At 35.8% G+C, this 61,044-nt stretch overlaps 7 protein-coding genes and 1 long non-coding RNA gene across 8 annotated transcripts; 6 read left to right on the forward strand and 2 right to left on the reverse strand.

The window, feature by feature from the left end:
* The first annotated feature begins 4,707 nt into the window (after positions 1–4,707).
* On the forward strand, positions 4,708–9,284 carry LOC114758825 (auxin transporter-like protein 1). The gene is made up of 9 exons (XM_028947912.1): positions 4,708–5,344; positions 5,469–5,662; positions 5,752–5,937; positions 6,053–6,165; positions 6,253–6,436; positions 6,537–6,634; positions 7,436–7,643; positions 7,755–8,012; positions 8,838–9,284. Exons 2-9 carry the CDS (start codon positions 5,489–5,491, stop codon positions 9,063–9,065), a joined length of 1,449 nt encoding a protein of 482 aa, XP_028803745.1. The 5' UTR covers positions 4,708–5,344; positions 5,469–5,488; the 3' UTR covers positions 9,066–9,284.
* Positions 9,285–11,864: 2,580 nt separating this feature from the next.
* On the forward strand, positions 11,865–14,077 carry LOC114758821 (uncharacterized). The gene is made up of 4 exons (XM_028947904.1): positions 11,865–12,010; positions 12,120–12,215; positions 12,322–12,468; positions 13,535–14,077. Exons 1-4 carry the CDS (start codon positions 11,984–11,986, stop codon positions 13,928–13,930), a joined length of 666 nt encoding a protein of 221 aa, XP_028803737.1. The 5' UTR covers positions 11,865–11,983; the 3' UTR covers positions 13,931–14,077.
* A 3,801-nt stretch (positions 14,078–17,878) lies between these two features.
* On the forward strand, positions 17,879–19,263 carry LOC114758839 (uncharacterized). Its single transcript, XM_028947926.1, has 2 exons — positions 17,879–17,963; positions 18,875–19,263. Exons 1-2 carry the CDS (start codon positions 17,882–17,884, stop codon positions 19,216–19,218), a joined length of 426 nt encoding a protein of 141 aa, XP_028803759.1. The 5' UTR covers positions 17,879–17,881; the 3' UTR covers positions 19,219–19,263.
* Positions 19,264–21,727: 2,464 nt separating this feature from the next.
* On the forward strand, positions 21,728–26,466 carry LOC114758830 (probable zinc metalloprotease EGY2, chloroplastic). Its single transcript, XM_028947916.1, has 12 exons — positions 21,728–22,028; positions 22,128–22,200; positions 22,812–22,940; positions 23,454–23,504; positions 23,599–23,709; positions 24,159–24,233; positions 24,330–24,429; positions 24,517–24,616; positions 24,783–24,936; positions 25,324–25,531; positions 25,725–25,885; positions 26,025–26,466. The coding sequence occupies exons 1-12, from the start codon at positions 21,871–21,873 to the stop codon at positions 26,271–26,273; spliced, it is 1,569 nt and encodes a 522-aa protein (XP_028803749.1). The 5' UTR covers positions 21,728–21,870; the 3' UTR covers positions 26,274–26,466.
* Positions 26,467–30,128: 3,662 nt separating this feature from the next.
* LOC114758827 (anthranilate synthase alpha subunit 1, chloroplastic-like) lies at positions 30,129–33,491 on the forward strand. The gene is made up of 11 exons (XM_028947914.1): positions 30,129–30,333; positions 30,646–30,830; positions 30,934–31,123; positions 31,391–31,542; positions 31,631–31,746; positions 31,835–32,081; positions 32,175–32,231; positions 32,339–32,491; positions 32,693–32,773; positions 32,851–32,937; positions 33,028–33,491. Exons 1-11 carry the CDS (start codon positions 30,129–30,131, stop codon positions 33,355–33,357), a joined length of 1,803 nt encoding a protein of 600 aa, XP_028803747.1. The 3' UTR covers positions 33,358–33,491.
* Positions 33,492–35,866: 2,375 nt separating this feature from the next.
* LOC114758853 (uncharacterized) lies at positions 35,867–38,062 on the reverse strand. The gene is made up of 2 exons (XR_003741855.1): positions 37,969–38,062; positions 35,867–35,946 (listed from the first exon to the last, which is right to left on the reverse strand). It is a non-coding gene; the product is annotated as an uncharacterized LOC114758853 (long non-coding RNA).
* Positions 38,063–42,040: 3,978 nt separating this feature from the next.
* LOC114758852 (probable LRR receptor-like serine/threonine-protein kinase At3g47570) lies at positions 42,041–45,375 on the forward strand. The gene is made up of 2 exons (XM_028947941.1): positions 42,041–44,664; positions 44,852–45,375. Exons 1-2 carry the CDS (start codon positions 42,084–42,086, stop codon positions 45,280–45,282), a joined length of 3,012 nt encoding a protein of 1,003 aa, XP_028803774.1. The 5' UTR covers positions 42,041–42,083; the 3' UTR covers positions 45,283–45,375.
* Positions 45,376–48,217: 2,842 nt separating this feature from the next.
* On the reverse strand, positions 48,218–53,498 carry LOC114758851 (zonadhesin). Its single transcript, XM_028947940.1, has 5 exons — positions 52,682–53,498; positions 52,375–52,492; positions 50,811–50,925; positions 49,061–50,143; positions 48,218–48,867 (listed from the first exon to the last, which is right to left on the reverse strand). Exons 1-5 carry the CDS (start codon positions 52,887–52,889, stop codon positions 48,610–48,612), a joined length of 1,782 nt encoding a protein of 593 aa, XP_028803773.1. The 5' UTR covers positions 52,890–53,498; the 3' UTR covers positions 48,218–48,609.
* Between the last annotated feature and the right edge of the window lie 7,546 nt (positions 53,499–61,044).

A 61,044-nucleotide genomic window follows, 5' to 3' on the forward strand; every position in this document is an offset into this window, starting at 1 on the left:
ATGAGGAGAATAAATTTTGTGAAGAATAGATTTTGTGAAAAAGGTGATTTTGAGAAGTGAGAGTGTTTGGATAGTTGTTATCAAAAGCATTTTTTATATATACAAATTACTAAAAAAGACATACGTTAATATGATAATTACATAAAAGATAGATTTTATGATATATTTTAATTTGAAGGAATAAAAATGTTAATAATATATTTTTTACCAACATAATTAATATTACATAAGATAATATAATTAATAAATAATTAATATGTATATATATATTTATAAGATATAAGATTAATATGTTTATAAAAAATTAATTGAGGGATGTTAAAGTCATATTATTGTTAAGATCTACTCTGACAGGAATAATCATACTCTCCAATTTAAGCCAGAAGCAGAATGGATTCATTTCTTCTGAAACCATGGTTTTGGGTTCCAAAACCATGGTTTCAAATTATGGCATAAAAATTGATGCTGTTTGGGTGACATTTCACCCAAATCATGGTTTTGCCTCCCAAATCATGGTTTTGGGAGTCACCCAAACAGGCCCTATGACCTAGGTCTTATGTATAAGAACATTTTATATATGTTGATATAAAATTTATTTTACATATTTATTTTATATTCTATAAATTACAATTAAAAATATGTTTATAAATCATTTCAAACAGGTTCTTGTTATTTTCATGATTATCATTACATCCATCAATTAAAATTTATGGAGCAACACTAGCAATTTATTTTTTACTGCAATAGGAATTTTCAATTTATAATATCTTGTCCTTAAATTTATGAAATTTGAGAATAAATTTGTAATATTTTTTTATGAGAAAGTTTGTGTCTGTGATATTCTACGTATATATAAAAGCAGAGACAGTCAGAGCTGAGTTGTCCCAACACCAAAGCATTCACTAACTGTTGCTGACTGAGGCTGCAATTTTGAAATCCTTATCCACAGCAATTTTCTTACTATTTTATTTTTCAAAAAATATATAAATGGGTTATGGGTCCTCATTTAGCATGGTGGTAATGCAACTCAAACCTTCCAAAATTTTATATAAATAGTTTAAATTTAAAATTTTTAATTTACAGCTCATTAATTTTTTCTTACTTTACAATATTTTTAATAATAAATTAATTTTTTAAAAGAAATGTTAGTAATAAGATTATTTTTATTTTAGATTTTGTATTTATTAAATAAAAAATAATTTAAAATATATGCAAAAATTAAAATAAATATGAACAAAATAAATCTAAATAGTTCAGATTAACGTCAGCAGTTCAGCAGCATATATGCTCTTTTCTTTCTCTTTTTTTGAAATGGAACATTCTTCTAAACTAAAAAAAAACAGATTAGTTTTAAAAGTGGAACATTTTATTGCCAAACAATAAAACTATATAATTCATTCAATAAAATATACTCGTCTGGCTCTATTTATAAGATAGAGAGAATATTTTATTTGATCCTATTTATAAGTTATTTTATTAAATTTTAGTATGAATGTACTATTTTGTTTTCAATTTATTATAGTATAGATATTTATATTTTTTTAAAGGTGTAGAGATTCAATAAGGATAAAATTAGAACATTGTTATATTTTAATGGAGAGTTAACGCAATTTAAGATTTTTTTTAGTTTATATAAAATATATTGAAAGTATTTTATAAATAGGCTAGAGCATTTTATTTATCACTTATTAATCATTAAATTTTGTACTACAAACACTTACATTCATTGATATATAATACTAGTATAAAAATAATATCAAGTTGTACTTTTCATAAATTGTACATAGTAATGGTAATAGTAAAGATTAAGACAATACTTACATCAAGCTGCGTATATTTATTATGTCAAGATCTTTAATCACATATCATATGTTTTATTTTTAAAATATTAATATTTAATAACAGTTAATTATAATTATAAATTCACATAAAATAAAAAAAGACATCTGGTTATATATAATTAGAGAATTTAATATAATGGATACGAATACGAGCAAATTAATGTAAATATTGTCGTAAATGTTGTTGTTGTTGAAGGTATTGTGTCATGCGTGTTACCTCTTAATTACTTCATAAAAATCATGGATTTAATGTTGAGTTTATAATTTCTGATTCTATTGAAAATGTTATTTTCATGAAATAATTTTGAGCGCCGGCGGGGTCCTTTGCTTCTTCATGCTCTTACTTAGGACCTATTTGGTTTGAGGGGAGGGGAGGGGAGGGGAGGGGAGGTTTCATCCTCATCTTGTTTGGTTTGATTAAAAAGGAGGGGAGGGGAGGATATTTAATGATCCCTTATTTGGTTTAAGGAGGGGAGGGAAGGGATAGTAATAATCAATTTACCATTTTACCCTTACATATTAGTTTACGTTTTTTATTGATATATTATATAAATTAATTTACATCTTAATTTAAATCATATAATTTAATAAAAATTCAGTCTTATCATGTTATTATGTGTATTAAAAAATTGGTACAGTAATTTTTTATTCTAATTAATATAATAATATATTTAAAATAATCAAATTAACAAATTTTATATGCTCTAAGAAAAATGAAATTTTATTTTCTTTAGGCTATCTTTTTTTCCAGCTTGAAAATATATTTAATAAATAATATATTTATAAAAAACAATTAATTTTATAATATTATAATTTTTTATTTAAATATTATTTTTAAATAAATTTTTATAATAAATTTTTAATTATAATAATGTATATATTTTTTATTTTTTTATTTAGGATTATATATTTTTTATTTGAAATAAATATTATAATAATATATTTTATGGATAGAAATAGAATATTAAAAAAACTATAAAGACATAATGGTCCAAAAATTTAGCCCCCCTCCAAAAACCTCCAATTTGGAGGGGAGCCAAAATGAGGGGAGGGAGGGAGGGGAGGGGAGCCCCTCCAAAATTTTTAACCAAATGAGGGGAGGGGCTCATTTCCCTTTCCCTTCCCTCCAACCAAACAAACCCTTAATTATTTTTCCCTTCCAAGGAAGGATGTTCAACGATCACGGACAACATTACTTTTTAATTGAGTGCTAACAACAACAACACCAATGATAATGATAATAATATATTTGTTTTTTATTATTTAATTCAGTTTCATGGCACATAAATACTACCTCGGATCCTAATTATAAGAGCCAGTTGACTAATTTGAGGAAATTAAGGAAGTAAGCTGAGTTAGTTATTTGTCCTAAATAGGTGTTGTTATTCCTAAAATATCCTTGTTAATCAAGTGTATTGACTAGAACTATCATTGTTAGAAGGGCTACTTTAAAAAAAATGTATAAATATAAGAGACAAAATAAATTGAAGTCTTATATTTAAAACCAAAATAAAAGTCAAACAGAATCTTATACTCCTCTGGTCCTTATTATAAGACCCAATTTGACTTTTTATTTGGTCCTAATTATAAGACCCAATCCATTTTCTCTCTTATATTTATGCATTTTTTTTCAAGATAATCCTTCTAATAATGATAGTTTTAGCCAATATACTTAATTAGCAAGGATATTTTAAGAATAACAACACTTATTTATTATAAATAACCAACTTAACTTACTTCCTTAATCTCCTCAAATAAGTCAATTGGGTCTTATAATTAGGACCGGAGGAGTATTAAGGATCGGAGGTAATATTACAGTGAAGTATTTATGATTCATTGTATTAGAAACGAATATGATTCATTGTATTAGAAACGATAGATGATTCACCCAACCATTGTACAAATTAGTAATTACCCCGATAAACATAAACATTAAAAGCAATTTAAGCCGTGATGAATTGGCAAAAACATGTAAGCTTTTATTATCCGAATTCAATTAAAGTCCGCATTTAGTATTAAAAATATTAAAATACCACATGACAAAACTTGTTCTATTTTCACACTAAACGATAGTTACTCGTTTTAAACAAATTATTTAAAAAATCATGACACTACTACTACATAGTATCTGAAAAATAAATTAATATTTTATTTAACAAATTTTTGCATCGGGATTTAATGTTTCGGTATATTTAAGATCACTGATAAAAAGGGCTCAGGACCCATGGGACGAGAGTACTATTACGTATGGAATGATAAATAAATGGAAGAATTACAATTAGCTTCTAAAAAAGCGATTTAATTATTTAAAATCTATTGATAATTGAATAGCGTACAATAATAAATTATAGAGTAGGGAATGTCACTTGTCATTGAGATTTCTTAGTAATTAAATTTTCTCATTAAGACTTCATGTTAATTCTCCCATAAGTAAATTAATACATTTATATAAAAAGAATTCTAAAAAAAAGACTGTTAAATTTTAAAATTTTAAATTAGTATTGATTATTATCCTCATAAAAAAAAGATTACATCCAAAAAGTAAATGACAACATATTTTTATAGTAATTCCTAATATGAAATTTTAAAAATTAAACATTTATTTTTTTGAGATTTTTTTATTTATATATGGTATTTTTGCTTGGACAAAAAATATATATACGGATTTTCTTTACAATTTTCTTTATAATTTTCTCTTAGTATGAAATTACCGAATTAGTCTGCGCTCGCCTGCGGACGCCCTACCAACCTGAGACTAGAAGAAAACATCCCATATACTTTCACCGAAGTGAATAGGGGAGCACAGGTTCCCTATAATAAGAGATGCGGCCAGTTTCACATTAAACAATAATCCAAACCGATACGCTTTGAAACAAATTTTGCAGCTTTCCACATTATTTTCTTCGTCTCCTCACGCGCATTTCCTTCAAACAATCTCCCTCCCTCTCCCTCTCAGTCAAGCGTACGTTTTGTCAGATTTCAGTTCTCGAAGTCCAGCAATTGAGCTCAACCCCCACCTCCATTATGGTCCTTTCGTTTCCTTCTTAACCCAGCCTTCTTCCCCCTTTCCCTTTTTTTAATGCCACTCAGTAACTGTTCCGTGCTCGCTGGGTTTTCGTCTTTCCATGTCTAATATACCCCCCCATTCTCTGAACCTGCATTTAACACCTTAACCGATTTGCGTAATATCTGGGGAGCCGCACAGGATCAAAAGTTCATCAATGTGTATTTAAGGCCCTCCCACTCTTGGAATTTGAGTGTTCATATCGAGATAGTTAGAGAGAGTAAATATTTTCCAACTGAGCAGAGCCGCAAGAGCAGCCCTATCAGGTGGCTCTGCGCTGCTGATACTTTATTTATCAGAAAAGGAAACGAGTTTATGCGCTGTGAGTCCCATAGGATTTACGACATAGCCAGCTATATATAAAGTCCCCTGCTTTCCTCCACTTCTCTCTGCATATCCTGAGGTTGAAATTCTCTCCACTCACCAACATTGACCAGGAGTAGGTCCCTTTTTCTTTAGTTTGGTATCTTTCACAGGGCGAAATCTCTCTCGCACTGTGTCAATTTCTCTTCGATGGTTCAATTTGAGTTTTGGTATCTGTCTGATGCAGGCTTTTTTTTCAGATCCTTATAATCTCGACGCAATGTCCCAACAGAAGCAAGCCGAGGAAGCCATAATGCCAACCATGAATCCGACGACTGAGCGTGATGAGAGTGAGGGAGGAGCGAAAGGGGATGGCTCTGCTTTTACCTTCAAATCCTTTCTCTGGCATGGCGGGTCTGTCTATGATGCCTGGTTCAGCTGCGCTTCGAATCAGGTGACAGCCTACGAATCCACAAATGCCCATCTCGTAATTCATATGCTTAGATACGAGATTTTAAAGTTTTTTGTTACTATGCCACGCAGGTTGCCCAAGTTCTGTTGACGCTGCCGTATTCTTTCTCTCAGCTGGGAATGCTTTCGGGCATCATATTCCAAATATTCTATGGTTTCCTTGGAAGCTGGACTGCTTATTTGATCAGCGTTCTTTACGTCGAGTATAGAAGCCGGAAAGAGAAAGAGAACGTCAGCTTCAAAAACCACGTCATTCAGGTCAACAACAATTTTCAATAATCTCTTACTTTGATCCGAACTCAGAACCATCGTGCTGTGAATATCTGTTTAGAACAATTCTTACTGATCGTTACTTCAATTTAACTCCTGGCAGTGGTTCGAAGTGTTGGATGGCTTACTGGGTCCATATTGGAAAGCTATCGGACTGGCTTTCAACTGTACTTTCCTCCTCTTTGGCTCTGTTATCCAGCTTATTGCCTGTGCAAGGTCTCCATTTAACTCCCAAACTATTTCGATTGATATCGTTTTGGATAAATAATTTTAATTTTAATGGGTTTTTATGTATTTTTGCAGTAATATATACTACATAAGCGACAAGTTCGACAAGAGGACATGGACTTATATTTTTGGAGCTTGTTGTGCCACCACCGTTTTCATACCGTCGTTCCATAATTACAGGATATGGTCCTTCCTGGGCCTTGGCATGACCACTTACACCGCTTGGTACTTGACTATCGCCGCCGCCGTACACGGCCAGGTCTGCCCCACCAACGGTGTTGATTTTCTCTGGTAACTTGTCTCTCTCTCCATTATAGCCGCTGGGATCTGAACTTCCCCTTGCAACACTGTCGTTTCAGGTTGACAATGTGACGCACTCGGGCCCAACCAAACTGGTTCTGTATTTCACAGGCGCCACCAATATACTGTACACTTTCGGCGGGCACGCCGTCACAGTGTAAGCCCTTCTTTTTAAGCTTTTGTTCATTGAGTCGTGGACATAACCAATCATGGTACTGTGTTGTTTATGATTGTCTCTTGGACAACGGTTCAAAGGGGAGTAATAATAATAATAATGGGAGGAATGGCCCCCCATTCTTTTGCAGCTTTTGCCTGCGTTCTAACCGGGGGGGCTTGGAAATAAGACAAATGGTAAATCCTAGCGCTTTTTGAAGCACTCGTTATACAATGTCTTGTCTTCTAGTTACACTCTGTCACTCATAATATAAAATTGTAAACTCCGATTTTGCTTTTCCCCCAAGATAGCTCCCACATAATGGTATACTCTGAAATTCACAGTGCCAATAATATTGTACTGCCAGTCTGCCACATAAGTAAGAGAATTTTTCAGACTGCCCAACTGGGTGTCTGAGAATTGAGGAGCCATAGATTAGGGAACTAGTACATTTAAAATCTCCAAAGGATGTCTTATATGTGAATTTCAGGTTACTATTATATTTTAGAAAGGCAACAAAACTAAGAAGGTGTTTAGGTAAAAATAAAACCACGGTTTTAAGAGTTTTTTTACAGTATACGAAGTAAATATTTAGAAGAATTTGTCTCGATTTGTAGAAAAATGTTTCTGAAAAGTGTTTCCGGGATTATCCAAACACCTCCTAAAAATTAAGAGATGTTCATAACTTGAAAACTAAGCCAAGTACGGCGAGTGAAGTTGGCCAGTTATGATGTCCTTTTTGATCGAACTGGTTTTAGAGGATGAAATGTTGATTCAGTATTATTAATGCACATTGTATTGCAGGGAAATCATGCATGCTATGTGGAAGCCACAGAAGTTCAAATACATATATCTCTTTGCCACAATTTATGTGTTCACCCTAACCTTACCATCCGCAGCTACCATGTACTGGGCTTTCGGAGACGAACTCCTCCATCAGGCCAATGCCTTCGCGCTCCTCCCTCGCACTGGCTGGCGTGATCTCGCCGTCATTCTAATGCTCATTCACCAGGTCCATACTCTGCCAAGTGCTTGACAAAATGACTCTAAGAAATGAAAAGTATAGAGCTGTGGAGTTTTAGTCTTTTTCTGTAACTGATGACTTGTGTACACAATTGTGCAGTTCATAACATTTGGGTTTGCTTGTACGCCATTGTATTTTGTGTGGGAGAAAGTGATAGGAAAGCATGACACAAAGAGCATATGTGCAAGGGCTCTTGCTAGGCTGCCTGTGGTGATACCAATATGGTTCTTGGCCATCATTTTCCCCTTCTTTGGCCCCATAAACTCGGCCGTCGGCGCTCTTCTTGTCAGCTTCACTGTCTACATCATCCCTGCCATGGCCCATATGCTCACTTACAGGTCCGCCTCTGCTCGTCAGGTAAATAGTCCTAACTCTTTTAACTGTGGCCACCCTGAGAATCTTAAGCCTGACTTCAAATAGCTAGTCAGAATGTTATGTCAGGTGAAGCATTTATCTTCAACTAGTAGTCAAATTTCAAGTGTCCCGCATTTTGTCAGGTTCTAAGATATGCCATCAGGCTTGTGATCTCAAAAGCAGAAATGAAATGAATAGGGCTGTAATCTGTATGTTGTGAAAAAACAAGTGATGTCCAGTTATGCGTTGGAGACAGATGGTAATGCCCAAAATCCTAACCAGATTGATATAGGCATCTGAAGAGACGGTTGAACTAACTCAGCGGAGTGTATATTTGGGGAAGATATGAGTTTGAATCCAGCTTCGATGATTTAACTTGGAATTGACTTCCAAGGTCACAGGCAGTGCAAGTCATGAGAGCCCCACCCGTGATATAATAACAAATTATTCAAACTTTGAATCTAATTAGAGACAAGAAGTTGGTGTCATTTCTTTGTCATTCAATTATATGCTATATAGTCATAACTAAGACCTGGGCCACCCCACCCAGCCTTCACTAGTGACCCTACTCATAACACTCAAATACTCACTCACTATTCTTATCCCTTGACCTAACGCAATGGTATTGAGCTGGAACTGCTCATGAGCTATACAGTGATTTTTCAAAGATTGAATTGTACTGAACTGTTGATAACATGTGTGTGTAAAGAGGCAGACATTAATAGATGGCATTATATTACAAACCAAATCAAATTTACGACTTCTCACTTATGACAGATCTTTCATATCACTAAGCTACAAGGCTAACATATATGTTTGAATGTGCAGAATGCAGCAGAAAAACTTCCGGCGTTCATACCGAACTGGCCGGCGATGTACGTGGTGAATGCTTTGGTGGTGGTGTGGGTTTTTGTGGTAGGGTTTGGATTTGGAGGGTGGGCTAGCCTCACTAATTTCATTGACCAGGTTGGTACCTTCGGCCTCTTCGCCAAGTGCTATCAGTGCCATCCCAAGCCGCCTCCTCGTTTCAATCACACAGCACCTCATCGTCCCTGAACACAAGAGCTCTCTTTTTTTGTGCTCTATAAGCCTTAGTTTTTTTTTAACTTTCTTCTTCTATGTTCTTTCTTTTTGTTTAATCTTCATATAGATGTCTACAATTGTGGCCAATGGATGCTTGATGTTCCCTTATATAACAAGGCTATATATGTTATTAATGATTATAGTTAGTATCATGTGCTTGGTTAGTGATAAACATGATTGCTCGCAACGTGATGGATGTTTGCCGTATAGCGATACCAAGTCTTAAGTTTCTAGTAGTAATAATGGCTTGCTTTCTGAAAAGACTGTAGGAGATCATTATGATTCCTTGGCAAATTTAACTTTATAGCTTACCCAAGCTAACAATTATTTTGTACTCCTTCCGTTCCTTATTATAAGAGACATTTGATGCTTATGGCATGTTTCTATATATAAGAGACACTTAAAAGTTGTCTCTATTTTTTTGTATTGATTTTCTATTTTACTTCTATTTATTTTGTTTCCAACTCATACTCTCTCTCCCTCCCACTTCTCTTTTTTTAATAATTTAATTGTTCTCTCTCATACTCTTTCTCCTTATTAATAGGGGCATTGTTGGAAAAAACATTATACTTTTTACACATTAATTGTCCTCAACTAATTTTAACTGTTTTTTTTATCAACATAATTTAGTTATTTGTCTCTTATAATAAGGAACGGAGGGAGTACTTTTTTGTTTGGAATACAAGTTTTGTACTTTTAAATGGGGCCCTGGAGTAATTATTGGGTTCTCTCAAGAGTACCATCTCATCTTTACTATGTCCAATTAAGCGCCTACTTGGATTACCGTTGGAGGGGGAGAACGTGCACCGGAATAAAAAAACTGAGGTTTGTGGCTTGCTTAGAGATTTTAGGATGTTTTAGTGGGCTTTTTGCCCAACCAACTTTGGTTGCGGTTAAACGCCCAAAATTTGAGCTTCTTGAGTTGCCAATAGAGAGAGAACGTAAATGATGATTGACAAAAAAAAAAAGATATTTAAGTGGGTCTCATCTTGATTTAATGATTTGATTTTTTTCGGTAATAATATAATTATTTTTCATTTATTGTTTTTTTTAAATTTATCAAATTATATATATATATATATATATATGATATACTATTTGAAGTCTTTAACATAAGGCCCACTAGACTAGTTTGAAGAAATTAAAAAAACTAAATAAATTACTTAAGTATATCATTTGTTATATGATTTTTCTAAAATATTTATACATATAAATTAATATATAAGTCAGACAAATTGGTCTAGAGGAAAACAATTTTTTAGTTATTTTATATGTAAACTTATTTTTTTATTACTTATTCAAACATGTTTTAATTTAGCAAACTGACTTTTATAAAAAAACCAATTTAAATATAAATCATATTAAACTAATTGATTTTTACAAAATTCATATGAAATAAAAGTCAGTTTTGCTACCGCTAATCCAAATACACTCTAAAAAATACCAAATCAACGTATGCAATTGATGATGTGTCACCTTATGTGTCACAGCCTTTTGAGTTATGTATTTATATAATTTTCTCTAATTAGCGGGGTTGCAATTTTAAACTCCGAAGTGTTCATTATAAGTCCGTGTGGGAAATATAGGCTAACCTAAACTGTTATCATAATTCATACATACAAGCTGAGCAAGCTACCTCCCTTTTCTATAATGGCTGGAATTATATCATCCTGGCCTGTTAAATTGACGCTATTTTTTTTCAAGAAAATCAAAATTCTTATAAAAACAATCATAATTTTGAGAAATAAATGGTCAAATTATCAAATTTTCACAATCCACAATTCTCAGCGCAATTTTCTTTTTTTTTTTTAATATAAAAATATGTCTTTTGATGTTGGTGACAACATTATGCACACGCAATCATATGTCAAAGCATTTATTTTGGAGAAATTGACAAGCATTTTGCATTTCCTCCAGAAAGACAAACTTCTATTATGAAGCCGATACCAACATATGGCTGGAATATATAAAATCATTATTTTTTTTGGCCAGAAAAATGGTTACATTTCATTCATGTCTGAATTACTACTATTTCCTTAAGTTTCAAGAATGTTCTTTTAGTTTCAGCTCCAAAAAAAAAGAAAAAGAAAAGAATGTTCTTTTAATGAATTTAATGTAACGCGTGTAGAAATTCTCTTTTTTGTTCAAACGGAGATACCTTCTGTGATAATTATTATAAAGCATTTTGCGAATAGTAGTTTTTTTTTGACCAGAAGCGAATAGTAGTTATTACAAGTCACCAAATGATATTCTGATTATATTTTTTTTTTAAGGTTGCTCTTATATAAAATTTAATACAAGTTTTTTTCTTCTCAAGATGCAATTTATAGTTTTAAATGAGTTAATCTAGACTTTTTAATATTTTCAATTAAATTTTTTTGAAAAGATAAAAAAAAAAATTTAACACATCTACTGAATTTAATTCTCTTCTGATTCTATTTGATTATAAATCATTCTAACATGTTTTGCCAGAACTTAAAGCAATTTAATAGTATTACTTGTAAACAGGATAGAAAAAATCTCATCTCTTTTGATCATTAAATTAATGGATTAATTTTTGACGATGCCAAAGTTAAAGGGCAAGCCTTCGGAATCGAGTTGAATGGATTCAGGCAAATTAATTTTATCAGCGAATCCATCACATAAATATTTTTAAAGAATCTATCTTCTATCCATTAACCCTAAATTCTTCCCCCAAAAACCGAAATTCGATAAAGAGGGAATTAAATTTCACGTTCATTACGTTGCTTGGAAAACAAGGGATTGGTACCCGCCAAGATTCTCCCAGGGAATGCGAAGAGGTTGGAGCCGCGATTGCTTTTTGAGTGCAAGGAGAACGACGTCTCTTACTACTGAAAGCTGAGAGATCTGCAAGACGAAACCACACTTCAATGACTTCTGGGCAGAAAAAAAGAAAGGTTTTCACCGCTGGGTCATCATATTTACTTTTTACTTTGAATTTCTTGAATCACAGTTTGTCTCTTCTATGTCTTATGGCTTCTTCTCTTGCAAAAATAATTAAATCAGGTGGGGTTGATGCGTATTGACGCCGCCATGGATTCCCTCTGTCCCATGGGTTTCTCCAGAGATTTGGTGCGTAAAACTGTAAACAAGCTCCTTAAGGTGAGTCGTCTGGAAGCTTGATAACGGGAAAAGGCTTGCGTTTCGACCTTGAAATCTGATATAGGATTTGTGTAATCGTATGAAGAGATGAACGATTGTGTTTCAGGCCTATGGTGGAGATCAAGGTTGGGTCTTCATCGAGGAAGCATCTTACAAGGTGGTTATTGATGCAATCCTTGAAGAACAAGAGTCAAAAGAGAAGACTGAACTGGAAAACGCGCATCCGAAGTTGTTGGAGTGTTCGTCAATACAGGTGATCTTGATTTGGTCTTAATACGTACATTTTACTGTTTTCTCTTTGCAATTGATGAATCTTCCCACTCTTCGAGTCTGGTTCCAAAGCAGAGCTGATATGACGTAGTAGAATTTCCAGGCTTGCTTGTAACCGATGGTATGCGGATGCTGGGTTCGCAAGTGTCAAAAATGGTTTGAACACGATTATTCCTGCTTTTGTCTCGAGGCAAACGAATGGCTTCAACTTTACTTACTTAGTCCCCCCCCCCCCCCCCCCAAAATGATAATTACCAATATTCATTCATGTTATGTATAGTTTAAACTCTAACTGCAAAATTGTTGGTCCCTTCTGAACTAGCATTACAGATAATTAGTTTGATTAGAACGAGACTGGGTTTATGATATGCACATGCTTATCTATATTTGGCCTGTCTCGATCCCTTGGTATGCATAATGTTCACATCGTTCTATGTTATGATGAAGATGTAAGATAGTTTCTACGTTTCAGCTGTCATTCTGATTTCTAGGCCTAAATCTTTCAAGCAAAGTTGTAATCCTCATCTGCATATTCAGTCTCCGCTTTGTTACTAGTCACGTCGTTCTTGAATATGCCGGGCGGGACCTGTTGTTTCTAAATGAGGATGCACCAAAATATTGGATATAAATGTCTAAGATCCAATTGCAAATATTTTAAATACAATTTGTCTTAACAAAATGATATGTTGTTTGTGAGTTTATGATATTATTTCTCCGTTCTTTTTTCTCATCCCAGGTATTTCGGTTTTCTGTTGCTGCTTTTCAAGTAGAAAGTAGAATGTTCATTTTAGCTTATGCAAGTGATTGATTTTACTGCATATTTCCAATGTTAGAGTACACTACAATGCAGCAGTTTCATGCACACTTTTGATTAGGACTCTGATGGTATTTGACATGTTTTGGACATGATTTACATTGACTGGATGTTCACCCATACTACTATTTATGCAAAAAAGGGATGCCCATAGCGACGGCAGACATTGTTATTACAAACTATCCTGTTTCCTCACGTATCTAACATTTAATTTATCTGGAATGGTAAATCTCAGGCTGAGTCTGTAGAACAATCTCAATCCCTTCAAGATGATTCTGAATGCATCAACCAATCAATAATGCCGGATGTCACTGGCCACTCTCATACATCACAGGCAAAAGTCACTGCAGAAGTTGCCTCTCTGGCCCAGCACATTCACTCTGAGGCACCAATGGATAATTCTCATCACCCTCTTGAAGATATCCTTGAACACAAGGCCACTACAGAAAATTGCAGGGGGGCACCGACTGTTGCTGATGTTAAATCTCCAGGAATGTGTCCGAGACCCTCAATGGAATTGGGATCCTCCTCTGTTGTAAGGAAGCGTAGACCCTGCTTTGGGTGGATTAGTGACGATGACAATGATGAGAGTGATTTGGTGTATCTATTACCAGCCCCATCAAAAGTTTAAAAATCTTTAACAAGATTCGGTTTACAAAGATACTATAGACATGTTGACATGGTTTATGATTTTGCTAATTTTCTGTAGTTTGCTTTTATTATGCATGTTATGTGATAAATTCTCTATTTCTCTGATAGTGTGTCCATATTCTGATCTCTTGGCGTCTTGTAAATGCTGGTAGATATACTCATTTGTTCCTTTTTGCAAGTGTTACGTGACGAAAGAGGGGCTCAGGGATTGGTAGGTCCCATTGGCAGGTGGGGTCCATGCTAGTATGAATTTTCAGAAATCTAAACAAACGACAAGTGCATCATAGCATGACATTGAATTTTCACAAAAATTGCTGGATGAATTTTTGAAATCAGAATATAATGAATTACAATAAAAGTACAAACATGGGAGGATCAATTTAAGAATGTATTTGTATCCAGAGATCAAAATAAAAGTTTCTTTAATACCCACTCTTCGTTTCCTGCCCTGAGAAACAATCTATGGACAGAATAAGAAATCCACCATCCGTCTTAACTTGCATCTCACTTTCATTATCGTTCGAAGATTCAAGACGCGATTGTTAGGAACTCAAATTTATCTCAAATCCAAAGAAAAAAACGCTGTTAGGTGTGTACATAGCTAATTTACATTAATTCGCAATCAGTTTCATATAACGTAAGTAGGCAAATACTCTTTGGTGCTTTTTTTTTTTTCCCTCTCTTCCTAATCACATGTATTCCCTATTGAAAACAATCACGTTCACGGTTACTCTCATTTTCATGACACTCTTACTGTGATGCTTTTGGAGTGTGACGGATTCCAATTCCAAGTTAGAAAAGCTGGAGGCCTCTTAGGCCCATTGATCTTTAGACTGGTATTTCACAAATTTTTTTTCGGTAGAGACTAGCATTTCACAATTGTATTTGGATGGTCTTTTTCTGGTTTGGAAAAAAAAGAAAAAAAAGAAGAAAAGAAAGACTATCTGATTCTTTGCCTCTTGTGGCTTGCGCTCCCACTGCCCAGACATGTGAGCAAGGATTCTGATTCTCTGCTGCTGCAAGAAGGAGAGGCAATGCTGCTCTTGAATTTTAGCCCTTAATTCATTCAATAACTATGACAATGCCACGTCACATGTGCAACCCAAATTCAAATATCCCATACATAGCCGGTATGCTTGCTCTGCTTTGCAAAAGTTTTTCAGAGAGCCCTTAATCCCTTCCATTAGCGCATTCCGATTCTTCAAAGAGCCGACCCAGTATGCTTTCTCTGCTCTGCAAAAATTTTAGGCAGCATCTCTCTGCTTATTAATCGATTCCCATGGAACCCATGAAATGCTGAATCGCCGTGCTCTGAAAGCCAAAGCAAGAAGAATTTTAGTTTTGTGCTTGAGCTCACTCAACAAGAAGAAGCAGGAGAAGCCTTGAAAACTATGGCTTCGAGGTCTAGAAGCCGATCCCGAAAGGTTCTGCATTTTCCCGTTTCGCTCTCGTTTCCGTCTCCTTTAGTCCTCTGCCCGCTTTACCTTCTATATATTTTGCAGTTTCCCTCTTCTTTTTTCCCCACCTCGAACGCATAATTCCTTTCTCAGCATTCTTGCATTTTCCCTTCCTTACTAAAGTTTTGAATTTACTCGCAGAACAACAACACACCTGGTAATACGAGAATAGATGCTGCTCTTGACGCAATGCGGCCTTATGGATTTCATGAAAAGCTAGTTCGAGAAACCGTTAACGAGCTTCTAGATGTTGGTCTTCTCTCCGAAGCTTGTCAAATGGTATAAGTTGTTGTTGTTTCCATTTTTCTTCTTTTAATACCTGAGGTTTTTCTAGGTCTATGAAGGAACCCAAGGATGGCCCTTTATTGAAGAGGCTTCTTACAAGCTCCTAATCGAAACCATACTTAGCAAACAACAAATTTCTTCAGAAGAGAAGGTAAATAATATGGGCTGAGTTTAATTTGCTCCTATTTTACTTTTTCCCTTCGTTCTGTTTGCTCATCTATTTTCTCCGAAGTTTTTGGGTACTTGCATCTGACATTTGTCTTCTTGGTTGACCCGTTACAAAAATGCTTTGCTTGATTCCTAAGAAACGGGAATAAAAAGAGGGAAAAGCAAAAAGGACTTCAGAAGATTGCATGTTTAGTTTATTGGGCTTGGATCAGCTCCTTTTACAAACAGAAACTTGCCTCTATGCTTATAGAAACCTGTCCTGATGCTTCTTAACTTCTGGATTGTTAGCTGGTGCTGGCCTAATATCATTTAGCATAATATAATTCTTCACGGTTCCCTTCATCATTCTAAATAATTTTTTTGTCATTTTCCTGGAGCTCTCTAACGCAAACAGGTCTCACGGTTGTGGAATAATTTATGGCGAATCCATTTACCTTCAAATGGGGCTCAAATTGTAAATGAAAGTTAAGATCCATTGTTATAGAGATCAAGTAGACTGAGAACTTTGAAGAGGCATTTGTTTGTCAATAGTTTTCTTATTTAGTTAACTGGATGCTACTTATAATTTTACTGGTATTCAGGATATCATATCTATATTTTCCCACGATGAAAGGTTGATGTGGTTAACTAAATGGTATTATTTTATTGGTATTGGAGATTCTGCTAAAATCTAAGTAACATAGTCAAAGAGGAAAATTTTCAATGTATGAATATATGAACTTTGCTTATTAGCTATTATATTTACCAAATATTGAAGCTCTACAGTGGATGTTTACTGTTCCTGACATGCTAATTTTGGCCACACCAAGCCATAAAGAAGGGAGCTCCTTATGCTTCTTTTCTGTGAATTACATATCGTTTCTTCTTGGACTTTAAATATCAAAGCATAACTAGCTTGATGTCTCAATTATCTGCAATTTTTCTGGGGTGCTAAGGAAGCTAATCCAGCTTATGGCATGAAACTCTTGCGGATAGTAGTAATGGATAGATATTACAGACAGTTATGTAAAAGAATTATGTGATAATTATGTAAGACTGATAGAACCCAACTGTATTATTTTAGAGAGATCAGAGGCTCTCCCAAGCCATCCACGTGCTTCTTGTCTCCGTCCCTAGAAAACTGACTCTGACTACCCTCCTTGGGGTTGTTGGGCTAGATATTGGGTTGTAAGACCTTTCCTGGGCCCAATTCCTGTGGTGCTGGGTGTTACGTTCAGATTAGGGCTTCCTCCTCTCGTATACCTCACCTTTGTAGTGCTGGGCCTATCAATGACACATCATTTTTACTCTGTTTTCATATAAAATACCACCAAGTATGCAGTTCTGCATACAAGTCCATCTCCTAGAAGACCCATGTGAGTAGGCCCCACATGTAGTTTTTTCTAGCTTTTCATAGCACAAATTCTAAGAAAGTCTTTTTGAACCTTTTTATCCAATCTTCTATTAATAGAAAGACAACATCGCTTCAATTTTATGAATTCACCACCATCTCATTTTTTCTCTACAGAGCGAGAGGTGATATGTATTTTTCATCGCCATTTTCATATGCACTGTCAGCATATCATCCAGACATTATAAAACTCCATAAAGTCACTGGTCTCTCTCACCTTCCTCACCTCTTGCACTAAGTCTCTCTTGCTTTCTCTAATGCCTTGTTTGGTTTGCAAAATGGAATAGAATGAAAAGGGAATAGCGTAAAAAAGTGATTTTTAGGATGTAAAATGGTCAGTTGCATCACTAGCTATAATTAAATAGTAAAATAAAAATAGTTTTTGTTGATAAATGACTACAGGGATATAATAAATATTTCACATCTTGATTTTTGAGTAATGGAAAAGGAATTCTTTTCCAACGTTTCTGCTTAATGGAGCCTGGGGGCTGAGGCACAGGATCTTCATATCTCGATCTTTCAAAATGGAAATAATGATTTTTTGCAGGATAATAATGCAACAGGGGAAGGAGAAACTGTTGCATCAGTTGCTCCCCAAACATGTGCGAATTCTGAGCCCGGCTCCTCTAGTATGGTGGCTCAGGATTCTCAGTTAGTGGCTTCTTATACCAGAGATGCTCAAGTCTCCGTTTCACTTGGTGATACAGAATTTGGTAATTCTTTTGGCCTGATCTAGAATTTGATAATTAAATTCCATATTTTGATCTGTTTTTCTTTTAGAGAAATTGACAGATAAGGAGCCCTGAGATCCAATAAGAATAGAGACTTAAAATTCTTTTAAATGAATCAAAGTTGCCACTTGTGCTTCCCAGATCTACTAATGATTTTCAAATTCAAAGTTATCATTCATGCTCTCTGAAGTTTTAAAACCTAAAACATTCTTATGACCTCATTAATATTAAGTTATGACTTTAGGAAGAATAGGAAGTAACTTTGAAAAGCATCAGTTGTAACTTTGGTTATTTAAATTAGTTTTTATCTTTCAAGTTCAATTGGTTTTTTTTATATTTCAAGTTCAATTGGCATTATGGAACTTTAGAGTAGCAGTTTCCTGACTTCACTTCCTAACACAGCCAAGCACACGGTATCTTTTAAGTTGGACTCGCCCCATAAATCTACCTTTATTAAACACGCACCTGATCAATAACCCATTAGCTGATATTTGATTTGTTTTATCAAGAGATTAGATTAAGTACACTTATTTAGTGTTCTCTATCAGTTTTCCCCAGCTAGCATCATACAATGTGTGCGTGCGCTTTATTTATTTATTTATTTTTTTAATGGGATGTAATTTTATTGGAAAATTTGAAAACAAACATTCAAGGAACTTTACCTAAGTTGTGTCTTTTACTAGGGCCAGCAATATTTAGTCAATGGTTGGTAATTGCAAAGAGAGGATAAGCCTTGTTCATCTAAAATAGCCTTCATAAATTCAAATGCCAGATATGTTTCAGCTTAAATCATCACAGAAGAAAAGGAAAAAAAAAGCTTTTTGTCTGCAAAAGATCACTGAAAATTCTCCTCTTATCGTTTTATTAATTCAGAGCACTGTTTTATTTCCCAGATGGTGAGAATTCAACTCAAATCCGAGGGGAGGCAGAAAATGAGAGAATGCCTGTGGACGATGCCATTGGAAGTAACAACAGAAATGTGAATGCTGAGGAAGTGAGGATTCCGGTGATTCAATCTTCACAACCACAGGTTAATGTTCCAATCAAGAGGCGTAAACCGTGCTATGGATGGATTGGTAGTGATACAGACGATGAGAATCATCTAATTCAGTTCCCTCTGCCTCCATTGCCTGAAGAGCTAATGAATTTTCTTCAGCAGAATGGAACTCCCAAATGTGGCAAACGGAGAAGGCGCAAGAGTAGGTGGGATGAGAAGCCAGATGATGTGATAAGCTAAACCCTTTTGCTTTCTTTCTCAAGATTCATCTTCTTGAAGATTTGGTCTGTATATGGCAGGAGACTGATCTCAACTATATTTTTGTGTAGGGGATGTATGTTTTTTTGGGGCCACCATATAGGGAATATATGTTGAGTTCTCTTCTTTCGCAGTTTCACCCTTTTTGTTTGCATAGCGCATGATAACTATGGTGCAAGTGGCGGAAATGTAGCTTACTGCGGATGCTGTTGTATGTGAAGGAAATTTTCTCAGCCAATTGGACCAAATTGTGTTCATGTGATTTTATATATATATATATATATATCTTTGCCGATTTTTATTTTTTTACTCATCTTCAGGGTACTAGTTTATGGGAATAGAGGACATTAAAATATGAAATTCTTTTATTTTATTAGTCTTGTAAATATTGTTTATTCACATTTTGAAACTTATTTTTTTGGGTCAGTGCATGAGACTATAGATTATGCATATAATGTAGGGGAACATTGAATTTTTGATCCTTGTGCTCTCACTTGACTTTGACACTAGTTCTTATATATACTTCAAAATTTGCAAACTTATCCTTACCTTTTCGTGTGGTCAGCTTCTTGAATTATGGACCTCTGTTTACTTTTTACCTCACTTTTACAACTCAAGTCCTATATTGAATATTCTAAACTAGATCGTCTTACTCGTGAGCTGCACAGGAAGTTCAAGCCTGGAACACTTTTTCCAAACAGGTTAAACTCTTGCATATTACGGAGAATAAATTTAATTTCAAGCGATAGAAACCGTGCTAAATCAATCGCATAAACATATTCATCCGCAATGACCACAAAAGGTAGGAACATTAAAGCACATGCCCGTATCAAATTGTTGAAATTATTATTAAACACATCGTTTCCTGAACACCACGAAAGATTTTAGGGCAGACCGCAATTGTTGTTAGTGTTCAGTCTAGTAGCATCACTATGAGCAACAATAAACTTCATCCCTTTCATGCTTTTAACTCTTAGATATAATTGGCGGTATGTAAATACGGGCTTGCATAGATATAAATTGACTTGAAAAAACACGAGCCGCAACTGCTTCTGCATTCTTCATCCTTTGAGTCAAAGAATATCAGAATGCCAAAGTGGGACCAGAATACATGAATCCAAGTTGAAGGACCAAAAATGACGCAGCAAGATCATCAAGCTGTTCTGCGAAGAAGTCCACTCAACTCTTCCAATCCCTCCATGGCAATCCTTGCTTGTTGAAGCTTGAACAGAAACATAACACGCCACTTTGCCCTTCACTCTGTTCTATCTCTTCTCCAATAAGCGAACCCACAAGAAGAATCAGCACCAGAATCCTCATTGCATAAACACTACCTCCATAATCCATTGAAACTCCGATTTCAATTAAGCGAGAAATCCTCAAGATCGTAGCCGGGTTTCAAGACCATACCAACTTTTCAACATCGATGATGGAATTTTCCATAATATCCAAACTGGATTTTAGCGGGAAGGACAATTGTCATTTGACTTACTAGTGATTTTAGCCTCTCCCCGTTATTGTTTCAGAATTTCAGATTGCTATAAATAAAGCCATATAGGAATGTAAAATAAACTCTCTCCCTGGTTTTCTTTTGGTACATTTTCACGTTTCCTTTTCTTGTGAAAGACTGGTGACAAAGTGCTCCGGTACGTAAGACACGTGAAATCTGGCATCTTAATGCAGCACGGCCTGCTTATGTAGAATGCAGAAGAAGTGGCTCGCTTTTTTATTTCTTGCTTGCTTCCCTCTGCCTCCTGATCATCACTCCACTCAGCACCCGCCTTGGATTACAAGTCCACGTGTCACCAACTCAGTTGCCATATCAGCTTCTCGGCCAATTCTCCGATTTTCAGAGGCAGGGATCAGGGGTCTGGCCTCTCGTTCTTTAACTACTTTGTGCGATCTAGGGAGGATGTCACTGATGGAGTGACGCCATAGGCACAAACCTAGTAAGGCTGCATCATCTTTTCCGAAATACAGGGGCTAAATTTGAGCGAGCGGCAAGTAGTTAATTAGAAAATTTTTGAAGTACCCAGAACAACTCCTGAATCAGGTGGAAGGGACAAAATGCTTCTTTATAAATAGATTAAAAAAAAAAAAGCACATCCCATAAATTTGATATATTTTTTTGACTTTAGTTCTTTTAAACAGAGAAGCAGCCCTGATTCACCTGCATAAGATTAAAAAGCAGGGGAGGCAAGTACCGTTATTAGCTGTAGTTTTGTGTTCTCATCAAATTTTATTAGTATGCGTGTGGGTGTACATTTATCGAATGGATATGGCTGGAAATTAGAAAGTATCTTCTCGAAAAGCGCAACGTGGAGTTTATTAAAAGGATTAATTAGCGGAAAAGAACACAAAATCTAGTACTTTGATCCACATGTTAACACGTGTCCAACGTTGATTCGCTCACCGAATTCGCCGTTCCATGTCCTGGAAACAGAAGAAAATATCTGCGCAGAAGGAACCTAGCGAAAGCGAACACGGATAATCGGGTTGGCTCGTCCCCGATACGTATAACCCCTAGGACTGTAAGGCCTGCAACTTAAAATTTCTGGTCGAGTTTAAAATCTGTAATGGGGACAGGGTTTCATCTAAATTAGAGCTCTTTTTGCATTCAAATAAGGAAGCTCAATGATGAGTGTTTCGGCAACTTTTCGCGGGAATCTCGTCCTCCTATCACAATGCAGTTTTTGTTGTAATATTCAATTTCAGCCGTGCCTGCCTCCGTCTAATAGTTATCGGCATTTACGGTTTTCTCGGAATAGTTTGAAGACAGTTCAGAATCGACGGTAAGGTTTTGTTTCCCTCGTGCTGGCTTTGATGGGAGTCTAATTCTATTTCACGATGAACTGATTTAGCTTCAAATGATGATATGGCTATTGATTAAGATCAAGTGGAAAGAGAGAAATTGCTTGTAGAGTTACTGAGCCACATTCCGAACCAGATGGTAACAACGAGGAGGTACTCCCAATAACCAATTACTGCCTCCATTTGAAGTTTCCCTTCGTTCTGATCATTTTTATTTCGTGAATATGTTCAAGGCAGTTCTCTGTTAGTGCCACCAAGCTTTTCTAGTTGTTTTAACATGCTCAGGATTCTTTGGATTGTGTCAAGATATGTTGATAAAAAATTTGCAAATCTTGTTCGACTTGTTGAAAAGGCAATTAGCCTAGTTACGGAATATATTTCAGTAGAATTTGGAAGATGGATTTGGACTTATTTTTATGGAAATTAGTGCATATAGAGTTGGGAATTTTGATTACCAGACTAAGAGTGAACTGGTGCTAATTTTGTCATTTCTGCTTGGCTCATTAAATTTTCTAAATGATGGCATCAAGCAGAAGTACGAACGTGAATCGAATAAGTTTCTGCTAATAATGGGCCCTAGACTGTCGGTTGAAATGCTAATGTTTTAGCAAATTCGTGATCATGGGATATTTTGTTATACTTTAGTTAATAGGGCCAAGTAAAATGTTCATGTTAATGAAGAACCCTGAACACTTTGGACTGAGGACGGATGTTAGTTTTACGTGATATGTGGATCTTTTAATATCGTACATTCTTACTTGCAGAAAGAGGAACATGAAAATGGAGAAACGCAATCTTTGGCAAATTCCCCTGAGCAAAATATCTCTCAGTCTTTTGATGGGGAGCAACTAAACAAATTTGAAGACGAAAATCCAGGTCAAAATAATGAGCAGGTAATATATCCCTATATTTAGATTTTGAGTTTTGATGCGCATATTTTGGTTGAGAAATGGATTCTTTTCCCTACTTTATTTTCTTTTAATCTATGAAAGTCCATTGACTCTCAGCAGTCTTTTGCCCATCGACATAAAATACCCTACAGGCTACTTAATTAAATTTACATTAATTTTTTTTTTATACATTAATGGCATTCGAAAGAGATCATTTTTGCTTTAGTTACAGTTGACCAACTGTACTCCTTCCTAGGTTGCTGAAAGCCTAAAAATAATCTAATTAGCATTATCTTGCCTCAGTAATTAAACCTTCGAACTTATTCTCTGTCAAGTCATATTAATTATTGATCCACACAAGAATTTTTTTTTTTAAAAAAAAAAATTTCTACTATGATCTCTTCTTTATCTTTAGAATTCTTTCTTAAAATAAGAAAAGGGATATTGTTTCATTTGAATTTAGGAGCATTATTTGCTTGTCTTATCTTGTATTCTTTGGGTTTGTTATGTAAACAGGGTGTAGATAGCGTAGAAGTTGCAAGTGGTTCCCCTCTTCCAGGTGTGAAGGTGATTACATCTAATGTTCAGCCTTTCCTGCATTAGAAATAGCATGCTCCTTTTTAATTTTTCTGTATTTTGGGTTTTCATATCTTTCAAGCAGCCACAGCAACTCGAGGAAGCAATCAAAATTCCAAAGGAAACAATTGAAGTTCTTAAGAACCAAGTTTTTGGCTTTGATACTTTCTTCATAACAAGCCAGGACCCGTATGAGGTGAGTTCTCACTTAAGCACGCGAGACGTATTCAACATCATTTCAAAAATGGTTCTGTATTCATTCCATAAGAATTTATTTTGAAACTCGAAATTCATTTTGATATCACTGATGGTAATAGTTGGAGTAGATTGTTTTAGAGATAATGTCCTTCATTTTACATGTTGTATTAAATTAAACACGATAACAAACTAGATATGCAGAAATTCCTATCATATAAACCATTGAAAATTAAACAAGGGGTCAAGCTGTTGAACTCCCCCACCCAAAAAAAAAAACAAAAAAGATTTCAAATTTCCTTTTAACATTTGTTCTTCTAGTTGTAAAATAATTTAAAAGCTATTTGTGTCCCCCCATTTTTCATGTAGCTTTCATTTTTACCCCCTCCTCCATGTTAAAGCTTTAGACCTGTCATTGGCAAAAACATTGGGTTTTACCTGCTTTGCTAGGGTGGAGTATTATTCAAAGGAAACCTACGAGGGCAAGCTGCAAAAAGTTATGAAAAGATATCAAGGAGGATGCAAGTATGCATGTTTCTATTTCTCTTTGTTTTTTGTGAATTTGTGATTATGTCTCAAATTGAGTTACTGAACATTATTTCTGCGTAAATGTTATTACAGGATAAATTTGGAGATGAGTATAAGCTTTTCCTTCTGATCAATCCTGAAGATGATAAACCAGTGGCTGTTGTAGTTCCACGATCAACCTTACAACCGGAGACAACGGTATTGATTGAGCCCCTATGAAATCTTGGATAAAAAGTATGTTAGTAAAGGTTATAATTTGTATTCATGACTTTGGTTTTCTCTACAGCTGTACCTGAGTGGTTTGCTGCTGGAGCTTTTGGGCTCGTTACAGTGTTTACCCTACTGCTTCGCAATGTTCCTGCACTGCAATCTAATTTATTGTTAGTGTTTTCCTTCTTTATTAGAACTTAACCTCTCGCTTCAAAAGCTACCTCAAATCTGTCTTGTGATTTGAAGTTAGTTTTGTGCACATGATTCAGTACCGATTACCATGAAATCCATATCCTTTAATCTTCTTGTTTTACCAACAGTTATTTTATTATCCAGATCAACTTTTGACAATCTCAACTTATTAAAGGATGGCCTACCTGGAGCCCTTGTTACCGCACTTATTTTGGGGATACATGAACTTGGTCACTATTTGGTTGCCAGAGACACTGGAGTTAAGCTTGGGGTGCCATACTTTGTTCCTAGCTGGCAGGTTGTCTGATAGAGGCTATTATCTTTTGGTTCAAGTGATGCTTTACATATTTCTTTTACAATTAACTGGACACATTTTTTCGTGCATTGCACAAAATGTAGGATGAGTTGTATTGTTCATGGTTCATGAATGTTTTGACTTAATGGTATTTATATTTTAATGCTCTAGGATTAGTCTTACATAATAGCATTTTAGGTAGGGTATAATACAAGACCTTGATTCTTTCTTATCTTAAATTTGTGCTCCATAAATTGCTATGGCATGATATCAATATCCTGGCAGATGCTTCTTTGGCATTAAACGATTTTTCCTGTTGTTTGTCACATGCTGTTTTGAATAACTTACTATATGAAGGTTTGGATGTTCTGATGGGTGATATGGTGGCAGATAGGCTCTTTTGGTGCTATTACAAGGATAAGAAACATTGTGTCCAATCGGGAAGATCTTCTCAAAGTTGCAGCTGCAGGACCCATAGCTGGCTTCACCTTGGGTCTTGTGCTTCTGCTGTTAGGTTTTTTCTTACCCCCAAGTGATGGTATCGGTGTTGTTGTCGATGCTTCTGTGTTTCATGAGTCATTTCTTGCCGGGGGTATCGGTAAGCTGCATACTTTAGATGTGGAAATTCACTTCAGATATGCATTAGCTATCTGCTAAAAAAGTTTTAATTCCCCAACTACCTGCTTTGTGCTAGTCATATTGATTTATTGCCTGGTTTTCTAAGGATTTAGACAGAAAAAATACGAAGCAAGTCTCATGAATTTGTTTTCTTTATTATTTTTTTTTTTTAGCAAAGCTGCTTCTTGGCAATGTGCTCAAGGAAGGAACTCCAATTTCTGTCAACCCTCTTGTGATTTGGGCTTGGGCAGGCCTCCTTATTAATGCAATCAACAGCATCCCAGCTGGAGAACTTGATGGCGGGAGAATAGCGTTTGCCCTGTGGGGAAGAAAGGTACCCTATATAGTAAATAGTAATATTTGGAACCTTTAGTCACTTCGCAGCAAGTGGCCAAAATTTTTCAATAAAATATCGTTCACTTTTTATGTCATTTCCTAACGGGTAGAAATACTGACTTGAGTCAATTGCACAGGCCTCATCCCGCTTCACAGCGGCTTCGATTGTGCTCCTCGGACTATCGTCTCTGTTGAACGACGTGGCATTTTACTGGGTAGTTCTCATATTCTTCTTACAAAGAGGTCCCGTTGCTCCTCTCTCTGAGGAAATAACGGATCCTGATGACAAGTATGTTGCTCTTGGAGTGACGGTTTTGCTACTTGGCTTGTTAGTATGTTTGCCATACCCTTTCCCATTTACAGACGAAATCCTTACTGGTTTCTAGCAGAGCATTAATGTCCACCTGAAGCCTGGCCGAACGATAATTTTTTCAGAGCAGATGGTGGGATTTGTGCGTGAATTATGATAGGCAAAACGACGTAGTTTTATTAGCCCCTCGCCTCTCCCATTTGCAATAAACGAATAATCGTGTTCATTAATAATTTTTTTAGAAATTTTTTTACGCGTCTGATTTAAAACTGTACTCAGCACATACCACCTGTAAAGCTAGGAAATTAGTGTCTAGAAACCCGTTTTCAAAGGGTTTCAGTAACTCCGGAGATAAAACTATTCTCACGTCACATTTTAAGGACACTTAACTAGTTTATGTGAAACCAGCAATCTGCTACAAACTCATTGTGTGGCCACTTTCCTGGCGGTTAAATTGGTTTCAACTCGTGGTTATCTTAGTGTCATTGGTTTGAACCCGTGGTTATCTGAATATCATTCACATCGGTTCTCAGAACAGCCAGGTACTTAATTCCAGTTCAGGTAAAGGATAAGAAGCCAAGCCAATAATCATGGAGGTTGAGCAACTTGGTTTATGAGCATCAACGTGTCAATCGTTTAGTTGCATGGGGTGGTGGTTGCACTGTCAACCGCTTAAAATTGGCCTATAAATCATGAAATGAAGTCCCTTATCGCACGTTGTGTTGTCCGTATAAATTCAAATATTACCTCCTGTTCTTAATATAAAAATTAATTTAATTTTTAATTTTGTTCTAATTATAAGATTTTAATTCATTTTGTTTATCATATTTATTTTTTTTTAAGGTAGTACTGTAATTACACATATTAAAGGTTTTATTAAATGACAGATCTAGTTAATATACATAATTAGTAAGTGTATTTCAAAAAAAACAATACTTATTTATTATAAATAACTAATTTAACTAATTTTAATTTACTCAAATTAGTCAATTAGTTTTTATATTAAAAACGTTTTGAACGTGAAAAGGCAATGTTAAAGGTTCTCTCGTTGTCTACCCTCTATAAATGGTGTTCGTGGCAGGCAGGGGTCTCCATCGCTGTTCACCAGTCACAACTTTGTTAAACGTGACAAATACAATACTTTTTTAATTTTAAATATAAAACTTATTTTGTAATGTAATTTAAATATAAAGCTCATTTGTAGTGCAATTTATATTGATTTTATATTTAGGACCAGAGGAATACCTAATACGTTAACTTGCAAAACGGTATCATTTATATAATGATATTCATCTCCTTGAAGTATGATGAATCTCCTCCCTATGAAGTGGGCGAATTCATGACACGCCAAGGCTAGGATATGTGAGTCAGCGGCGACTCATCATATGTTGTCAAAGAAAAAATTGTAACTCATAAAACAAAGAGAATAAAGATTTTTTTATCACTTGAATTGTTTGGCCATTTAAAATGAATATCACGTGAACTTTGTAACACCTTCTTAAGCCGGAAGAATAAAAAATTAATTTGTAAGTTCGTATAGTTTCCCATGATTTTTAATCAGATTTTTAGAGTTTCTTTTATCAAATTCTTATAAATTTACCTCTTTTTAATTAGGTCTCTATAATTCTTTTTCCTTCTTGTTATCATATCCTTAGAGTTTTTATTGATTTTTAATCATTTAAAAAAACTATTTCAATTCTATATAACATAACCAATACTCAATTGTTCACCGTTTCACTAGTCTTTCATAAAATGGTTAAGAGACTGTTACAAAACCTCAGTTCATAAACTCTTTCACTCATATTCCATACATTCCAAAAGCATATAGGTGTGATGCATAAGACCTAACCTTCCCTATTACTCCATTTCATCTTTCGCCCACTGACTGGAATATTAGACTTGGGCCCAACCAAAAGTGTGGAGCTTACCAAGCCTAGGCTCCTAAAAAAAATAAGTTAAACTTTGTTCGCGGATTTGATTTTTTTTCATAAGATAATATCTATTTTTGTCTAAATATTTAATGAGTATTTTTTAATCTTACCTCATATATTCTCTTTTTTTCCATTAACAAGGGTATATTTGAGGAAAAAAATACATGCTTTACATATTTATTATTTTGGACTGATTTTAACTAATTTCTTAATAAATGTAAATAAATAAAATTTATCTTACATTTTGAATCGGAAGGAGGACCAATCATGTAATTCCTCCAACAATTCTATCCAAAACAAGTCATTTTTAGACATAACAACAATTCGCTTGGTATCATTATTATTATTTTGATACAAAAGAAGGCTTAAAGCCCACAAGAAAAGAAAATAAAACGATTCACTTATTTTTTCTAGTATAACTCAAGAGTATCCTCAAATCCTTTTGAGTTTGAGACTAATTTTTATCTGGCTAGGAGTGTTAAGGTTAAAACCCTCATAATAAGTGTGCTTCTTGAAATTCAAACTTATATTTTTCTTCTTACGGAGATGAAACCTTTTATCATCTCAACTAATAACTTACTGCTACCCATCTCTTTTTTTTTTGGTTACCCAGAGTATTCTCTCACCCCAATAATAAGAGACTAATCTTTTAGGGTACTGTCAGATGTCATAGCGGGGATCCCCCAATAATATTTGTTCCATACACACCGTCTAAAATCAAACCCACGACATGATGTCTAAGGTATTTAAATTCTTTTTATGTGAACCAATACTTGTTGGTACCTATCCCCTTATTTTAAACATGCAACACGAGACAAATGTATACCCGGTTCCGTTCTGCGCGATAGAGCGGACCACACCAAGTTAGGCTGGCCACCTTCTTGGGTCACCAGTGTTGTCTCTTGTCTAGTATACCACATAATTATATCAATGAGACTTTTCCCTTTACCTACATTAAATATATGCTACTTATTATCTTTCTATAATAAATTTTCACTTATTATCTCTTATCTACTCTCTTTACAAATATGGATATAATTAAAAAAATATGTATATATATTACATATTTATTGTTATTAACTAAATTTAACTAACATTTTGAACTACAATTTTGTTAGTTGTTTCTTATAATAAAAGACAGAGGGAGTAGTTTTCATTAAATAGTAGTTTCAATACACATAATTAATAGAAGTATTTTGAGAAAGATAGAATTTATTTATTATAAATAATTAATTTAATTAATTTTTTTGATATTTGAAAATTATTTATCTAGCCCATCTATTAAGTATGGCTAGCTAGTATTTCTCAGCTTTTGGGGTTTTCAACTGAAGTTTTCATGATTTCCAGCTTCGCTTTTGATATTTTCAATTCAAACTCACAATATAACTTTTATAGGCGTTAGTTTTTTCTCGACCAATTAAAGTTTATATCATTTCCAACTTAGCTGTTGAGATTTTAAATTAAAACTTCCATATAGCTTTCATACGCCAGTTGTTTTTGACCAGTCATACATACAAGTTTACTCTATTGTCTTTCATGCTCATGACAATGTCAGCCCATGATGTTTATTCTTACCACGGAATCTTTATCATTCAAAATCTAAATTCAATTTTAATAAATCAGATTTAAAATTTTTTAAACAGTAATTTCTGAAACGATCAATTTTTTTTTTAAATTACTGTCAAGAGACTTTGTATTTTTTTAAAAAAATAGATTAAATTTCACCAAGAAGAAGAAAAAAAGTATGAAAAATATTTTTAAAAAAATTAAATTCATCCAAATTCAATCCATACAATACATATGGATTTATGATCTCTGATCAGCACCCCATGCTTATCAATGATGACCACATGGAATGCACTTTCGCCAATTTAATGGAGGAATGTACAGTTCCATAATGTCATGGAAATTCTATAAATTTGAGTTTTTTATGACACAGAGATCCTATATAACCACTAAGCCCTTCTAATCTCTTCACAAAGCTTCTTACAGTTACAGACATGATATCTGCAAAGATTCAGACCACCCCATCATGTTTCAATTTCATAACCACCAATCCTGCCGCAATGCGTTCTCTATCATTACCTCACCCTTTCCTTCCCTTCAGCCGCCGCTTCTCTTCGGCATCGACCACCTGTGTTTCAGTGGGTGGCCCAACCTCAGTTGCATTAAGATGCTCGTCACTCTTAAGCCCATCTTCTTATGGTGAGTCTTTGCAAGTGCTCTTGAGTTTCTACAATACTTAGGGGTTTACAAGAGAATTGAACGCAAAGAAGTCCAACTAGTGTTGCTAAAGATCTGATCTTTAGTGTTTATATGCTTGGTTTCTTCCTGGAGAAGGAAGATTGTTGATTGAAGCTCTTCTCCGATCAACCCCTGATACTTCAAACTATAGTAGAACACCATACATTTTGCATGGCACTGTACTCAGAACGGAGCAGGGGCTTTTAATGATGCTGCAGTACTATTTCATTACTTGTTTCTTGTGCCGGGGCTAATCATGGATTTATTTTGCAGCTGATGAGGCAATAAAGTTCGAAGAAGCTTCACGAAGTCGAAATTTGATTCCTTTATATCGATGCATATTCTCTGATCAGCTTACCCCTGTTCTTGCTTACCGGATTTTGGTCAAGGAAGACGACCGGGAGGCTCCAAGCTTTCTTTTCGAGTCTACAGAGCCCAATTTTCAAGTTTCAACTGTGGTAAGTGTGTTTAATTTCGATCCTAGCTTCATCATTTTGAAATATTAAATGGTTTGTTTAGTCTGCCTTGGACAGAAATCCAGGATTGTTTTGATTCGTGCAGGGGCGTTATAGTGTTGCAGGAGCTCAGCCAACAACTGAGATTGTATCAAAGGAAAACAAGGTTACAGTAATAGATCATGAACTTGGGACCTTAACTGAGGATATTGTCGATGATCCCATGGAAATTCCCAGAAAAATCTCGGAGGGATGGAAACCCCATTTCTCTGATGAACTTCCAGACGCATTCTGTGGTGAGAATGCTAATTTCCTCACACCCATGTTCCCAAAATAGGATCTTGTCAACCATCATGATTCTATAAGTTTCAGAGTTCATTTTAATGCTCGACATCTAAACGTTTCATTTCATATTGATCCGTTTGAGGTTACTGTCTTCTTCAGAATTTTAGTACGTGCAACCGTACATATCTTGTGTATCAAAAAATGAAAGAATTCTACCAGCATTGATATTTAACTCTGTTCTACAGAACTTTTAATTAGCGTATGCTTCGATTACACAGGAGGTTGGGTTGGCTATTTCTCATACGATGCAGTTCGTTACGTGGAAAAGAAAAAGGTCCCATTTTCAAGGGCTCCTGAGGATGACAGAAACCTCGCTGACATGCATCTCAGCCTCTACGATGATGTAATTGTCTTTGACCATGTCGAGAAGGTATCTTTTATTTATTTATTTCGACTACATTGACTTGAAAAGAAAAATTGGAAAGACTTCAATTCTCTCTCTCGCCCCCCCTAAACAGAAAGTACATGTGATTCACTGGGTGAGGCTAGAGAGGTACTCCTCAGCAGAGAATGCTTACGAAGATGGAAAGGAACGGTTAGAAAAATTAGTGGCCAGATTACAGGATAGCATCCCGTGAGTTATCTGTTCATGCCTGTAATCACTTTTTTAGCTGTTATTTAACCATTGTACCGAAGTTAATTCAGAGTTTCATCGTCGCTAGCCCAAAGCTATGTCCAGGTTCTGTCAAACTTCATACTCGCCAGTTTGGTGCTCCTTTGAAGAACTCAAATATGACAAGTGAAGAATATAAGGATGCAGTTCTTCAAGCAAAAGACCATATTCAAGCAGGGGATATTTTTCAGATCGTTCTGAGTCAGCGTTTTGAACGCATAACATTTGCTGATCCATTTGACATATATAGAGCACTGAGGGTGGTTAATCCAAGTCCTTATATGGCTTATTTGCAGGTTCATCTCCAAACAACATATCTCTGCTTCTTTCAAGTAGGTTTTTGTGGTCAACAGATTTATATGATTTTGTTTTATGTATTTATCAAATAGGCAAGGGGATGCATTCTGGTTGCTTCCAGTCCTGAGATTCTTACACGTATAGAGGAGGTAACTTTCTTCTTGTTTCAGCTAATCACCAGAAAAGTCTGTCACATCAATAGATTTATCAGATTAGTCTGTCATTTAGGCAAGAAACTTTATATTATGATTAACAGAAGAAGGTCGTGAATCGTCCATTGGCTGGGACAACTAGAAGAGGGAAGACAATTGATGAAGATGGCAAGTTAGAAAAGAAACTGCTGAACGATGAAAAGCAATGTGCAGAGCATCTAATGCTGGTGGATGTGGGACGCAATGACGTTGGGAAGGTGTGTCTTGAAATTATGGTTACTTGTACATACCCTATTACTCTTTTATCCCGTGACAGCTACAAATTGATCAACTTCGTACCGCGTGGATCATTAAAAGCCCAAGTAGCTATGGATCTTAAAACATATCTTGAACTTTTGTATCATGGGACTGTGAGGAGTACAATAATGCCTGTTGGTAAGAAGTTGCTCTGTTTCCAGGTCTCAAAAAGTGGCTCAGTGAAAGTGGAAAAGCTTATGGATGTTGAACGGTATTCCCATGTTATGCACATAAGCTCAACGGTCAGAACCTGTCCCTGAGCTTTAACGGCCATATACGTACACATAATTTACTGCAACTCATAATACAATTATTTCAGGTCACCGGAGAGTTGCAAGACCACCTGACTGGTTGGGATGCCCTGCGAGCAGCGTTGCCGGTCGGAACCGTCAGCGGAGCGCCAAAGGTCCATATACAAACACTGTTAACCCTCTCATTCGTATAAAACATCATTACCGGTCAATCGTTTTTGTATAATTAGGGTTAGTGGGTTCAGGTGAAGGCGATGGAGTTGATTGATAAGTTGGAGGTGAGGAGGCGAGGGCCATATAGCGGCGGATTTGGGTGGATATCGTTCAACGGTGACATGGATATCGCACTAGCTCTGAGAACAATGGTGTTTCCGACGGGAGCTAAGAATGAGACAATGTACTCGTACAATGACGTGAACAAGACACGCAGAGAATGGGTTGCGCATCTTCAAGCCGGAGCTGGTATTGTGGCAGACAGTGACCCAGACGATGAGCACCAAGAATGTCTCAACAAAGCTGCGGCTCTTGCTCGTTCCATTGACTTGGCTGAGACTGCTTTTCTTCAGCCATTTTGACGTCCTCTGCATCTCACTCAACTCAACCTTGCCGAGACATTTTGGGATTGGAGAAATAAGGTCAGTCCATCTAAGTGTCAATAAATCAAGCTAAGCAAACTACCTTGTAGCTTAATGGTATAGAAGTTTAGTTTTCTAAAAAAAAAAAAACTCAAATTATTGATTTTGAAAAGTCAAAAAGATATCCATACTCATCTGAACGCATGCTGATGATATAAGGTAGTGGAGGTGCGCCGGTGACACGAGAAGGTAGTACTTTTCATCACTGTTATGGCTCATGCCTTCAATTTTCTTTTCATTCTCTCTCCCTCCATCGTAGCGCTGGAACGCTTGATTAGTTTGGCTTAAGCAACTGTAGAATGAAAGTGACTCAACTCAAGCGAGCCTTTTGAAACTTGGCACGCGTGTGTGTAATATGTAATATTGTTCATCAGAAATAACTCAATAATGATGATTTTTAATGATTGGTCAATGGTCTTAAAAAACGGGGTGTTTGGCTAATCCAAAAACATTTTTCATAAGTATTTTTCTGTAAATCAAATCGAGACAAACTCCTTCATATATTTATTTCGTATACTATAAAACTATTTTTAAAACCATGATTTTATTTCTACCCAAACACTCCTTAGTAACTTTGCCCCTTAGAAATGAAAATGAAAAACTGTGGTGTGTACGGTTACCATCCATAAATGAATTATCCTAATAAAGCAACAGATTTAAATCCACTGCATGCACGTCAGATATATGAAATGCTAAACAGTGAAATGGTTGTTCCTCGAAGTTCAGGTTCTGCTCAGTACATGCTTCAATTTTCAACTGTTCTTCTTCAATATGACTTCCCAGAAACTGATAAGCTCGCTTTGCTTGCTGTGAAGGACAGCCTCCCAAATATCTATCCTCAAGTTCTGCCTTCATGGAACCCATCCTGTCCACCTATGTAAATGGGAAGGCGTTTCCTCACAAATGGCTGTCTATTAAATTAAATTTGCCGTGGTATTAACTAAAGTGAATAATTAGCCTAAAGACTTTCAAAGGAGTGGTAGAAAAAGGACTGTGAAACTCACTCCAAAAAAGTTACCGTGTATTTGCAATTTTATGAGGGTCCTGAATTTCACCAGGGAGCTAATTCTCTGAAATATCCAGCTCCGTTTGTTTTTAAAGTTGTCAATACAGGGAGTTATGTGGATCCTACCACCATCGTATAATGATAAGAAACAGAGGCTTAGCAACGTATCTTAATACTACATGTATTTTATTTTTGAGAAAAATTACACTACTTGCTTTCTGTCTCGGTTTATGATACATTTATAGGCCTCACTTAATGGGCCCTGACTAAATAACATTGGCCCAATAAAGCAAAGTTAATACATTCAACACCCCCCTCAAGTTTGGGGCTGGAATACATCAGAGGCTCCTAACTTGCTAAGTAACTTTAACTGAATCTCCTTACTAATAGCTTTAGTTAATATATCTGCCTCTTGTTCTGCTGACCGGACATGCTGTAGTTTGATAAGTCCTTCTGTCACTTTCTCACGCACAAAGTGACAATCAATTTCAATATGTTTTGTCCTTTCATGAAAGACCGGATTTGTAGCGATGTGAATTGCAGATTTGCTATCACAATACACTTCTACTGGCTGCTGTATAGAAATTCCCAGATCACACAAAAGCCCTTTCACCCAGACAACCTCAGAGACGGCTGAACCTAGTGCTCTATACTCTGCTTCAGCTGAAGACCTTGAAACAGTAGCTTGCTTCTTTGTTTTCCAGACTATCAGCGTATCTCCTAGCTTGAGAAGATAACCAGTCACGGACCTGCACGTGGTCTCACATGACCCCCCAATCTGAATCACAGAAGCAGCTAAGCTTCAGATCCCCTTTAGAGCTCAACCAAATCCCAAGTCTAGGTGACTGCTTTAGGTACCGCAGAACTCCCATGGCAGCTGACCAATGAGACTTCATTGGTTGTTGCATGAATTGACTTAGGACCTATACAAGAAAAGAGATATCAGGTCTTGTTAGAGTTAAATAAATCAATTTTCCTATTAGCCTCCTATACTTCCCTAGCTCCTTGTACAGATCCTCCCTTTTGTGCCTCCCTTCTTCATAGGCAATTAACTTCAAGTGTTGTGGCATTGGCAAAGTGAGAGGCTTACAACCACTCATCCCTGTTTCAGCAAGAAGATCTAAAGTATATTTTCGTTGTGTTAACATAATACCCTTCTTAGACCTTGCTACTTCAATTCCTAAGAAGTATTTCATAATACCTAAGTCTTTAATCTTAAATTGGCCATGTAAAAAATCTTTAACCTGATTAATTCTCTATTCTGAACTACCAGTGATTAATAAATCATCTACATAAACTAAAATAATCACCAAGGCATCATCATAATGTTTAGTATACAAAGAATAATCATGCTTGCTCTATAGAAATCCCCCATTGATCAAGGACAGTGACAATTTTTGATTCCACTGCCTTGAGGCTTGTTTAAGCCCATATAGGGATTTCTTCAGCTTACATACCATATTATCTCCATGTTTTTTAAAACCTTGAGGTATGGTCATGTAAACTTCTTCATCAAGATCTCCCTGCAAAAATGCATTATTCACATCCATTTGATACAAAGGCCAATTATTTACAGCAGCTAACTTTAAAACAGTCCTAACAGTAACCATTTTTACTACAGAAGAAAAGGTTTCATTATAATCTACTCCCTCAATTTGACTGTAACCTTTAGCCACCAATCTTGCTTTATATTTATCAATGGTCCCATCTGGTTTATATTTCACTTTATAAACCCATTTACAACCTATTGGTTGCTTTCCTTTGGGTAAGGGAACTAATTCCCAAGTACTATTTTGTTCTAGTGCATCTATTTCATTCTTCATAGCAACAACCCAATTCTGATCAAGAACAGCATCATTATAATATATAGGCTCAGTAATAGCATCAATAGAGCAAAGATAACACATATAAGAAGGAGAAATATTGTCATATGAAATGTAATTTTCTTTAGGATATTTGCAAGCAGACCTGCGCATTGAAGTTTTATCAGAATTTGATTGAGCCAAATTACAAATATAATCTCTAGACCATATAGGTGGTCTTCTTTCCGGACAGGACGCTCACTAACAGGAATAGGGACTGCATTTTCACTAATAGAGATCTGATTACTAGTATTTCTTATAGCATCATTCTGAATTTGATTCCCTTCCTGATGAGGTTTGGTTAAAATCTGTGGATTATCATTATGATCATCAAAATAAAACATCTGTTTAATCTCATTAGACACTCCCCCTCGATTAAAACCATCTTTAATTTGAAAAGGGAAAACATCCTCCAAAAATCTTACATGTCTGTTAACAAAAACCCTGTGATCTTTTAGATCCAACAATATATAACCCTTTTGATTGTTAGGATACCCTAAGAAGACACACGGTAGGGACCTAGGCTGGAATTTATCCGAATTTACTAAATCTGTTGCATAAGCCAAACAACCAAAAACTCTCAAATGATCATAACTAGGAGGCTGACCATGAATGAGCTCATAGGAGGTTTTAAAACCTAAAACTCAACTGGGAATTCTATTAGCTAAATAAGTTGCCATTTTGACACATTCACCCGAAAACTTAACAAGTATACCAGACTCAATTATTAAACCTCTTGCAATCTACATTAAGGTCCTGTGTTTCCTTTCCACAATCCCATTTTGTTCTGGGGTATAGGGACAAGTGGTTTGGTGAATCACTCCCTTTTCTTGAAAAAACGATCCTAACTAATGGTTAACAAATTTGGTTCCATTATCACTCCTTACCATCTTAACAGACACTCCAAATTGATTCATAACATAGGCAAAAAAAAATTTAATATGGTAAGCAGTTTCAGATTTATGCTTCATGAGATAAGTCCAAGTTGCCCTAGAAAAATCATCTACAATTGTTAGAAAGAATTGAAAACCTGAATGTGTGGGCACTTTGTAAGGTCCCCAAACATCCATGTGGAGTAAATCAAAGGCATTCTTACTTTTAATGCAATTGGAAGGAAAAGGGAGCTTAGTTTGCTTAGACTGAAAGCAAATATCACAATTTTTATTCATAGTCATTGTTTTGTTTTGTACAATATCCAAATGTCTCATTACATTCATAGGAGTATGTCCAAGTCTCTTATGTAAAAGCCACAAATCAGTATGAGTAACAGAACAACAAGTATCATTGTTAATTTCTATACTAGCCAAATCCTTTTCTAAATCCAACAGGTATAATCCATGAACTACTCTACCAATCCCCTTCATTCTGCCATCCTGTAGGTCCTGCAATATACATCTATCAGGATAAAAGGAGACAACACAAAATAGTTCTTTAGTGATTCTAGAGATAGAAATTAGATTAAATTGAAGTTCTGCAGCATAAAGAAGGCCTTTTAGTTCAATTCCATTAGGGAATTTAACATCTCCTATATGAGTTACAGAAAATCTATCTCCATTTGGAATTTTTATGGTTTTGATCGGTCCATTATAAGGTTTGTAATTGTCTAGTAACCTTAAATCACTAACCATGTGTGTAGTGGCTCCTGAGTCTAAAACCCACTTACTACGGTTAGAATTGGCAAACCTGTACCACTGAGTGCATGTGCGTTAACGTCTGAATCCTTCTTCAACAACTCCAGCAGGCGCTCATATTGTTCCAGTGTGAAACTCGGTGAGACGCTTGAAACATTGGTAAGTGCCTCTCCTTCCCGGTTTCCAGTATTCTGCCTAGCTTTGACTTCTTGACTCTGCTTGGATTTATTTCCTTTATACTCAGCTGGGAATCCGATTATTTCCCAACAATTTTCTTTCACGTGACCCCGTTTATGATAGTGGTCACATTCTGGGGGAGGGGTTCCTCTTCCCCTCCCTCTTCCTCTTCCTCTGCCCCTGGCGATCATTGCCGCTCCCTCTGTGGGGTTGATCTTATCCATATTTGTGATGCCTCTTTGTGCTTCTACTTCCAAAATCATAGCATAAGATTGATTGACTGTCGGCAGAGGATGCATTAGGAGTATCTGACTCCTTGCATTGTCGTACAGATCACTTAGGCCCATTAGAAATTGGAGTAATCTTTGGCGTTGCATTGCTTCACTATACTCTTTAGATGCAGCGCACTTACATAGCGGAACCGCTATCAGACTGGCCAGATCCTCCCAAAGCTCCTTAAGATACGAATAGTAGGCAGAAACCGAGAGCTCTCCTTGACGTAGAGAGTGTATCTCTCGATGTAAAGAAAAGATTCTGGACCCAGATACCTTATCAAATCGTTCCTTGAGGTCTTCCCAAACGACGCACGCCTCTTGCAGATAAACCAAGCTATTTGCCAAATCTTTAGAAACAAAATTCAGCAACCAGGACATTACCACAGCGTTACAGCGTTCCCAGTGACTTTGAAGTTCAGGTTCTTGGTCGGATTTCTTGCAAGATCCATCTATGAATCCGATTTTATTCTTTCCTCTTAACGCGATGAGCATCGCCTTGCTCCATATCGTATAGTTTTCGCTCCTGGTTAAGATTTGATTGATGATCGAGACTCCCTGCATGTCGGAGGGGTGAAGGTAAAGCGGATAAGCAAAGTTGATCAGTGCGTCGGCGGATACTCTCTCGTCACCCATTGTTCTTACCGTCGTGGACTTAGGGTTCAAGAATTTGGGGATTACGGTGTGTTTCTTGATTTCGCGGTTTGACCTCTGGTCTGTTCTGAATTCTCAGGGAGGCGAGAGAACTTTAGTTTCTGTGGGCCTCTGAAGCGTGATGGACCTCCAACCTGGGCTCGGATGCCATGATAAGAAACAGAGGCTCAGCAACGTATCTGAATACTACATGTATTTTATTTCTGAGAAAAATTACACTACTTGCTTTCTGTCTCGGTTTATGATACATTTATAGGCCTCACTTAATGGGCCCTGACTAAATAACATTGGCCCAATAAAGCAAAGTTAATACATTCAACATATAATTTCCCCCACAGTCTCGAGAACAACAAAACTGATAAAGAGCAAGTCTAAATACTACCTCCGGTCCTTAATATAAGACCCTGTTTGACTTTTATTTTGGTTCTAAATATAAGACCTCAATCCACTTTGTCTCTCATATTTACTCAATTCTTTCCAAGATAAACCTTGTAATAATTATAGTTCTAGTTAATACACTTGATTAGCAAGGATATTTTAGGAAAGACAACACCTATTTAGGACAAATAACTAACTCAACTTACTTTCTTCATCTTCTCAAATTAGTCAACTGGCTCTTATAATTAGGACCGGAGGTAGTATATTATATCGGCCTTGTACAGCCAAGTGTTATGAATTTTCATGCTCTCGAGACGTTTCCCAGAATCGTGAGCTGCTGCAAAGTCCGTCATGTTAAGGGAAAATAGTAAGTTTCACTGTAATTTTCCCAAGAATCACAAGTCATGTAACTGTGATAAAGCAAAGTCAAGCTGGAGTTAATGCTGGTAGTAAATATAATGAACTGGAGAACACAACTGGCTCTTTCTACGCATGAGGCAAGTAGGGATTTCGTAGTTATCCATGCATTAGTGGTGTCTGGAGATTCCCTGCTCGTTACTCTAACCGTAGTAAGGCTGTGTTTGTTTAGATGTTTGGGGCGCTTAGAAGTAACTTATTCAACTTATAAACACGTTTAAGAAATTCTGCCTGTTATGGCTAAAAGCTAGATTCATAAGTCCGATTGAGTTAAGCCCCTCAAAGTTACTTGTTGCTTTTTTATATGGATGGTAAGGTACTGTTAAACAGTAATTACTTTAAAAAAAAAAAAAACCTTTCCCACTTTTTCGCCCCCACTCTCCACTCACTCTTCTTGGCTTCATTTTTTTTTTTTTTGCTCCTTCATCTACTTCTTTCCTCCTCTCATCCGACTTGTCCTTGCCGTCGCCTAATCGTGCTGGCTGTCTCCAACTGCCGGCCGCCATCACACCATCGAGAGCAAGGCAAAAGTTGACCGGTTCCGTTGCAAGTTTGGTGGTCTAGATTTTGAAGGAGACAAAGAAAAGGAAAATGATCTGTTGCTAAAAAGTTATAAATAAAAAAATTAATAAAAGAGGTGGTGAATACATGCCCACGCATTTTAGCATAGTTAACGGTAGCTTTTTGCTAGGAGTTCTGTAGAGATTTTCCCCATTTTTGGCATCTTATTTCTCTGATATATTAGGAAACTTTTATTTGAATTAAATCTAAATTTAGAAATTATTTCCATATTAAAAAATATGTTCTGTAAATTTTTTAAGCTAAATATATTTATTTCATTAAAATTAACTTCTTCCAATTAAAATAATTTAAAATTACGGTGTTATGTAAATTTATAGTTTTTTTAATTTTACATTATCTGATAATTTTTTTTTGGACTCAATATCTGATAAAGTTATATCTATTTTGGTAATTTTATAAACTAAACTTACTTATTCAATCATTATCCAAACAACTTCTATTTTTACTTAATCTAACTTTTTCAAAAGCTAATCCAACCATAAATCACATTATCCAATCTAACTTTTATCTAATTTAATTTTTTTAAAAAATCAGATTGAAAATAAACTACTACCTCTTATCCTTAATATAAGACCTTGTTTGACTTTTATTTTGGTCCTAAATATAAGACCTCAATCTACTTTGTCTCTCATATTTACTCAATTTTTTTCAAGATAGTCCTTCTAATAATTATAGTTCTAGTCAATATACTTGATTAGTAAAGATATTTTAGGAAAGACAATACATATTTAAAACAAATAACTAACTCAACTTACTTTTTTAATCTCCTCAAATTAGTTAACTAGCTCTTATAATTAGGACAGGAGGTAGTGCTTTTTTACCGGAATAACGCAGTAAGTCAGTCAAGTTTGGCTTCGCTGACTTTTGCTCGGCTTCAGCAGCCTACTGTGAAAGTGACTCGATCGCGCGCACGCAAGCTTCTTGACTTGCTGGTTTCTAAGTCTTAGTAAAGCCTATGAAATGAAGCTAATTGTAAACTTTATAAGTAACGCATCTAAATGCACTGCATGCCACACAACTTCCAAAATTCCTTCTCACAAATAACCAAAATGAATATCCCTTACTTTGCCACCGTCAATTCTCTGCTGCTCTATTTCGGGTGTGTTTGGATGAAATCAAACCGTGGTTTGAAAAAATGATTCTGGAGAATAGATTTTGGGGAAAATAGATTCTGTGAAGAATAGATTTTGTAAAAAAGTGATTCTGAGAAGTGAGAGTGTTTGGATAGTTGTTATCAAAAGCACTTTTTATATATACAAATTACTAAAAAAAAGACATAAGTTAATATGATAATTACATAAAAAATAGATTTTATGATATATTTTAATTTGAAGGAATAAAATTGTTAATAATATGTTTTTTACCAACATAATTAATAATACATAAGATAATATAATTAATAAATAATTAATGTGTATATATATTTATAAAATATAAGATTAAATATATTTATAAAAAAAATAACAAGATACATATCATATAGGCCCTCACACTCTCCCTTTTTTCTCCAAAAGCAAAAAAATTTTGCTTTTTCCAAAACCATGGTTTTGATTTTTGGAGGGGATGTTTGGGTGACTAAATCCCCAAACCATGGTTTGGGTCCCCAAACCATGGTTTGGGGTGTCACCCAAACAGACCCTTCATCATAGCTTCACAAAACTTTCTGCCACTTGCATCTGCCAAGCCTATGGGTCCAGAAACTGATAGGCTAGCTCTACTTGCTTTGAAGGACAAGCTCACAAATGGCAATCCTCAAGTTCTACCTTCATGGAACAGTTCTCTCCACTTCTGTAAATGGGAGGGTGTTTCCTGCAGTGCTCCTCACATCAGGGTCTCTAAACTGCAGTTAGCAGGTCCGAGTTTCGATGGGAGTCTTGCACCAGCAATAGGTAATCTTACCTTCCTTAAACTAATAAATATTACTTTTACCAGAGTGCATGGTGAGATCCCCAAAGAAATTGGCCGTCTCAAACGGTTGCAGGTTCTCTTCCTAAGGCTTAATAACATTCAGGGAGAGATTCCCATAGAGCTTGCTAACTGTTCAAATCTGCAACTAGTAGTCTTCAACCGCAATAACTTGACTGGCAAAATTCCCCCCTGGTTAGGATCAATGCGATCACTAAATGCTTTGCACCTTGATGTCAATAAGTTCTCTGGTAGTATTCCAGAGTCCTTGGGAAATCTTTCGTCTTTGAGGGTCTTGTCTCTTCCGGGAAATAATCTCCAAGGTAGCATACCTCAAACTCTAGGCCGGTTGACAAGTTTGAGCGATCTTCTTCTAGCTCAAAATAATTTGTCTGGAATAATCCCTTTATCACTCTATAATCTTTCCAATGTCGTGATTTTTGATTTGGGATCTAACCACTTGTTCGGAACTATTCCATCGAATATAGACCTTTCTTTCCCCAATGTTCAAACTTTTTGGGTTGGAAGCAACTCTTTAACTGGAACAATTCCCCCCACATTTTCCAACCTCTCTCGATTGCAAAGCGTAGATCTAGTTGCAAATCGTTTCAGTGGGCCATTCCCCACCTCTTTGGGAAGACTCCAAAATCTTCTTGAAATGAACATTGACTTCAATATTTTGGGGAGTGGAAGCAATGGTGACTTGGATTTCCTTTCGTCGTTAACCAACTGTAGCCAATTGCTTACATTGAGCCTACAAGGAAATGGATTTGGTGGTGTATTGCCAGAGTCAATTGGAAACTTCACTTCACCACTGAATACACTTCTTGTGGGACACAATAAGATCTCTGGAAGCATACCTGAAGAGATTGGGAAACTAGTTGGCTTAACATTTCTTGATATGGGAGGGAACCTTCTTCAAGGCGAAATTCCAGTTTCAATTGGAAAACTGAAAAATCTTGGAAGGACATACTTCGAAAAAAACCAATTATCTGGAAATATTCCTGCGGTTCTGGGCAATCTTACCAAGTTGTTCGATTTGTATTTAAACAACAACAACTTTGAGGGAAGTATTCCAGATGCCGTCAGAGATTGCAAAAATATGCAGAATTTGTTTCTTTCCAAAAACAAATTGAGCGGTAATATACCCAATGATACATTTGGTCGGCTAGAAGATTTAGTAGTTCTTAACATGTCTTACAATTCCTTGACCGGTCCCCTTCCATCAGAGTTTGGTAACCTGAAGCATTTAGTGGAACTAGATGTTATTGAAAACAAATTGTCTGGCGATATTCCAATTGCACTAGGTGAATGTTCAGGGCTGTCACTGCTGTTCATGAATGGAAACTTTTTCCAAGGAAGTATTCCCTCATCATTTGGTTTGCTAAAATCTCTTGAATTCTTGGATCTTTCCAGAAATAACTTGTCAGGCAGAATTCCCAATGAATTGAAAGATCTTCCATTTTTGGAGGCCTTAAACCTCTCATTCAACCATCTCCAAGGTGAGGTTCCAAAAGGAGGAGTGTTTGATCACACCACTGCTATCCAACTCACAGGAAATGAGGATCTTTGTGGTGGGATACCTGAATTGAAGCTGCCAGCATGTTCAAATAAGCCAGAGAAGTCTTTTAAAACCGTCGTTATCCTCATCGTTGTGATAGGCAGTGCTTTCATTTGTTTTGTAGTTTCCATCAGTATTTATTGGAGAAGAAAGCCAAATGGGTTATCTTCTTCCTCATCTTCTATGGAGAATTGGCTCTTCAAAGTTTCTTACAGAGAGCTACATGATGCTACCAATGGGTTTTCTTCATCTAACTTGGTCGGCTCAGGAAGCTTTGGCTCTGTATATAGGGGAACACTTCATTACTATGAGAAACCTATTGTTGTAAAGGTGCTAAATCTTCAGACACGTGGGGCATCGAAAAGTTTCGCCAATGAATGCAAAGCTCTTAGTAAAGTCCGTCACCGAAACCTTCTGAAGGTTTTAACTTGTTGTTCCAGTATCGATTACAAAGGTGGCAATTTTATGGCCCTAATTTTTGAGTTCATGCCAAATGGGAGTTTGGAGAGCTGGCTGTCAACAAATGAAAATGGTGAATCAAGAAATCTACATCTAAATTTTGTACAAAGATTAGATATAGCCATCGATGTAGCTAATGCTTTGGATTACCTTCACCATGATTGTGAGGTAGCTATTGTTCATTGTGACATCAAGCTGAGTAATGTTCTTCTTGATGAAGACATGGTTGCTCACTTAGGAGACTTTGGGTTAGCTAAACTCCTTCATGAAGTTACAGGCTATTCTAGCAGTGATCAAACTCCTTCCTCAGCAATTAAAGGAACCATTGGTTATATTCCTCCAGGTACAATTACTTTTTTGACTTGTTAAGTTCATGTTTTCAAATAACCACTTTTTAAAATAGCAAGTTGTGATCAAAGTTTGAAGCTTGGTCAAAAAGTTATCACCAAAAAAAAAAATCAATCTGGGCCCAACAATAATTTTGAACAGATGATGAATTTACATCGTTTAAATAATTGATTATTGCACAGAGTATGGGGGAGGTGGAGCAGTGACACCACAAGGGGATATCTATAGCTATGGAGTTCTATTGTTAGGGTTGCTCACTGGAAAAAAGCCTACAGATAGCATGTTTGGAGTAGATTTGAGCCTGCACAAGTTTTGTAAGTTGGCATTGTCAGACAGAATCACTGAGATAGTGGACTCAAGTTTGCTCATACCATCTCAAAGAGGCCACATTAAAGTGACAGAGAAGCCTAATGTGAAATTTGAAATTCAAGAGTCTTTGATCAGCTTTGCTAAGATTGGAGTGGCATGTTCAGTAGATTCGCCCAGTGAACGGATGGGGATAAAAGATGTTCTGGTGGAGTTGCTCGCCATTAAAAAGAGGCTGTCCCCAGTTGGTATCAACAGTTCTATGCAAAATAATCTGCATTCATATGGAAATTCTTCTGGCTTTTGAAAGTATATGTATCTATATTTCCTTCCGTGTCTAGTACTCAGAAAAACTTGAGCTTATCACTTGGATATGTTATCTATAGTTTTTTTTTCTTTTTTTCGGTGTTCAGGAAGAGTCTTACATTTTGCATTGGGTTTATGAACATTTTTATATTATATTACCTCCAATCCTTAATATAAGAGCTAACTAATTAATTTTTGAGGATTAAAACAATTAGTTAAATTAGTTATTTGTAATAAATATGTGTTATCTTCCCTAAAATATCCTTATTAATCATGTATATTAGAATTACCCTTTCATAAAAACCTTTTAACATGTGCAATCACTATAAAAATTACTTTTAAAAAAATAGATATATATGTAAGACAAAATGGATTGAGATTTATATTTAAGACCAAATTAAATGTCAAACTAATTTTTGTATTAAGGAGCGAAGATAATATTTATCAACATTGGTGATGGCCAATTAGGGTCAAAACTGAGGCTGTCACTTGGATCAAAGACTTGGCCATAAGATAGAGGTAAGCCTATTAGATTGTTGGTTTAATTGACCAGTGTTTTCTAGTGGTCTTGACATTTCTATATGTATCATTTATAATAATAAGTGTGTTCTATGCATTAAATAAAATTTAAAACATAAATTATACTGTTCATGACTCAAATAGCATGACTTGTTAAAACTTTTGAAACTAGTGAAACAAAGTAAAGTTAAAGTATGGCTTTTTTTTTTTTTTCCCCGGCAGGACACCTCTCATAGTTAGGCTCTCAACCGACATGGCCATTCTCGTAGTTGAATGGTTTTGGGACGCTGCCAAATAAGTGGGCCGCAAGACCTCCCAATGAAGTTAACTTGCAACTTCATCTTCCGCATAAAATGACCATATGGCTCCTATCCGCACCTAATCATATTTCATATTTTTAAGTTCGGAGATTTTTAGGACCATCATGAGTTAACGGACATTAAAAGCTACGGTCGAATCCAAAGAATTATTTAACACAACAATTCTCCAATCATTATGAAATTTATTTTCTATATTAAAAAAATTGTCTCTTTAACCACACTATAATCTTACTTTTATTATGGTTATATTTTCGAAAAAGATGCATTATGTTAGAAATCAAATTTGTTAATAAAAATAAATTTTAAAAAATCAGTATAATTGTTAAAATAAAAGTATCAACTCCAACCAAGTCACAAGAAAAATAGCGATGCCCATAATAAGTTTTGTTTGTTTTGTTGTTGCCTACAGAATGACTACTACTACCTTCAGTCTTAATTATAAAACTTTGTTTATCTACAGACGAGGTCTTATAATTAAAATCAGAAGTAGTATCAATTATTGAGTTGATTTTGATTCTAAATATAAGACTCATTTCTCATATTTATCGATTTTTTCCAAATTACCTATATGGATACTCCCTCAACCATAATCAAATAGAAAAGAAAGATGGGTTATTAAGAAAGATGATTATAGTATTTTAAGAAAAATATGTCACATTTCTTATAATTAACTAAATTAGGGTCTGTTTGGATTAGTGATTGAAAAGGTAGCTTATTGTCAATTGGGCTTATGAAAAAGTGAAATTGAGTAAAAGCTAAATTGGATAAGCTGAATTGTGTTTGGATTTGAGTTTAAAAAAGTTAGTTTGTAAAAATGAGATTGGAAAAAGGTTGTTTGGATTATGATGGAATAAAAGTAAGTTTGGTGGTAAAATGAGTAAAATGGGTGTGAGTTTTAATAAATAATGAAACATGATTAAAAAATAATTTTACATAATACAATGAATTTGAAAATTATTTAATATGAGGAAATATAATTTAATAAGTGAATTAAATTTTAAAATTTTAGAGAAATCATAAAAAATATTTTAAAGATAAAATGAAACATGATTAATTATTTTTTAAACTAATTTTAGCTCATTAATTATTCTTACATAAAGAGACTAAGAGATTAGTGACAGGAAATTTTTCTTTTCTTTTCTGAATTTTTGAATGTCTGTTCTTCAAATTTCATTCAAAAATAAAAATTAAACTATCAGAGGCACCCAACTAATGAACGATCTTTTTGCTTATTAACAAAGGCGACGTTATTCTTTTCCAATAATATATCTCACCACATTTCCCAGTATAATTGGGAAAACGATCTCAACGCCAACCTGTAGCATTAAATGATGGCAGCGCTTCTGCCCACAGTTTGTGCTCCCTCAATAAGCTCCTATTCGTAGTTTATTTCCAACCCATGATAAGCCAGCTTATTTTTCAATAAGCCCGATATATTTTAAGCCCTCCCAAACATCATCAGAATTTCTAATCGGGCTTATGCCCAAAATAAGCAGCTTATGGGCTAATTTAAGCCCTACCAAACGAGTACTTATCTAACTTTTTTAATCTAATCAAATTAGTTAAATAAATCTTATATTAATAACCGGAGCAGTAATAATTGATGCATCATAAAAATAAATAACTTAACACCCAAAACCTACACCAGTTGGAAAAATCCGCTACACACCCAATAATTGTAATTTCACCCACCTTAACGACACTAACATCAACACCAGAATTATTCCCCCGGACATGACAAGTTATTAACATACCAAAAGCAAATCACCTTCTCATAATATTTATGATAAGACTATTCATGAATCCCAGGTTAAAAAAAATTAAATACAAATAATATATCCTCCAGATTTCATAAATTTTAAGAAATTCAACATATAGAAATCTGACTAACAAATAATGTCAACTCTATCTATAAATACAAAAGTTAGACGTAAACATCAAATTATAAAGTTTAACTTGTAAATTACGCAATATAACGATTTAGCTTCTAAATATTAAATCCCTTGAAACCTATTAGTACCCAATGAAATCCACAAAAACATATTTGTATGTAATTTTCTTACATAGGACATACAGATAATTTTTCCCAATATTTTATCATCTAAAACGCGTCACAAGATTCAGAATTTTATAAATCAATGAAGGAAAGTCTAGGGGAGCAAGAGATTGCAAATGATAGCATCAAATACCGCTTCTCATCTATTTCTTTGAAGGATCGTCTCATGGTTCCCCATAACGAGCTCAACCTTCATTTGATGTAGCACAGACCTCAGCCTGCTTAAAAAAATGAGCAGTAACGTTGCAGCATATAATAGAGCTACCTGATGTCACAAATTCCTTGAAATACATAAGATTACATAATCACTTCCAATAAGCTTTACAACAGAACATGGTTAGTTCCATATCCAAATCCAATATGCCTGGAATTCGGGATAGGAGCGCAGTTCCTAATTATATTTCGGCGGAGAGATGTCCAATGTGTGAGCTGTTTACCTGCCTCGTACGCTGGCAGGAGATTGGCCGCCTCTCTCACTGCCAATTTCATCATCTACTTCACTACTATCTAAGCAAAGTCCATTGTTGTTTACACTCACTTCAGAACTAGCATTGCTGCTCGTGGCATGAGGAGAACCAGACATGCTAATTGTCCGGCTTCGTTGGGACCCTGACCGCACACTATACATAGATGATGCTGGAATATTTGTCATCAATGGCCGCAAGTTTCCAGGAATGGTTCGCCTTATATCCTGTGTCCCAAGTAAAACAGAAAGAAATAATTGAGAACCACATCCAGCTTCATCAATTTGGGGGGGGGGGGGAATTAATAATAGAGAGATGAAATGCCCAGGATGAACAATATAGTCTGTGAGATATATGTGTAACAATTTTGGTACTGACAGAAGAATAAATAAACAACAGAATACACAAAAAGATGCATACCATATGCCTGATAGCCATATCCAGGGATTTCTTCGAGAGTGTCCTTCCAAAACCTGAGCTTTCAGGAGATGTAGATGACTTGCCTGAGATATTACTGTGGGGAGAATTTTTGTCATCCATCCTTGGTGGCACTAGTTTACGCATATTTATAACCCTCTCAACCATTTTGGTGCCAATTACTACAGGGCTGACATTGTCATTCGCTTTGGAGTGCCCACGGCTTACTGCTGGCATAGAGCTTCCACTCATATGGACCATGCCATTGGAAGAACGCCCTCTTGAAGGAGAACATGATTGCCTCTTAGGTCTTCCACTAGGACCAGGCTCAACAGATGAGGACCGAGAAATGGGTGCTCCGGGCCTGCCCCTAGTTGCTGACAATGGCCTATCAGGTAGTGTTGTCCTCAAATTGGGAGGAGCATCAAGAGAAAAACCAGGCATCTCAGATGGCTTCCAAGGTCTTGGTCTTGCTGTTGGCGAAGTTCCATGTGATGGTACTGATGGCTTTGAAGCCATCGAAAGTGGCTGCCTAGATTTCACAGGAGTTGGCTGCCTCGATGTCACAGGAGTAGGCTGCCTTGACGTCATGGAAGCAGGCTTGGAGACAGAAGTTGTCTTAACTGAAGGAGCAGTGAGTGCACTTGATGGTGTTGATGGCCGCCGAGTTGGAGTTGATGCCCGTGATGTGGACTTGGATGGAGGCAAGGTAGGCCTAGAAGTTGGTGTTGAAGACCTAGCAGTAGACCTGGACAAAGGTGTGGAGGACCTTGATGGAGTTGTGGATTTAGCCGCAGGGACTGTGGTCTTGGAAGCAGAAACTGCAGTCTTTGTGGCAGAAACCGTGGGCTTTGTGGTCCTGTTTGAAGACACGGTGGCCCGAGAAGTAGGCGTTGAAGGTCTTGATGATTTTGAAGCTGAGGTCAATGTTGGGCGTCCAGTAGGAGTTGCAGGTCTTGATCCTGGACCTCCTGATGACGAGGGCCTGCGTGTGCCACTGCTTGAAGAACTCAAGCCAGGGGAGGCAGCTGGTTGTTTAGATGCTAAGTTGCTCCGTCCAGCAGGCTCTGAGGTTGGATTTGCCAACTATAGCCACATCGAACCAATTAACCAAAAAAATGAATTTCTAACAATAAACATGGAGATTCAAAATTCTGTTGTAATATGGCATATGTTAAAATCTAACAATATGGAGCAACACCTTTGTAGCTATATTAATTAATAATGATAGATTTACAAGGCAATAACAATGGATTTTGACAGTTTCCTCTCATAAACAAACAATTTAAGCAAAGTCTAACATGTAAAATATGTGTCAGAATGATGATAAGGTAGTTTCATCATATCCACGGAAATCCTTGGCTTGAGGAATGCCACATGTGACCTACATTAGTCAGGCATCAGCAACTAGAAAAACCGCAAGCAGTATGGTTGCTACATGTCAAGTAAATCATCTATATCTCCAAGTCAAGTTTATTACGCATACTGCATACTCAGATGAAGATTGTTTCCTCAAAACCAAGAATTCATAATGAATGCAACAACCCAACAGGTAAGAAAGAAGTAGGAAAAGAAGAGAACTGAGGAAATAGAAGAATGAATTCAGAAGTCATTAACTGTCAAAGCTAACTCCACTTTGTTACAATGATATTTAATGAGTCTGTTAATTAGAGTTTTAACAACTGACTTTCTTCTGTTACTAGCACCAATTGACACAATTACAAGCTCTGAAATCTACAGTGAAAGTGCTTACTCTTGATTTTAATGCAGTGGGACGTGTGGTTGGAGGACCAAGCTGACTCATGACAGTCTTTCGTGATTCCATCTCCAGAGAAGGAAAAAGAGGAGTCCCAGGAGGGGTTAGAAGCCTGAAAAGACGAGCTTCACTCAGCACCATTTTGGACAATAATAATTTACCCAGTTTTCAATATTAAGAGACATAAAATAAACTATGTTCAGTTTTATGCACTGCAATTGGGCCCCAGAAATAGCACAAGCAGTATTAACAAAAGCACGTCTAGCATACATTAGATCATAAACCTGGCACATCTGTGCCTAATATTTAATTTGACTAATTTTAAACTATTTGCAGTCCAAAAATTTCACAAAACATTATACATACATACATTCATATATATACGCGCATGCGCACATACAGAAGAAACTATCAGAAGTAAGGAACAGAGTGTTTGCTCACAGATGCTTTTCTGCATCTATGACTATGATTATCGAATTCCACTTGTATGTAGTTTCAAAGGGCATCTATAACTTTTCATTATTCTGCATATATGTTAATGGCCCATTACCCATTTAGAGAGGTTCTTTGGGGACTTCAATGAAAGCTGCTGCAAGCCGTAGAGTTTAAAACTTCTGTATGATGTGGACTCTAAAAGAAAGTTCAGTCATCAAACGTCTCCCAATGAAAGGGGGAAAAAATCAAAAGAACAGGTCTAAAAAAACCATGGCTAGCATATTTAAAATGTTCATGAAAATTCGTCCCATTAGATCATACACCTAGCACATATGAGCTTGAAATTTATGTTATTAATCTAATTTAATAAAAAATCTTAATAAGAATTCTCAAGTTATTTATCATTTTATCACAAGAAAAAGACAGAATGCTTGCCTGCTAATGTGTCAAATCCTGTGTTTCTATGATTATTATTAAATTCCTATTGCACATAGTTTCAGAAGGTATCTATAACTTCTCGTTATTTGGGATTCATATATCAATGGGCCGTGATCCATTTTGAGAGGTTCTATGGGGATTTCTATGAAAGTCGTTGCACTCTGTATTACTGTAAAGCGTATACCTTCCAAGTGATTAGGATTCTAAAAGAAGGGAAAGTTATTAAATGTAAACCCGTGACTAAAAAATCAAAAGAACAGTTCTAGAATTAGAAACAAGTAATCCGACCAGAAATTAAGTAGAGGCAGATAAAATTAACATTGACAGTGCGACCACTGAAACAATATGACATATCTTCGGAATTAATGAATGCTAACAATAAGACTAACTAGAAAATTAATAATGAAGAAATCCAAAACAGAAAACTATCATGCAGATGGTCAGTACAGCCTGAAGGCCGAAAATTTGATGAATGCATTTTTCATGTGTCAACAACTATTTTCTACAGTTACAGCTATTAATGGCAAATTGTCAGCTTTTCACTAAAATAAAATATACTCTTCATGAATACGTCCCACAATCTTTCATCTATCAGAAAGGGAAAAGGCTCAATCCTAATCAGTGTAGTGTACTACAAGTAACAAACAATAGCAAAATTATGAAGAAGACTAGATTGGGATCACATTACCAGTCATAATCATTTTTATCATTTTCCGAATTGAGAAAATCATCAGCACCAGTCTTACGTGCAGGAGCTGGCGTAGATGCTGCAATATTAAATATGGGTGAAGTACCCGCATTTGAGCCTGCAATATTAAAGAGACCAGTTAACAAAGAGAAAATTATTAAGACACCGTAAACAATGTCAATAGAAGAGCAAGCATTTAGCAGTTCTTAAACTAAAACAAAGGATAACAGTAAAATAACAAAAAACAGATGCAAGTGCTGATCTTAGATAAAATAAGAGCTCTTAAACATATGTTACATATCTATACCTATTGAACTTAGTGGTGCGTCGAACTCCTCAGAGCTGTGCAGCAGAAGATCACTACGTTCCTTCTCGCGCTTTTTCATCTCCAGGAATAATGCAAGTTCCTCATCCTTCTCCTTCATCATCGAAGACCTTAATCCCCCCATTTGCTGCTGCCTCTGCTTTAAAGCCGCTTGCATTTGCGACTCCTGCGCCCTGAAACTGCGATTCATCCTCTAAAATCCAAACCCAACCAACCCAGGCACGGATTAATACTCACGTACAGAATGAGGCAAACAAATGAATGCGCAAAGCCCCCTACGGAGAGAATCTAAGTTCGCTTCTCGTTCGCTCCACCAAGTGTGGTTTTCTAAATCAAATGCACTTTCTCCATCCCCATCAACTCTTCAAAACCTAAACGAACACAATTAGATCTCAAAATCTAACTTCTACTATGCCACGAATTTGACGTTTCCCTTTGTAAACAACCAGTCTGCAGCACCTCAGCATTGAGTTCGCACCCTGAATCTTGTGTCAAGCTCAAATCTTTGTGAAAGAAACAAACGCTCTCAACTCAAATCGAACAGCATTGCAGCAGAAAGAGCCAAAAATAGCTACAGGAGAAAGGGACGGAACCTCTCCTAAGAGTCAGGCTTCACTAAGAACCCCACTGAAGCGTATCAAAGCTTGAGGTCGAGTAAGAAGGGAGAGGGAGAGATCGGAAACAGAGAGGCTAACAGTGAAGGAGAAGTGGCAGGGAACGGTAAAATGAGTGATTCTTGAAGTGCGAAATGGGGAAGACGGAGGAAGAGAGGCCGTACAGCTGGTGTTGTTTCCCTCACTTGAAGCTCACGCTACAAGCTTCGGGCTTCAGATGGGTGGATAATCACGGTAATGCCCTCTTTTTTGTAGTCTTCTTTTTGAATTCCGCGACCCTGATTTTGCTCTTATGCCCCCGGGGTTTGCTTAATTTCTTGTTCATCCCTGTTTGGACATTTCAAGTTTCCGCCTTCAATAATTTGGATTTTTTCAGGTTCAGGGAGCCATTCACTAGTTGACTAGTCGATATCAATATTAATATTACCTTCATCCTTAAAATAAAAACCTATTTAATTTTTATTTCCATCCTAAATATAAAACACTAATTTATTTTATCTCTTATAATTATTTATTTTTTTAAGGTAATTCTTATAATAATGGTAGTTCTAACCAATACACTTGATTAGTAAGGATATTTTAAAAAAAACAACACTTATTTACTATAAATAACTAACTTAATTAATTTCTTTAATCTACTCAAATTAGTTAATTAATTCTTCTATTGAGGACTAGAGATGGTATTATACTATTATTATGATGATAAATGGGTGGATTCGACAAAAAGAATTTTCATCTTGGTAATTCCCCCCCCCCCCCAAAAAAAATTGTGGTAAGATTATCGTTTTAAATCATTCATAATTATTCATATGACATGCCATTTTTTACTGCCTAAACTATCTCTAAGTAGTTAAATTTCTTGCAAACAAAAAAATAAACAGGACACATTATATGATAAGACGTCATTTTGTTTAAATATACACATATATATATATATATATATGTACATATAAAGAGCGTTAATTTTATATGATTTTATTTTTTGGTATCTGTATTTTAGTAATAACAAACTATTAAGGGTTAGATGGGTTGGTATGAGTAAGAGCTCAAACTCTCAATATTAATATTAACACTCACGGGGGACAAATAGCACCACTAATACTCTTCCGTTTCTTAATATAGGACCTAATTATTGAGTTAATTTTGGTTCTAAATATAAGACCCATTTCTCATATTTATCAATTTTCTCTAAATTATCTTTATAAATACTCCCCCATCCATAACCAAGTAGAAGTAAAAGAAGGAGTATTAAGAAAGATGATTATAGTATTTTAGGAAAAACGTATCATATTTTTTATAATTAATTAACTTACCTAACTTTCTTAATATAACCAAATTAGTTAGATGAGTCTCATATTAAGAACCGGAGGAATAATATGCTTACCACACATGCATGTGTGAAAACCTCTTATAAATATGTTTATAAATAAACAACAAAAGTGGAAAACTCCTTTAAATTATTTCCTTTAATATCAGTTCATTTAAAGGGCTTCGCCAAACTGAAGTAACTATCATGGGCACACAAGCCATGCGGATATATATAGACACACAGGTGATCGTATTGTTCTATGATGACTCAGCCCACATAAGTCCATCATCATGAGGTAATTAACATATTATTATTTCAATCCGCATGTGTTAATGATCATCACATTGCATTAACATATCTTTTTTTTTTTCTTTCCCTTGCCAGCCAAAGTGTATCAGTATCTAAGGCTAATAGGTTTGTTGTTAGCAAACAACATTTTATACTTCGTCCACCTATAAATATTCGCAATCATGTATGATATCATTTATCAAATTCGTTTTTAATTATGAAAAAAAATTCATGTAAAAGATTGTACACAACTCATGAACAAAATCGCATTTAGACCTAAATATTTAGTAGCGTTCCCAATAAAATGTTTTGCTAGCTAGCATGTATCAAAAAGGAAACATTATTATTCTCTTACCTGTACCATATAGCTTCATAGAAAGAAACCCAGTTAAAATATCGAAACCAGAGCACTATGATGCCCTGAACACTTGTTTAATCAAGCGCCAGCAGGAAGAGACAGATAATTATTTTACTATCAAACACAAATACTATATCCGGTTTTAATTATAAAACCTCGTTTGTAGATTATAAGCGAAATCTTATAATTAAAACAAGAGATAATATATATATATTTTTTTTTACTAATCACATTCCTTTGTTCCTCATATTCCTAACAAGATTCAATACTTTCCTATAACGGAAAAGTGACACCAAATAATAAGGCACGCCTCGAAAGTAGCTAGTGCACTTAAGTAATCAAACTCTCTTAACCCCGATAAAAACAAAGCTTCAGAGGCACATCTCTTAAAGTTCTCGTATGCGTCATATAGCAGCATGAAGGATATATGGATACATGCGGTAAACAGGAGTCTTGTAAAGATGGCAATCATAATAACTAGCCACCAACTTCTTTTTATCAAACACTTGGAATGCAACACAATAATAGACGTCCTACCCTTTACATCTTTCCTCAAACAACAAACAATCATTAATCATCACATTTAAAGCACAAGTTTCACCAACCTACGCGAAATTGCCAAGTCTTCAATCATCCGGAGCTTAAAAAGGCAAGAAAAGTAGCTGACTACACACGTACACAAATTAAATATGATGGTGTTCCTTTGATGAATACAGGGAAGCAAACAAAATTTATGCTAGACCCATTCTTAATACTATCTCCGGTCCTTAATATAACACCATGTTTGACTTTTATTTTGATCTTAAATATAAGACCCCAATCCACTTTGTTTTTTATATTTATTTAATTTTTTCCAAGATAATCCTTCTAATAATTATAATTCTAGTTAATACACTTGATTAGCAAGGATATTTTAGGAAAGACAACACCTATTTAGAACAAATAACTAACTCAACTTACTTTCTTAATCTCCTCAAATTAGTCAATTAGCTCTTATAATTAGGACCGGAGGTAGTATTTGTTTCCTGTTCCTTCAGTTTCCCACTCCATTGGTTCTTATTTATGGGCGTGTGTGACTAGTGGCGTGGGACTGACAAGGGTTATGACGCCGTGAATTTTTAATTCTTTTACTTCCAGCCCTAAGATTTTATGCCAACTTTGTAATCTGATCCTAAAATGTAAGACACATCTACGCTGAAAAATGTCTTACATTGAGAATCGAAAGAGTAATATGTATGAATTTCAATTTCAGCCACTGTCATATCTAAATCTTGCCCCCATGTGTGATTGGTTCTCTTAGTTGTTAGGACTTATTTAGAGTTGCTTATATTAAGTACTTATAAACATGTCTACTTAAAGTCTATCTTTTCTAATATTAAGGACCGACGGAGCATCATCCATGAGACCAGTTAGTTATCTGCCTTTTCTTTTTTTCTTTTTTTTGGCTATACATAGGTATCTTCCTATTAGAAATAATCCTATTTAAGATACTATCAAATACTACCTCCGGTCCTTAATATAAGACTGTGTTTGAATTTTATTTTGGTTCTAAATATAAGACCCTAATCTACTTTGTCTCTCATATTTATACATTTTTTTTCCAAAGTAATTCTTCTAACAATGATAGTTCTAGTCAATATACTTGATTAGCAAGAATATTTTAGGAAAGACAACACCTATTTAGGACAAATAACTAACTCAACTTACTTTCTTAATCACTTCAAATTAATCAACTGGTTTTTATAATTAGGACCGGAAGTAGTACTCAATATGAATACCTCTTCCAGCAGGAATTATCTGCCTTTTCTAATTGGTTTTTCTTTTGAAAAAAGGGTGTAAAGGGTAGCCCATTTACCCTTGGGCCTTGGTGCAAGGACTGTACGGTTCCACAAAATCTGGCCCAATTTAAAACAATGTTTCTTAACTCAAAGATCATCGTTCCATTATTTAAATATAAAAAAATATATCCGTCCCTAATATAAGACAAAATTGATTAATTTGGGAATATTAAAAAATTTATTAAATTATTTAATTATAGCATATGTTACATATTACTCACATGATCTTTCTAAAATGTTTACGTGGATCATTAGATTATATATCATTCTATAAGTAAGACAAATTAGTTTGTAGAAAAATAATAAATATAAATAGTTTAAAGTAATTTAGTAACTTTTTTAATTTTTCTAAATTACTCAATTAAGTCTTATATTAAGGATCGAATGTACTACTTCTGGTCTTAATTATAGGAGCTAATTGACTTATTTGAGGAGACTAAGAAAATAAGTTAAGTTAGTTATTTATAATAAATATGCGTTGTCTTTCCTAAATACCCTTACTAATCAAATGTATTGGCTAGAACTATCATTGTTAGAATAACTATCTTGGAAAAAAAAAATATAAATATGAGAAACAAAGTGGATTGAGGTCTTATATTTAGAACCAAAATAAAAGTCAAACAATGTCTTATATTAAGAACCGGAAGTAGTAGCACTAAACAAGAGTCAATAGAAAATTCCATTTAAGTTTTTTATTATTAAACAGTTCAACTAGATTTTACTCCTTTGCGCAAAGAGACAATCGTTTCGACCATTCCATAGCTTCCAATAGATTATCCCAAAAAGAGGAGGCCAAAAGAATTAATTCTTGTCGCGCCGGAGATTTCTCGTTAGCCATAACTTGAAAGGTTGTGCAAGGAATTGGTGCTTGTATTGTGCGGGAATGACAATTTTCCAATACTCTTTTGCAATGCTACAGTCCCTGAGAACATGGTTCAGGTCTTCAGGTCCTCTTCTGCAAATCCCACAATACTCGTTGCTCACCATATGCCTTCTCGCTCGTTCACAGTCTGTGACCAATTTGTTGCTTCACGTGAGCCAGAGAAAGGTTCTAATCCTTTGTGACCCTTTCCATTTCCAAGCAAGATCCCAATGCTTACTTTCATCATTCCAACACTTCTGCCGTAGAAGGTTGTAGGCGTAGCCGACTATGAATCCTCCATTCCCAATTAGACGCCATGAGATTTCTCCAGGGGAGTCAAATTGGGAGGGAGGAGTGATACTCAGAATTTGGTTAACAATGGTTTCCGGCAGGAGATCTTTGAATTTATGCACTTCCCAAGTTCCATTTTCACTCACAAATTGTGAAACAGTGAGTTTCAGGTCCTCTAGAGGAGGCTTTTTTGCATATAGGCAACTACTTTACTGATTACAAGAAGCAAAATAGACTACAGGACAAACTACTTTAATAAAGTAAAAGTAGATGACGACATAAAGTAGGAATCTGGCGGGTTCCCCTTATCTTCAAAGTATCTCAGAAGGAGATTTTCTAATGATGATGTTCCCTAGTCTTTGTAGATAGGTAGGGTCATCTAAGTCATAGTGTCTCCTTGTATAGTAGGAGTCTTCAAGTTCTAGTCAAGGTTATCTTGGCTAGGATCCTAGGATTCTCCTGCAAGGAATGGGAGTTGTGACTAAAAAGTTAGTTGAGAAAGATGGAGTCCTTCAGGCTGAGTGAGTTGAATTTGCGAGTCTCCGTCATAAGGGTCTTGGAAGGTTTCTGTCGGTAGAGGTACTTGTGACCTATTTGGTGGAGGTTTGACAACACTCATGATGAAATCTCTTTGGAATTCTTCAAGTGTTGTGCTACTAGCTGAAGGTGAATTTGGAGGGAAAGGTTTAAGAGAAAGACATGAAGTGTCTTCTCCTATGTCAGGCTAATTAAGTACAGTTAACGTTTTCCCAATTTTCTCCATTAACAATGCTTCATTTCTTGGCCATGAGGGGGTGGTGACTTGGAGAATCAAACGGTTGTCTGTGTAAAGCCTTTGGTCAGCACTTATACCATAGTTCCTGAAAAAGGTATATAAACAGAAAAATCTCTTTTGTTTAAGAGATGGTAAGTCCCAAATATTATGTTCCTTAAGAATTTTTCAAAGTTTTCCTCTCCAGTAGGAAAGAGGAGCAATCATTTCAAAGAGTGTGGTAAGAAGAGAATTTTCATTTATGAAGTCATTCAGGTGGTCATGTACGACTATGGCTGAGAAGGCTATGGCACAAGTATAATTGGCTAAGACAAACTAGATGTACCATAAGAGTTCTTTTGGTATGGGGCCTTTGATGATGGGAACAATGAGGTATGGAGCATCAGCATCAAAGTGCTGAGAATATGTATGAATTCCAGTATCCACAAGAAGACGGTGGAGCAGTAGAACATAGTGCTTCCGGCAAGGTTTTGGACATCTGCTGGAGATTCAAGACTGGATCCTCCAGATTGTAAGAATTGCACAGCAACCACCTCCTTTAAAGATCCCTGACAAAGGGCTACGAATCCTCTAGACTGATACCAATGATGACTTTTGGAGAGCTGTTTTAATTGAAGAAATAAATGGAAAGAGATTCTACTGTCGACATGCAAGCGGACAATTCAAGGAGTCAGAAAAGTATTATCATGCTACCAACAAGGAGATTCTTGCAGTTAAAAGAGGAATCAAAAAATTCAGTTTTCACCTCAATCCTTATCAATTCAGAGTAGAAATAGACAATATGTCTTTTCCCAAAATGCTTAATCCCAAGGGAAAGATTTTACCCGACAGCTAGTTACTTCAATGCAAAGATGGGTTCTCATGCTATAAATTCTCTGTCCATCACCTTAAGGGTCACCAAAACATTATAGCAGATTTCCTCACAAGACCTTAGAAAGTTTCTTAGCCTCCAAAACTCCTGTCACTCTCCAAACACCAACCCCTTTTCATCTTAACCATCTCTGAACCAGAAATGTCTCATAAAATGAGAGTCACCATTTTTCCTCGTCCTGAATCTCCAGTAGATGTCCAAAACCTTGCAAGAAGCACTATATTCTACTGGCTCCACCGTCTTCTCGTAGATACTGGAATCCATTCATATCCTCAACACTTTTTATGCTGATGCTTCATACCTCACTGTTCCTATCATCAAAGGCCCCATACCAGAGGAACTCTTATGGTACATCGGGTCTGTCTCAGCCAATTATATTTGTGCCATAGCCTTCTCAGCCGTAGTCATACATGACTGCCTTAATGACTTCAGAAACAAAAATTCTCCTCTTACTTGAGATGATTGCTACTCTTCTCTATTGGAGAGGAAAACTATGAAAAATTCTCAAGGAATATAATATTTGGGACTTACCATCTCCTAAACAAAAGATATTTTTCTGCTTATATACCTTTTTTAGAAACTATAGTATAAGTACTAACCAAAGGCTTTACACAGACAACTGTCTAATTCTCTAAATCACCACCCCCTCATGTCCAAGAAATGAAGCATTGTTAATGGAGAAAATTGGAAAAACATTAACTGCACTTAATCAGCCTGACACGAGAGAAGACACTTCATGTCTTTCTCTTGGACCTTTCCCTCCAAGTTCACCTTCGGCGAGCAGCATAACACTGGAAGAATTCTAGAGAGATTTCATCCTGAGTGCTGTCAGACCTCCACCAAATAGGTCACAAGTCCCTCTACAGACAGAAGCCTCCCAAGACCCTAATGACGGAGACTCGCAGATTCAACTCACTCAGCATGAAGGACTCCATCTTCCTCAGCCAAGTTTTCAGTCACAACTCCCATTCCTTGCAGGAGAATCCCAGGATCCTAGCCAAGATGACCTTGACCCAGAACTTGAAGACTCTTACTGTATAAGGAGACATTATGACTCAGATGACTCTGACCCAGAAGGCATCATCCCCCTAGCCATGAACTTATCTACAAAGACTAGGGAACATTATCATTAGAAAATTTCC

The sequence above is a fragment of the Neltuma alba genome, unplaced genomic scaffold, assembly GCF_004799145.2.
Source record: "Neltuma alba isolate B1F8T4 unplaced genomic scaffold, ASM479914v2 tig00010758_pilon, whole genome shotgun sequence".
NCBI lineage: Eukaryota > Viridiplantae > Streptophyta > Magnoliopsida > Fabales > Fabaceae > Neltuma > Neltuma alba.

Bases quoted from the DNA above. Each gene is read 5' to 3' on its own strand.
- LOC114758851 (XM_028947940.1), bottom strand. From the start codon at position 52,889: ATGAATCGCAGTTTCAGGGCGCAGGAGTCGCAAATGCAAGCGGCTTTA. The intron at 52,493-52,681 runs GTATAGATATGT...TTAATATTGCAG, and splicing joins CGCACCACTAAGTTCAATAG to GCTCAAATGCGGGTACTTCA. The intron at 48,868-49,060 runs GTATGCATCTTT...CTTGGGACACAG, and splicing joins ATATGGCTATCAGGCATATG to GATATAAGGCGAACCATTCC.
- LOC114758852 (XM_028947941.1), top strand. From the start codon at position 42,084: ATGGGTCCAGAAACTGATAGGCTAGCTCTACTTGCTTTGAAGGACAAG. The intron at 44,665-44,851 runs GTACAATTACTT...ATTATTGCACAG, and splicing joins CATTGGTTATATTCCTCCAG to AGTATGGGGGAGGTGGAGCA.
- LOC114758821 (XM_028947904.1), top strand. From the start codon at position 11,984: ATGACTTCTGGGCAGAAAAAAAGAAAG. The intron at 12,011-12,119 runs GTTTTCACCGCT...TAATTAAATCAG, and splicing joins CTGGGCAGAAAAAAAGAAAG to GTGGGGTTGATGCGTATTGA. The intron at 12,216-12,321 runs GTGAGTCGTCTG...ATTGTGTTTCAG, and splicing joins CTGTAAACAAGCTCCTTAAG to GCCTATGGTGGAGATCAAGG.
- LOC114758830 (XM_028947916.1), top strand. From the start codon at position 21,871: ATGATGAGTGTTTCGGCAACTTTTCGCGGGAATCTCGTCCTCCTATCA. The intron at 24,617-24,782 runs GTTAGTGTTTTC...TTTATTATCCAG, and splicing joins GCACTGCAATCTAATTTATT to ATCAACTTTTGACAATCTCA. The intron at 24,937-25,323 runs GTTGTCTGATAG...ATATGGTGGCAG, and splicing joins ACTTTGTTCCTAGCTGGCAG to ATAGGCTCTTTTGGTGCTAT.
- LOC114758825 (XM_028947912.1), top strand. From the start codon at position 5,489: ATGTCCCAACAGAAGCAAGCCGAGGAAGCCATAATGCCAACCATGAAT. The intron at 6,635-7,435 runs GTAAGCCCTTCT...ATTGTATTGCAG, and splicing joins GGCGGGCACGCCGTCACAGT to GGAAATCATGCATGCTATGT. The intron at 8,013-8,837 runs GTAAATAGTCCT...TTGAATGTGCAG, and splicing joins GGTCCGCCTCTGCTCGTCAG to AATGCAGCAGAAAAACTTCC.
- LOC114758839 (XM_028947926.1), top strand. From the start codon at position 17,882: ATGGTGGCTCAGGATTCTCAGTTAGTGGCTTCTTATACCAGAGATGCT. The intron at 17,964-18,874 runs GTAATTCTTTTG...TTTATTTCCCAG, and splicing joins ACTTGGTGATACAGAATTTG to ATGGTGAGAATTCAACTCAA.
- LOC114758827 (XM_028947914.1), top strand. From the start codon at position 30,129: ATGATATCTGCAAAGATTCAGACCACCCCATCATGTTTCAATTTCATA. The intron at 32,082-32,174 runs GTTCATCTCCAA...TTTATCAAATAG, and splicing joins CTTATATGGCTTATTTGCAG to GCAAGGGGATGCATTCTGGT. The intron at 32,232-32,338 runs GTAACTTTCTTC...TATGATTAACAG, and splicing joins TTCTTACACGTATAGAGGAG to AAGAAGGTCGTGAATCGTCC.